We start from the raw sequence: 60,000 nt of genomic DNA, 5'->3' as shown, positions 1-60,000 counted from the left end.
GTGTCAACCTTATTCTTCCCGTTGGTTTGCATCCCCATTACACAAGCTTGCAATTACTTTTATACATATTAAGCTTGTGTAGTTGCTCTTGTAATTAGATAGCTTGTGTAGCTTGCTAATTACCTTCTTGCTTGTGTAGCATAGAAGTAGCTCCCTTGCGTGGCTAATTTGGTTTTAGTAACCTTGTTAGTCACATTGCTTAGTTTGTGTAGCTAAGTATTTGCGCTCTCTAATTAGGCATTGGTTGCCTTGTTATTGAGCATTGCTAGTGAGCTTAGTTAGCTTTGTGCTTTTGCTTACTAGCATGTGTAGGAGCTCCCTTGTCGCTTAAAGTACTAGTGGCATAGGTTTGTGTAACCTTGCTCCTAGAATTGTTTAGGAGAGCTCTAACTAGCCCGGCACCTTTGTTGCATAATTGTTATCTTTGCAAGGTGCTAGTGAACATATATAGTGGGGTATAGTCTTGGCTAGACCGATAGTTTTAATTCCGCATTTGTATCGGTTAGCCGACGCGATTAAATTTTAGAAAAGACTATTCACCCCCCCTCTAGTCGCCATCTCGACCCTTCACAGAGCAAGCCCGCCGTGTGGCGGCCATGCGCCATCGACGCCGCCGCGCGTCGCAGCCGGCCTGCGCCCGCTCCCACGCGCCCACCTACTTCTGCTGAAGCCGCTGCGCTCGCCTTCACTCTCCCGCGCTGCCTTTCTTCTCCGCCCGCGATGAGCTCGCTCACTCTCCCCCTCGCCGCGCCACCGCACCCGCCGGTCAAATTCGCCGCCTATCCTCCACCTCGGCCAGCAATTGTGCGCTAGCAGCTCCACCTCGCTCTCCAGCACGTGGTGCTCGCGCTTGTGCCGACTGTTAAGCCCAGGTAGCGCCTTCTCGTGCCTCGCCACCGTCGGCCATGGCGCCGCCGTGCTCGGCCGCCGTGGAAGGCACCCTTCCTCCTCTTCTCCACCCTACCTAGCTACCTACCCGCATTCACCAGCTTCTCACGAACCACATGCGCTTGCTCGCTTGCTCTGGCACGGCCGGTAATGGCCGCCGGCCCCGTTGGCCGAGCCGCGCCGCCGCGACGTCACGGCGCCGGCATGGCCTTCGCCTCGGCCGAGCTGGGCCGAGAGGCCATGGGCCGACGCCCGGCCAGGCCGCCTCCCTTTCCCGTCGCACGGGCCGCGCAGGCCAAGTGTGGCAGTGGGCCGACTGATTCCCATGGGCCGGCCCAGTAGCAATAGGAGGATTCGTTTTCAATTTTTCTTTATTATTTGAAAATAGAAATGGTTTGGAAAATGTTTGGATACTCAAATTTGCTCCAAATCTATTGAAATAAATTTTGCTAGGTTCCTTATCACCAGATCTACTTGGGAAAATTATTGCATGTCATTTTTGGGATACTTTTCTATAGAACTTTATTTAATCATGTATATTGCTGATAACTTGAAAAATGTGTAGAAAAATCTATAGGCTTCAGAAAAATATGATTTCCAAGATTTTTAACCTTCTTATGTAATGTACTTCCTAGGAAAAATATGTGTCACGCATGTGCTGTAGAAAAATTTTGAGGTATAGTTCAAGTACCTTTAATGGCTGATTTTTGTTATTTTAGCTAGAGAGCAAACTTTGTATAAAACATGCATGTGATAATTTTTGTACAGTGATTGTATGCTATGAAGATCATAGGAAAAATGCTAACTCTGTTGTTTGACACTTTTCACAGTACAAAGTATTTTCATGTTCATAATCATGCCATAGCTTGTTATTTTTGTGTAGGCTAATCCACTTATTCAAATACCATGAAAATCTGATAGTAGACTATTTAGGGTAGTACTGTGCTGTAGTAATGTTCTAAGATTTTTCTAAGCAATAAAATAGATGTTGCTATTCAAACCTATTATTTATTAAGGTTTAATCAAGTGTTGCTTTATGTGTGATTAAGAAATTAGTGAAGCTTTGGTGTATCTTTGAAGCATTTAATAAGATGTGTTGATTTAGCATAGTAGTAGTAGAAGAGAATGCAGTAGATGACATGTGCTTGTAGTATATGTTCTTGGATGGTGTTGACTACCTTGCATTCAAATATATATTCATTGTATTCACCTCATTCGACGCACCAATTGCATACGTGCTTACGCACATTGCATCATATAGGATCGCAAACCGAGAACCCAGTCGTCATACCCGAGGAGCCCGAGGAGCAGCTCGAGGTGCAGCCGCAGGAAGTGCCTGAAGCCGACGAGGAGGACGTTGAGGAACTTCCAGAGTGCCTCGATCACCGTCCGAGCTCCTTCGAGAGAGGCAAGTCCCGGAGCATTTTCTCCCGGTTTGCAATTATTAATTCAATGCTTTACTTTAATTGATGCATTACGTTCAGGAGTTGTTTGCAACCGTTGCTGCATTATACCTTGCTTACCTTTGTTATACTATATCCTTGTTACCCTGGTATCCGCAGTCGAGTCAATGCTTAGCTGGCTTAGACCGGTAGAAGTCGGGTGATTTCCTGTCACCTACGAGCTATAGGTGGTTACCTGGATCTGCTTGGATGACTATGAAGTCATGGTATAACTAAGTGTTAAATGAAGTTGAGACCGGACGGAGACTTGCAGAGTTTTGGACTGTAGTGCTTTCCGTCTGTGTCGATTAAGGACCGACCGTTGTTGGGCCTCGAGTCATGTTGAACGCATGCCTTACATTTAGTTGGCCGGATAAAGTACCTTCCGACCGCGAAGCTGGGAGATTATTCGGGCCGAGTAGATTGCCCGCAGCGCACTGTGCCGGAGCAGGTGTGGTAGGACACGGGGGCGAGATGATAAGACCAAAGTGCAGTCGGTCGGCCCCTGGGTACATGTGGTTCCTAGCAAACTCGAGATTCCTGGATAGTTGACTCGGTGATCAATATCTCACTTTAGCGGGTGAGTGAGGTTTGTGTAAGGAATAAATCACCAGCTGGTTAGGAATCGATTCGAATCACCATCGCTCCTAGATAGTGAGCACTTGACTTGAGTTACTTCATCATAGTAATGTTGATGGAACACTTGGACAGTTATAATGAATATGACAGTATGGAAGTTGTTAATGATCATTGGTTATCATTATTGGCTTAATCACATGTTTGCTCTAGTGTAGGTGCAAATCTAGTTGACAGATTATAAATAATTAATTTGGCAATAATACTTTTAGAAAGGTTCTTGAAATGCTAAAATGCTTTCTTTGCAAATGAGTCAGCTACCCTACTATAAAGACTTCATAATCCTTGGTGTCACTTATTTTCAGTTATGTCGGGTAAGTCTAGCTGAGTCCTTCTCGTACTCAGGGTTTTATTCCCACTTGTTGCAGATGGGCAGATGTATTACGGCTACTGTATCAACTGCCTTTATCCTGCGATGGGTGATGCTTAGGACCATGGGTATGGTCATTCCTTACGTCTTGTCTGATGCTTTTGTTGGAGACGATCATTCGCTGGCACTGTATTTGAACTCCTTGTGAGTGTGTGTGTGGTTTGAACAAATGGCTTCCGCTACTTTTATTCGAACTTGTTTTGTAATAACTATGTTTAAACTCTGATGTATCTGAGATGCAAACTTTTATGTAATATGTGATGGTGACCGCTAAACTTATTATGATCTTGGCTGGAATGGAAGTTGGTTTGAAATCCTTCGTGATTTCACGGACTACCGGGTTATACGGGCTTAAGTTTGCTAAATCGTCTGCTCTGGCGGATGATTTTCTTACTTAATTTCGTATAATTGGTCGGTTCTGTTACAGCTGGCATCAGAGCATGGTTTAGCGTGTTACTGTTCACAAGTGTATTTAAAATAAAAAGACATTTGGAAAACGTGATTTTCAAACTACAAAGTGTGCCAGTGGTCATATCCTTTATGCCCAGTTAAGGACTCTAGGTGGCTTAATTAAGTACTAACTTGGGGTTCTTGCATCATATTTCTCTTTCGTCGCTCATACGGCATGCTATTGTATGAGTGCCACTTGTTTGAGTGGTAATGTATGGATCAATTGCCTCTACGCCTCGGTAAGTGTGAGTTGTGAGAGCATGATCGGATACACCACCGATCTAGGGTGAATGCTTATATGATGCTGGAGTAATTACATGTTCTACGCATGTTTTACAAAGATATCTCATGTGTGGGTCTTCCGTCTATTGAGGCGATGCCGTCAATAGGACGATGGTTCGGGTAGTTACTACCGTTGTACACGTATCTGGGGATTCATGTAGAGCGTGTAGATAAAATTTACTGCTTTTATGCATTCATTGGGAATTGGGCTGAAATGAATCTTCTGCAGGTACATAACAACGCTATCGTGTAGAACGTATTAGCTACGTAATTGAGAGATTGTTTGTATGCCACCGAATTCGTCGTTAGAAATTATTCATTTCATAAGTTCGTGAGAATGTATGGCACGTATATACATCATATTACTTGTGCATTTCATTCATGTCATGCATTCCTCCCCTTATAAATTGATTATCTCCTTTTGATAAAAGTTGTATCACCTAAAATATGTTTTCCCCGGGGTAATGAAAGATTTTTTGCTACAGATGGCCCGTACGAAGCAGACCGCCCAAAAGTCCACCGGAGGAAGAGCACCTCGACATCCGTTGGCCCTGAGGGAGCACCGCACCACGGACACCTTCTTGAGCGAGTTTGGCATGCCGACTTTGCTTTGGAGAGTGCTCCATGATGTGTGGTACCTAGAGGGTCAAGAGCCGGTGTACTCCTGGAATGAGAGCCAGTTAGCAGAGGACAGACTTGCAGTGGTAGAGATCACGGTTCCTGCTCTCGGTGATGCTCTAGATTGGGATGGTTGGCACTTGGAGTTTGAGGGTTGCACTCCTGCTGAGGGTGCAGAGGGAGCAGCTTTCTGTGTCATCAGGGATATCATGAGCAGATTTCCCAGTGAGCTTGCAGCAGCTCTGGCTGGCACTTTTTCTAGGGATGATCCTCGTGATGCTATTTGGGTTCAGCCTTAGGGAAGTGCCTTGGTCAGAGGTCCAGCTGAGGGACAGGCTAGCGACAACCATTCTATGAGTGATATGTTCGCCGCCATCAGAGCGTATGAGGGTCTCGAGAGTACCTACTGGACTTTGACTGGCTTGCGTGGTCAGGATAAGCTCAAGGGGAGAAAGCAGAAGAAGAGACAGGCACGTGCTATAGCTAGCTTGCAGGAGCAGTTGACTGATATGAACTTACAGCGAGACTAGGCGGTTGAGAGAGGTGATAGAGCTATACAGCGGGTGCATATGTTGACTCAAGCCAACAATAATGCAGACCGCATGATTGGATAGTTAGTTCAGGAAAGGAATGAAGCCTGGGACGAGCGGGACCTTCTGCTGCAGAGGGTCGATGAGCTAGAGGAATACAACGGCAACTTGCACGAGGAGTTGCACGCGCTCTACAATGGGGTTGGCCCATATGCTCCACCAGACGCCGCTGGCATGGACATCGACGACGACAACGAGGACGAGCCTGTAGTTTCACCTAGGGGCGATGGTGACGTCTTTGATCCCGATGATGGCCCCAAGGAGTAGGCTAGTTGCCTTGCGCTAGTATCTAGGTCCTGTCGCGATGACCTTTCTTTTGTTGGCATATAACCTAATGTGTTTTGCTTCGAACATATGAGACTTGGCATGTGGTTAGAACTTGATTACGAATGCGATATCTGAACACATAAAAGTCCAGTGTATGTATGCTGGCAATTTGGTTGTATGGACGCGATGTTTGCTGTTGAAGTAATTTGATTAAGTGATGTTGTTTTAATCGGGATGCGATTGTTGTGCCTCTGTTTTATTGTATGAATTTATTCTCTCTAGTAAATTCAGTACGGCATATTTTTCCTTCACTCATAATTATTACAGCTTTACTCAATCATTACTTGTTGCTAAAATATGTAGATGACAAACACTCGCCGAACCACGTATGAGGCCGCTGAGACCGGTGCTAACGATGTAGGGACCGGTGGTGGTGGTGGAAACCACAGCAACAACAATGAACCTCCCCATGAACCGCATTTGCCACCTCCTCCCCCGTTTACCCCCGAGATGTTCCTCGCACAGTTGCTCGGGAGTCAGCACAACGCAGAACAATCCTAGAAGAACATGGAGGATTTTCTGCACACCATCGCCAACAATGTTCATCGCGGTAACAATCAGGGTGGTGGCATGGGAGTGAACCAATATAGCAGCTTCAAAGATTTTATGGACATCAGGCCACCAGTATTCAAGGAAGCAACAGAGCCACTCGATGCTGAGGAATGGATCAACACTATGGAAGATAAATTCCGTGTGTTGAGGATGACTGAGGTGTTGAAAACGGAGTATGCTGCACTTCAGTTGCAAGGACCAGCGGGAATGTGGTGGAAGCACCATCGCACCACCTTCCCTCCAAATGCTCAGATTTCGTGGAGAGAGTTTGCTGAGGCCTTCCATGGAGTTTATATTCCACCCGGGCTGACCGAGATGAAGTTGGGAGAGTTCTTGGCATTAAATCAGGGCACCAAGACCATGACGCAATATCTGCATGCCTTCAACAACTTGTGTCGCTATGCTCCCGACATGGTTGACACAGATGCTAAGAGGATAGCCAGTTTCAAGAGGGGACTCAATCCAAAAATGATGAAACATGTTGGTACCAACAACCGCGTCAGATTCAATGACTTCATCAGCGACTATCTAAAGCAGGAGAAGAATAACAACTCCAGCACCACAGCCAAGACACGCAAGAGAGCCCTTGAAGGTGGTCCGTCCCAAGCTAGAGCACCTACGGGAGGTCGTCCTCCATATCGCCCATCGGCACCTGGCGCTAGGTTCAGGCCACCTCAGCAGAGAAGTCAGAATTTCCGTGGACCCCAGAAGCCTTACAAGATGGCAGTACAGCCCAACAAGGCAGCCACAACTACGGTACAAGGCAGTTCCAAGGGAGCTGTGGGATCTGTCAGGACAGTGAGGGGACCCTGCTATAACTGTGATCAACCCAACCATTTCTCGAGGTTTTGTCCGTATCCGCCCAAGAAGAAGCAGCAGACTTATAATGGTAGAGTGCATAGTACGACTATGGATGAAATTCCTAAGGGAGAGCCCGTCACTGCTGGTAAGTTTCCTATCAACGAAAACCCTGTAGTTGTTCTATTTGATTCTGGATCATTGCATTCTTTTATGAGTCAAGCATTTGCACAGAAACATGAACAACTATGCATAGAATTGGGTTATGGTTACCGTATAAGTTCAGCAGGGGCTGATGTTTTGACCAACCGGATGGTTCGAGGGGCAACCCTTGAATTAGGTAGCAGGAAGTTCCGAGTGAACTTGATAGTTATACCTGGACTAGTTTTGGATGTCATTATAGGGATGAATTGGATGAAGGATTGGGGAGCAGTCATAGATACTAGAAGTCGAATACTTACCCTTAAGGATCCCCTGGGTGAGGGTACTTTCCAAGTACCATTGCCTCGGAGAACAGACCTTATAAGTGTTACATGTGCTACGGCAGTCATTCCTATTCATTAGATTCCGGTAGTGTGTGAGTTTCCGGATGTATTCCCGGATGAGCTACCTAGTCTTCCGTCGGATAGAGAGATTGAGTTTGGAATTGAGTTAATCCCTAGAACAGCTCCGATTTCAAGGAGACCCTATTGGATGCCTCCAGATGAATTAGCTGAGCTGAAAAAGCAATTAGAAGATTTATCAAAAAAGGGGTTTATTCAGCCAAGCAAGTCTGAATGGGGATGTCCCGCCTTGTTTGTGAAGAAGAAGAAAGAGGGCATGTTGAGAATGTGCGTAGATTATAGGCCACTCAACGCTGTAACCATCAAGAATAAGTATCCCTTGCCCCATATTGATGTTCTGTTTGACCAGTTAGCCAAGGCCAAGGTGTTCTCAAAAATAGATTTGAGATCCGGTTATCATCAGATCAAGATTAGGCCACAAGATATACCGAAAACTGCATTTTCCACCAGATACGGGTTGTATGTGTATCTTGTCATGTCCTTTGGCTTGACAAATGCTCCTGTATACTTTATGTTTTTGATGAATACAGTTTTCATGCTAGAATTGGATAAGTTTGTGGTGGTGTTCATCGATGACATTTTGGTGTACTCCGAGAATGAGAAGGATCATGAAGAGCATCTGAGAATTGTCTTGACCAGACTTAGGGATCATCAACTGTATGCTAAGTTTAGCAAATGCGAATTCTAGTTGAAGAAAGTTCCTTTCCTTGGTCACATTCTGTTAGAAAATGGAGTTTCAGTCGATCCAAGTAAGGTGCAAGAAGTTATGAATTGGAAAGCACCGATCATAGTTCCTGAGATTAGAAGTTTCTTAGGACTAGCCGGTTATTACCGTTGCTTTATACCAGACTTTTCGAATATTGCCAAACCAATGACAAGTCTGCTACAGAAGGATCACAAGTTTGTGTGGACAGAGGAGTGTGAAGCAGCTTTCCACACTTTGCGAAAACTGTTGACCACTGCTCCTGTTCTAGCACAACCAGATATCAAAAAACCATTTGATGTGTTTTGCAACGCATCGAAGATTGGATTGGGCTGTGTTCTTATGCAAGAAAGGAGAGTCATTGCCTATGCCTCACGTCAATTGAGGAAGCACGAGGTCAACTATCCAACACATGATCTTGAACTTGCTGCAGTTGTGCATGCCCTAAAAATTTGGAGACATTATCTACTTGGTAATGTGTGCAATATTTTCACGGATCACAAGAGTCTTAAGTACATCTTTACCCAACCAGAGCTGAACATGAGACAGCGTAGATGGTTGGAATTGATCAAGGATTACAACTTGAATGTGCAATATCATCCTAGAAAAGCTAATGTAGTGGCAGATGCTTTGAGCAGAAAGTCACATTACTTGAATGTGCAGCCATTACTTGAAGATGGGTTCGATCTGATGCATCCTGCTGTGTTACATAGTATTCAGATTAGTTGCTCTTTGGAGAGTAAGATAATAGAAGGCCAGAAAACTGACAAGGGAATATTCCACATCAAAGAGAAAATAAAAGAAAAGTCGTCTCAGCACTTTAAAGTGGATGAACAGGGCGTGTTGTGGTTTGACGACCGTCTTGTGGTTCCCAAGGATCGAGAGCTTAGGAATAAACTCATGGATGAAGCTCACCTTTCTAAGCTATCTATCCATCTCGGAAGTAGTAAGATGTATCAAGAACTAAGATCTCGTTATTGGTGGACCAAAATGAAGAAAGAAATTACAGCATATGTTGTCAGATGTGACACATGTTATCGAGTGAAAGCCATTCATATGAAACATGCCGGTATGTTGCAACCCTTATCAGTCCCTAGTTGGAAGTGGGATGATATAAGTATGGATTTTATCTCGGGTTTGCCCACTACTCAAAAAGGACATGATTCGATTTGGGTAATTGTGGACCATCTTACCAAGACCGCTCATTTCTTGCCTGTCAAAACAGAATATCGACCACCTCAATATGCCGAGAAGTATATCGCAGAAATTGTGAGGTTGCATGGTATACCAAAGACCATAGTATCTGATAGAGGCTCACAGTTCATGGCTCACTTTTGGGAACATTTACACAAAGGCTTAGGAACTAGTTTGATTCATAGTACCGCTTATCATCCTCAGACAGATGGTCAGACTGAACGAGTGAATGCTGTTTTGGAGGATATGTTGAGAGCCTGTGTATTGTCTTCTAAAGGATCATGGGAGTCATGGCTACCATTAGCTGAGTTTTCTTATAATAATAGTTATCAAGAAAGCATCAAGATGGCTCCCTTCGAAGTTTTATATGGCAGAAAATGTAGAGCACCATTGAATTAGGTCGAGCCTGGAGATAGAAGGTATTATGGCATTGACTTTATAGAAGAAGCTGAGAAGAAAGTTCATATTATTCAGCAGAATATGAAGGCAGCCCAATCACGTTAGAAAAGTTATGCAGATAAAAGAAGGAGACCCCTTGTGTTTGAAGTTGGTGACTATGTTTATCTGAAAGTCACGCCAATGAAGAAGAAAAGGTTTGGAGTCCGAAGAAAGCTTGCCGCTAGATTCATAGGACCATACAAGATCCTGGAACAAAGAGGTCCGGTAGCCTACAAGTTAGAGTTACCTGAGACAATGAGTACCGTTTTCCCAGTTTTCCATGTATCACATCTCAAGAAATGTTTACGTGTTCCGAAGGAAAGAATAGAACCTCGAGGTATCCAACTCAAATCAGATTTGGTGTACCGTGAATAACCAGTCCGTGTGTTAGACACTAAAGAACGTGCTACTCAGAATAGTGTGGTGAAAACATACAAGATACAGTGGGATCATCATGATGAGGGAGATGCAACTTGGGAAATGGGGGAGTATCTACAAAAAGCTTATGAAGATTTTTATAACAAATGGTTCGTAACCCAAATCTCGGGACGAGATTTTTATAAGGGAGAAAGGCTGTAACACCCCGGTGTTATGCCAGCATTTAGGCACTACAAATCATGCATATCATGCATCATCAAGCATCCTAATCATACATGCCTAATCATGTAAATAACAACTGAAACACTACTTCGAAACATATGAAACATGTTCGTGAAACGTCAATGTTGCATACACCTGTTTAAGAGTTATTTTGCCCTGATTATGTTTGCTAGGCTAGTAAAACATATTTGGCTATCATGGTAAATCATCTAGAACTGTTTAGCACAATTTTTGGAGCAAGGTTTGTATTTGAATTATTGCCAAATTTTGTTTTTAAAAATAATTCTCCAAAATTAGGGTTTTGAGTTAAAATTTACTTTAATTTTAGAATTCAAAATCTATCAAGAATTTGGCTTTGGTCTTAAAATCAAAGTTGTAGATATTGAAAAATGGAACAAATTTCAATTTCACACCAATTTGTGAAAATGATTTTAAATGGCTCAAAAATGGGAATTTAATTCTGTATATTTGAGAAATAAAAAGAAAAATTATTCATTTTCGCTTAACAGGCCGCCGCTCCGCTTCCCGGCCCACGGCCGAAGCCGGCCTGGCTGGCAGCAGCGAGCCTCCCGCGCCAGTGCCGTGTGCCTCGCCAGCCTAGCCCAGCCCAGCGCCACGCCTGGCCTGCCTCTGCGCTCGCCCGCCCGCTGACGCACCGCGCCGCGTCCCGACCATGGCAGAGCAAGCCCGCCGCGTGGCGGCCATGCGCCGTCGATGCCGCCGCACGTCACAGCCGACCTGCGCCCGCTCCCACACGCCCGCCTACTTCTGCTGAAGCCGCTGTGCTCGCCTTCACTCTCCCACGCTGCCTTTCTTCTCCGCCCGCGACGAGCTTGCTCACTCTCCCCCTCGCCGCGCCACCACACCCGCCGGTCAAATTCGCCGCCTCTCCTCCACCTCAGCCAGCAATCATGCGCCAGTAGCTCCGCCTTGCTCTCCGGCACGTGGTGCTCGCGCTTGTGCCGACTGTTGAGCCCAGGTAGCGCCTTCTCGCGCCTCGCCACCGTCGGTCATGGCGCCGCCGTGCTCGGCCGCCGTGGAAGGCACCCTTCCTCCTCTTCTCCACCCTGCCTAGCTACCTGCCCACATTTGCCAGCTTCTTGTGAACCGCATGCGCTTGCTCGCTTGCTCTGGCACGACCGGTAATGGCCGCCGGCCCCGTTGGCCGAGCCGCGCCGCCGCGACGTCACGGCGCCGGCGTGGCCTTCGCCTCGGCCGAGCTGGGCCAAGAGGCCATGGGCCGACGCCCGGCCAGGCCGCCTCCCTTTCCCGTCGCATGGGCCGCGCAGGCCAAGTGTGGCAGTGGGCCGACTGATTCCCGTGGGCCGGCCCAGTAGCAATAGGAGGATTCGTTTTCAATTTTTCTTTATTATTTGAAAATAGAAATGGTTTAGAAAATGTTTGGATACTCAAATTTGTTCCAAATCTATTGAAATAAATTTTGCTAGGTTCCTTATCACCAGATCTACTTGGGAAAATTATTGCATGTCATTTTTGGGATACTTTTCTGTAGAACTTTATTTAATCATGTATATTGCTGATAACTTGAAAAATGTGTAGAAAAATCTATAGGCTTCAGAAAAATATGATTTCCAAGATTTTTAACCTTCTTATGTAATGTACTTCCTAGGAAAAATATGTGTCATGCATGTGTTGTAGAAAAATTTTGAGGTGTAGTTCAAGTACCTTTAATGGCTAATTTTTGTTATTTTAGCTAGAGAGCAAACTTTGTATAAAACATGCATGTGATAATTTTTGTACAGTGATTATATGCTATGAAGATCATAGGAAAAATGCTAACTCTATTGTTTGACACTTTTCACAGTACAAAGTATTTTCATGTTCATAATCATGCCATAGCTTGTTATTTTTGTGTAGGCTAATCCACTTATTCAAATACCATGAAAATCTGATAGTAGACAATTTAGGGTAGTACTGTGTTGTAGTAATTTTCTAAGATTTTTCTAAGTAATAAAAATAGATGTTGCTATTCAAACCTATTATTTATTAAGGTTTAATCAAGTGTTACTTTATGTGTGATTAAGAAATTAGTGAAGCTTTGGTGTATCTTTGAAGCATTTAATAAGATGTTTTGATTTAGCATAGTAGTAGTAGAAGAGAATGCAGTAGATGACATGTGCTTGTAGTATATGTTCTTGGATGGTGTTGACTACCTTGCATTCAAATATATATTCATTGTATTCACCTCATTCGATGCACCAATTGCATACGCGCTTACGCACATTGCATCATATAGGATCGCAAACCGAGAACCCAGTCGTCATACCCGAGGAGCCCGAGGAGCAGCTCGAGGTGCAGCCGCAGGAAGTGCCTGAAGCCGACAAGGAGGACGTTGAGGAACTTCCGGAGTGCCCCGATCACCGTCCGAGCTCCTTCGAGAGAGGCAAGCCCCGGAGCATTTTCTCCCGGTTTGCAATTATTAATTCAATGCTTTACTTTAATTGACGCATTATGTTCAGGAGTTGTTTGCAACCGTTGCTGCATTATACCTTGCTTACCTTTGTTATACTATATCCTTGTTACCCTGGTATCCGCAGTCGAGTCAATGCTTAGCTGGCTTAGACCGGTAGAAGTCAGGTGATTTCCTGTCACCTGCGAGCTATAGGTGGTTACCTGGATCTGCTTGGATGACTATGAAGTCATGGTATAACTAAGTGTTAAATGAAGTTGAGATCGGACGGAGACTTGCAGAGTTTTGGACTGTAGTGCTTTCCGTCTGTGTCGATTAAGGACCGACCGTTGTTGGGCCTCGAGTCATGTTGAACGCATGCCTTACATTTAGCTGGCCGGATAAAGTACCTTCCGACCGCGAAGCTGGGAGATTATTCGGGCCGAGTAGATTGCCCGCAGTGCACTGTGCCGGAGCAGGTGTGGGAGGACACGGGGGCGAGATGATAAGACCAAAGTACAGTCAGTCAGCCCCCGGGTACATGTGGTTCCTAGCAAACTCGAGATTCCTGGATAGTTGACTCGGTGATCAATATCTCACTTTAGCGGGTGAGTGAGGTTTGTGTAAGGAATAAATCACCAGCTGGTTAGGAATCGATTCGAATCGCCATCGCTCCTGGATAGTGAGCACTTGACTTGAGTTACTTCATCGTAGTAATGTTGATGGAACACTTGGACAGTTATAATGAATATGACAGTATGGAAGTTGTTAATGATCATTGGTTATCATTATTGGCTTAATCACATGTTTGCTCTAGTGTAGGTGCAAATCTAGTCGACAGATTATAAATAATTAATTTGGCAATAATACTTTTAGAAAGGTTCTTGAAATGCTAAAAATGCTTTCTTTGCAAATGAGTCAGCTACCCTACTATAAAGACTTCATAATCCTTGGTGTCACTTATTTTTGGTTATGTCGGGTAAGTCTAGCTGAGTACCTTCTCGTACTCAGGGTTTAATTCCCACTTGTTGTAGATGGGCAGATGTATTACGGCTACTGTATCAACTGCCTTTATCCTGCGATGGGTGATGCTTAGGACCATGGGCATGGTAATTCCTTACGTCTTGTCTGATGCTTTTGTTGGAGACGATCATTCGCTGGCACTGTATTTGAACTCCGTGTGAGTGTGTGTGTGGTTTGAACAAATGGCTTCCGCTACTTTTATTCGAACTTGTTTTGTAATAACTATGTTTAAACTCTGATGTATCTGAGATGCAAACTTTTATGTAATATGTGATGGTGACCGCTAAACTTATTACGATCTTGGCTGGAATGGAAGTTGGTTTGAAATCCTTCGTGATTTCACGGACTACCGGGTTATACGGGCTTAAGTTTGCTAAATCGTCTGCTCTGGCGGATAATTTTCTTACTTAATTTCGTATAATTGATCGGTTCTGTTAAAGGTTGGATCCATTATTACTCACCTAAGTCACCCCTCTTGATGAATATTAAAAAAATGTGATATCATACTCTTCCTGTTTGTTACTCAGTGCTAGCAGGATAGTAGTAGTTGTGGTCAGAGGCTGTCACCTGTTATTGATGATAATTTCTGTATTGTTTGCTTTCCATTTCACTGCATGCTAGAACAGAGGAATTTCGCTGGAGGTTTTCGTTAGTTACTGAAAGAAATTCATTTATTTCAAACGCTTCACATTACAATTCGTTTTGTAACAGATGGTAGTACTGTCATAGTTTCGGTTCACTCACTAATCTTCTTGAAAAAATTTTGTATTGCATTTGGTATTGTGTAGAGAACTTTCACAACCATGCTATCTTCTTCGGTGCTTCTTGTTTAATTCGGATAGCTATCATCCCTAATGCCCATATTGGAGGAAGCAGCATAAGTTTTCTCATACATTTTTCTTTTGCTACTCTGAGAAGTCCCAATTTTTTTCAACCTTTTCATTTTGCATGGAGTATATATTTCAACATGGCAAATAATGTGCACCCCAAACCTTACTTGTGGATAATGTTGTGTAGTATATTACCAACCAATGCATGCGATTGGGCAAAAACCTTAAATTTTCAATAAATAATAGAAGAATACAGTAGCATCTATCCTCAGAGACTCTTACCTGTCCCAAATGTTACGGCTGACCATATGCATGCCTAACTATGGCGAGATGCTTTATCCATGATAGTACTACATTTGCGCTGCATAGACCGTGTTTTAGACACAATTTTTTTTGAATTATGCTGTACAATTTGGCTGAAATTTGTTTGTTATATAATATATACCCCTTTTTTCCCTAGCGCCTTGAACATTGCCTCTTGACGTTGAGCGGTTGAGGTAGATCTTCCTAGCTAGCTCAGTTGTGCTGCTGCGTGATGTCATTAACATCGATATGGATAATCAGTTGGCTGGCAAATATAAGCATTTTCTATTCATCTGTGGCCATTTGTGCTTCCATCAGAAGCGTTGAATTTTCTGATTGCATACATGGATTGATTTTTTGGTTTCAGAATACACATATATATCTCTAATAGCCATCGCTCTTGTGTAGTTTGGTTTAGCTGTGTCTGATGCAATTAGATCATGGATGGATACAGTTAAGCACTGTCAATATCTAATTGAATGGACTCTGCATGCGGTCGATTTTTGTCATTGCTCTATTAGAGTTGATTGCCTCGCATCCAAGAAAATGAGCTACATTCTCATATTAGTAATTCATGGGAGTTACAACATACGCAGTTTATTTTCCTTGCTTTGTTTGTTATCTCACATGGATCAACCTAATATGATCAATCCTTTTTGTTAATGCTCTAACCAATTATTTTATAAAGGAGATGTGTATTGCCCCAGTTCCATATATCTAAAAAAGAAATATGCAGTTTTTTGGTAACCGAGCTGAGGAATATTCATATGGTGATAGGATCTGGCCCTCTGGTGGAGGCAATACACTTGTGTGGCCATTCCTGCCAAGTAAGAGCTGAGGAATATTCATATGGTGATAGGATCAGCCCTTGTTTCCCCCTTCTTTTCTGCACTAACGCTCTCTTCATTTTATGTTTCTTAATATTTTTATTGTATTATACTGCAGGGCACATCATTTTCAGTAAGACAAACATATATTGAGCACAGGAAGATGTCAAAATCTTTAGTTTTGTAGAAAGATGAGTTAATATTTTAGAAAACTTTGTATTATGAGATATGTTGTATCATTAATAATCGACAACTGTTTGGATTGGTAAATGCTTTGGCATCCCATTGTGAAGTATCTTTTCTTTTAATCAATCTAGTTATGCAAGAGAAGTGAAATCGGTGTGTTTTCAAGTGAATGTTATCAATTATCAATAACCGAGTGAGACTCGATGGAGGAGCAAAGTGGCTGCGGCTGACGCTTGTTATATTTGGCAAGGCAAAGTAATGTATTAGTTTCAGTGGGACAATTGTTCTTTCTGGCAGGATGGACTTACTATATATTGATCAATGTTTGGTCCTATTCCTGGCGTGTTATTTATTTGATCAAAGCTGCTGGTGTTTTCAACCTCGACACAGATTGTCGGTAGGATTTCTTTGATCACGCTAATATGTTGAAACCGAAGTACGAAACCAACGTATGATGTTATTTTACATTAGCTTAACCCAGCCAAATATATAATTTCATAAATATTTTCGGTTCCCGTCGTATCACGGAAAGGTCTATATAGTAGAGTTTGTGAGTCTGCGGTGCCGTGCTCTTAGTAACTGTTAATTTCATAAACTTTGTTTTTTAGATTAAATGTCAGTTTAATGTCTTACTATATTATTATCTTAACGTACGATCCGTGTGTTTTTAGTACAAAAATTTAGTCATCCTATAGCAACACGCTGCCTAGTTTAAATAAAAAAATAAAAGAAATCTCGGGGGAGCGTCTCCGTGAAGTGGGGTCTTCCGTTTCAAAATGCCACCCCGTCCAACGCAAACGAGAGGGAAAGCCGAAGCGAGTGCGAGGCGGCCCGTCAGGCTCCTCCTGTCTCTCTCATCTGTGCTGCTGCAGTTGCTCCTGCTCATCTCTGCGGCGGCGGCGGCCTAGCACCTGGGCGGGGCGGCGAGAGGGGACGGAGATGGAGATCGCGCGAGCGGCTGCTGGCGTCGCCTGCTCCAAGGAGCACCAGAGGATCTACGCCGAGTGGTTCGCCGTCGCCGACCCAGGTAAGGCGCTCCTGCCCCTCCTCGTTCCCAGGCCGCCACCAAAAATCCGCGAGGTTTGATGCTTAATGCTCCGGCGTGGGGGCTCTGTTGCAGATGGCGACGGCCGCGTCACGGGCGCCGACGCCACCAGCTTCTTCGGCATGTCCGCGCTCTCACGCGCCGATCTCAAGCAGGTGAGCACGGGGCCGCTGGTCTCCTCCTGTTCCTCTCCTGGCATGGCTGATACCGTTGACGAATGGCTTATGATATTTCCCTGTTTGGGATTTGCCTGCGAAGGTATGGGCGATCGCGGACTCCAAGCGGCAGGGGTACCTCGGATTCGCCGAGTTCGTCACAGCAATGCAGGTTCGTCCCCTCATATCCATTAGTGATACTCACAGCGTGTGCATCTGATAATGAATGTTGAGGTTGCACTGCTGGGTTGTGGACTAATGGTCTAACCCGATATATGCAAACTGCAGCTCGTGTCTCTGGCCCAAGCAGGGAACGAAATCACACAGGACAGTCTGAAACGTGAAGGTAGTTGGCTGTGAACTGAACTTGACTTTCCTTTTCCCTTCTGTGAGTTCATTTGGACGTGGATGTTGAGCTCGATTGTTTATGGTGGTTCGTGCAGACCTGAACACCTTGGATCCGCCTGTGATGGAAGGTGTCGATGAGCTACTAGCTGTAAGTCTGAAATCTTCAGATTCTGTGTCATTCAAATGAATTTGCCCCTTTGAACACGATACATTATTGCGATGTTATGCTGGATTTTTCTTCAGAGATCCAAGGCTGTTGTGAAGAGAGTTCACCCAGATGGCAATGGTAACCAATATGTTTAACCCTAGTTATAATCATGTGGCTGTGCACAAAAAAAAGTTATAATCATGTGGCTGAATCATCTTTGACCTATATGGCTATATCTGCTCTTCAGGCACCCTTCAGGTCCAAGCACCTTCCATATATCACTGGTTTGGTTCAAAAGCAGCACAGAAGGTATTAGATTAACTTGTTGAATTTGAAATCTCGTTCAAGATCTGTGGCTGGTGCTTTCAATATGCTTTTCATTACAGCACAAACTATTTTGCCTGATATGTCGAGCATTGTGGTTTAGCATCTTGTCGGGGAGGGCATGAGCTTTATTGAAAAGATTTAAGCCATCCCCATTGTAATCAAACTATTCTCTCTTAATACAAAAATGCGCAAATCTTTTGCGTGATCGAGAAAAAAAAAGCAATTGGCTGATTTTGCGTTTTATCTGGCATTCTGCAGGTACAGATGCCTCTGACTGCTGTTACCTCTGTAATTGATGGCTTGAAAAGACTATATGTCGAAAAACTGAAGCCATTGGAAGTCACCTACAGATACAATGATTTTGCTTCCCCATTATTGGTAAATAGTTCCATTCACAGTTTTGTTTTGTTTGAAGTATCGGTCTTATTGTTCTGAAGTTCTTTGATGCTCATTGTGCTCTTCTGTCATTATTTACATGTCACTCCATTGCTTCTATCATTTTCCAGACAAACAGTGATTTTGATGCAAAGCCAATGGTTATGCTCTTGGGTCAGTATTCAACAGGGAAAACAACATTCATTAAGCATCTGCTGAAGACAAGCTACCCAGGTTTGATGCTTCATCTTATAAAACAGATTTGATTATCGGCCTTAATGGCCATTTTGTTTTCAATTGTCTCTGATTGCATTAAAATTTGACTTTTTGTCCGTTTCAATTTCAGGATCTCACGTCGGACCAGAGCCAACCACTGATAGATTCGTAGTTGTCATGGTAACTGTTGGCATGAATACTGTATTTGCATACAAAATGAATATGGGATCTCACTGATGGCCAATACTGTAGCATGTGTCCTGAGAATGTTTTCCATATATATATTGGCTAAACCAATGTTGTTGGTCCTTGCTATTATGATATCATTGCAACAACTTCTATTGTCCCTATGCACTATGGTAGCCATTATCATGAACTGGTGATTGCTGAAAATAAACTCTAATATTGAAAAAAATAGAATCATTGTTGTGTTATTTTTTCAACACTTTAAAGCTTCCTTTAAACCATACTGCATGCCCATGGGATATTTCTTCATTCATTTCAGTTGTTCAAAACAAAACTTTGTTGCTGGCCTTTTACAAATCTTATCAGTCTGCATTACCTGCTGGCTGGCCCTGTCAGTGTATACCTTCTTTTTTTTTTCTAATTATCCCTCAATTTAATTTTGTTTTCACTTCAGTCAGGATTTGATGGAAGGACCATTCCTGGCAATACTATTGCTGTTCAAGCCGACATGCCATTCACTGGTCTTACAACATTTGGGGGAGCATTTCTGTCAAAGTTTGAGTGCTCTCAGATGCCGCATCCGGTAAGCTTTAGTTTGATACCAGTACATGTAGAGTGCATTCATTTAGAAACTGAAACCTCCTTTGTTTCTTGAAGTTGCTAGAGCATATCACCTTTGTGGACACTCCTGGTGTTCTCTCTGGGGAAAAGCAACGGACCCAACGTAGCTATGATTTCACTGGTGTAACCTCATGGTTTGCTGCTAAGTGTGACCTTATTCTTCTTCTGTTTGACCCTCACAAGCTTGATATAAGTGATGAGTTCAAACGTGTCATTTCATCCTTACGTGGTCATGATGACAAAATACGCGTAGTGTTGAACAAGGCTGACCAAGTTGACACACAGCAGGTACAGTTTTTTCTTGCAATCAATTTGTATGGCCTGTTATGCTTATGCTTTATTTTGTTTGTTAAAAAAAATATAGTATGATGGATATTTTTTCCCCTTCTATACTACAGCTTATGAGAGTGTACGGTGCATTGATGTGGTCTCTTGGGAAAGTGCTAAATACTCCTGAGGTTGTGCGTGTGTATATCGGGTAATTTCTTATGCCTGTTATTTGTTACATTTTTCTGTAGCTCGTCTGATGCAGGCGATGTGTTCGGGGCAGTTTTTATATCTTTCTTACCACTCTTAGCTTCTTACTGCAATACTCTCAAATGCTGTATTTCTGTTGATATCAATGGGAATGGGGATATCCTTGTTTCAAAAAAATAACTTTTAAGAAATGGAGGTGTTACAAGACTTGTACAATAAGTTAAAAAATGCATGTTGTTGGAGGTTCAAAATTCAAACTAAAATATATATTTAATTTGCATGGGGTTGTTCAATAAAGTATAAAACTAAATGAGTTTTTTTTATTTTTGCATTAACTGGATTGTCATTTTGAACCTAATATTTACAGGTCATTTAATGATAAGCCAGTGAATGATTCAGCTGTTGGACCAATTGGAAAAGACTTGTTTGAGAGGGAGCAAGATGACCTCCTCTGTGACCTGAAAGACATTCCTAAGAAGGCTTGTGATCGACGGGTAAGTTGAAATGTTGAGTCATTTGTCAGAATTCCTCCTTTCTGTACTGGTTTTTCGAAATGAACAGCACCGTTTCTTGCAGGTCAATGAGTTTGTTAAGCGTGCTCGAGCTGCCAAGATCCATGCTTACATAATTGTCCATCTGAAGAAGGAGATGCCTGCAATGATGGGAAAAGCTAAGGCCCAACAACGACTCATAGACAACTTAGAGGAGGAGTTTGCAAAGGTACAGAGAACTTGACTGCCCGAATGTTATGTCCGGGTTTAATTTCAACAGAAGATTTATGACTAACCTTAATTTGCTCCCATCCAAATCCAAACTTACTGTCATTTTTCTTCTCTCTTTTGCACAACATCCCTCTGCTTGACTGATGCTCGTGATCCGGTGGAACAGGTCCAGAGGGAATACCATCTCCCCGCCGGAGACTTCCCCGACGTGGAGCACTTCAAACAAGTGCTGGGTGGGTACAGCATCGACAAGTTCGAGAAGCTGAAGCCCAAGATGGTGCAGGCGGTGGACGACATGCTCGCTCACGACATCCCGGAGCTCCTCAAGAGCTTCAGGAACCCGTACGAGTGAACTGACCTGACCTGACCTGCCCTCTCGTCGGTTGTAAGATTACCTTAGCTGTCACCTCTGATGATGGCGGAGGGGACGTCCTGGGAGATGTAGACGGTCACGGGTCACTACTCACTAGCTGTCCGCAGCTGTGCCAAAAACGAGCCACAGCGCGTTGCCTGTTAGTTTCAGCGTCAGTGCTCTGTCGTGGTTGCCGCACGCCGGCACGCGAAGGAGCTGTGGTACCGTTACCGTTTCGCTCTGATACATTTTCCCTTCGTGATGAGATAAAGAGTTGCAGGCGGCAAAGCGATACGGTGTGCAATGATAACTTGCGACCATGTGATGTTGCTGGTCCTGGGCGGCACACGATGCGTGACGCACCAGCGCCGCACCGCTGCCTGCTCTGCCCTGTGGCGTCCCAGCTAGCCGCGTTTTGCGTACGAGTGCGGGGCAAATCGTTTGGACCTGGATGGACGGTGTCTGGCTGACTCCACACACATGATAATGGGCTCGCCCATGAAGTGGGACCGTGTGTCGTCCCTCTCCCTTGGTGGCCTCTGCCTATAGATCCTCTAAATATTGTTTTTTTTCAGAAATCCTACTAGATGAGCTGGGTCTTCCCTATGGATTCCACGCATTCCGAAACGTCAAAGAGCATGGATGTTAGACAGGTAAACGGTGAGTATTTTTATCTTTAATTACCGCACTGGCTTGGCTTTGCAAGTGGAAAAAGTGGAGCCATCCCAATTCAGCTCCCGTTGGCTTGCACTAAACTGATGGTGTCCACTGTCCACAGCCACAGCAGGCAGGCGGCACAGTTGCGCCAATATGCCGCCCCCGCGCTAGTGGCACCGCGGCTACCAGCACGACACGCTCGGGCGCACCCAGGCCAAGCCGGCAAGCGTCGCATCGCAAAAATCCGGCGCGCCCAACAACGCCACACCACTGGCGGGAGAGGCGAGCACATCACCACGCAGCGGGGCGATGCCGATGCGAATGCGATGCGGTGGCGAGGATTGAGGAGGAGGCGCAGGCGCGGCAGGCAGAGGCAGCCGACCCACCCCCGGGACGTGGACGTGGTGACGCCTGACGCGGTCGTGGGAAATCAACCCAACGGACCGACGCGGCGCCCGGGTCGTGGCGGGCCCGGCGCGTCAGCCTCCGCGGGGCCGTGCCGACCAAACAGGCGCAGGAGCAGCCGCGGGAGGAAAGGGAAGGCCACTCGGGGGCCGGGCCAAGCCAAACGCGGAGTCGCCGAGGAGGAGGACAAGGCACAACAAGCCGCACGAGAAGGCAGGCAGGCAGGGCAGGGCTGGGCAGAGAGGAAGGAAGAGGAGGAGGCGAGGAGGGATGCGGCGGGCGAGGCCGCCGCCGGTCCCGGTCCCAGTCCCGACAGCGCCGGGGGACGTGGGGGGGCCGGAGGTGAAGTACCGCGGGGTGAGGCGGCGGCCGTCGGGGCGGTACGCGGCCGAGATCCGGGACCCGGCCAGGAAGACCCCGATCTGGCTCGGCACCTTCGACTCGGCCGAGGCCGCGGCCCGCGCCTACGACGCCGCCGCCAGGACCATCCGCGGCGCCGCCGCGCGGACCAACTTCCCCTCCGCCTCCGTCTCCGCCGCGGTGCCGCCGCCGCCGCTCCCCGCAACCGTCACCTCCTCCGCCGCCGCGGCGGGGGCGGCGACGTCTAGCCAGAGCAGCACCGTCGAGTCCTGGAGCGGCGGCGGCGCGCCCGCCGGGATCCTCCGCGCCGCAGCTGCCCCGGCCGCCGAGGAGGACTGCCGCAGCTACTGTGGCTCCTCATCGTCGGTTCTCTGCGAGGACGGCGCGTCGGGCCCGGGCTGCGGCGACGAGGCCGCCGCGCCGCCGCCGGCCCCGCTGCCGTTCGATCTGAACGTGCCGGACCCGGCGGCCGACGAGATGGACTGGCGCTGCGACACGCTACTGCACCTCTAGCCGCCGCCGCGAACCAACCACGAGCACTCCCCCGAACTGGTACTACAGGATCGTCGTGCTGCTCGCTTCGTGTGGCTGATGATGATCCGGCGGAGCAATGCGTACCCGCCCAACAAGTGCTATCGTGCTATTCTATCTCTCTCCATAGAAATTGATAATTTTTTTTTTTGCCACTGCTTCTTTAGTCTCCTTTTTTTTACCACTGCCATGATTCGGTAATACTACTTTTGTGATGATGTGAATAACTCATCATGTAATCCGTGGAGGGGAACCTGTTCTTGCAAACCTTCCTGCTTCCTGCTGTGTTATCTGTAGCAGCATGATGTATGTGAGTATGTGACCACGGCCTCTTCTTGTCTTGCTGTAATTCTCTCAAGATAATGGAATTAAGAGAAATTTTACAGACACCTTTGCTTCTGTTTATCGGCAGCTCCTGGCTGTTGCTTTGATTGTGTAATTGTGCGTGCCCTGTCCTTCATGAGCAGAGCTGCAGATGTTTTGAAGTGAAGCGCAGCCAGAGACATAACAACTTCGTTATGCTTATGTATGCCCCCTATCCAGGAATCAGGATTGCCATCTTCAGTCCAAAACCAGCTGAAAGCATCTGATCTGATCTTGCTAGTCCGCATTGCAGCACTCTTCAGAGGTCAGAGCAGCCAGAAAACCATTCAGATCAGCGGCTGCATCCTGCACAATTACTGCCCTACAGACATTGAAACAGAGTAATGAAGGTTACACGGTCGGTTGAGAAGAAGAAATGCATCTTAGTGCTCCAAAACCTGAGCCAGTCTAATCTCTTATTATCAAAGCAGGGAGCTTTGGCCAGCAACCAGGCCATCCACGTCGCCCGAAATTCCTCCAGCCGTCCGATCTAGCGGTCGAAGGCCCAGATCGCTCGAAGCAGATCCTGTTGCTTTGGCCGCGAAGCCAGTTTGGTTTGGCCGCCTCCTGGCGTATCCACGTCGCTTCAGATTCGCGTGGCCGTCGGATCTCTCATCGTGTGGGTATCGTGTCCTGAAGCGGATTTCGCGTGGCGCGGCTCCTCCAGCTTTCTGTTGGCAAAGTCGCTCTCCCTCAACTTCGCTTCGGAATCAGCGTGCTCAAATATATTCGGCCCTTCCGCTTCTCATCTCCAGATTCTTCCCCTTTCTTTCCCACCCGCCTCTGCCGTCCCTCGCTCGCGCTCCGCCTCCGCACTGCGCCGCCGCCGCCCGGGCCTCCTCTCGCCTGCGCATCCACCGGAGGGTCCTGTCCTACGGCGGATCCGGCCGTCGTTAGCTCACATTGCTGCGACCATGGAGCTCTCCTTTCCTCCCTCGTCCTTGTTTCTCGGGTTACAAAAACCCTAGCTGCGTCGCATCAGTACGCCCCCTGCTTAGCGCTTCACCTCCGACTGAGCCACCTTGCATTGGAGTCTTCGCGTCGCCTCTGTACGGCGGGGGGCTCCCGCTGGTCCTCCAAGGGCGGCGGCCTTGCTGGGCCCTCGTCGTGCTGCCTCCGGTCTTCTCAGGGCGGCAACTGCTTCAGTGGCGTTTCTGCGCTTGCTTCACCATCCTTGACGGTCCGCCTCAAATCCCGCCCGTGTTCCTCGGCCCGTACGACCTGCTCCGCTCGATCCACAGTTTCCATTCTTCTATTTCCTGGTCAGTTTCGTACAAACGTCCCTGTGTTGCCCCGTAAGGACTCATAAGGTTTACTGATCTGGTGCCACCCATTCTGTTAACAGATCTAGCGCTGATTCGTACAGCAACACCTCAGCTATATATTGACGCTATATGTTCTTACCACATGCTATATGTTCGTTGCAAATAGCTACATTGTCTTTGTCACATGTCTTCCTATTGTTGTGTTTGAACCATTGCTCCGGTTGCTTGCACTGTCTCATATGCTCAAACCCACCGTGTGTATGCTATTGATTTGGGTCCGTGTATTTTTTAAAGTGTTTCGGGGTTTAGGGTTTAAGCTTACGCTTGTCCTATGGATGCGTCGGTTTTAGGTCGTCCGTTATCAACCATACTGTGCTTTGTTTGTTGTTTCGGTATCTCTGTTGTAGTGTGCACTGCTCCATTTGTTTAGATTTTTACTCTGTGTTCCTACAAATCTACAGCCGAGCCTCCTGCTGCTGGTGCCTGATTTCTGAATTGCTTTGGTGCTGTTGCCGTGCCATCTAAATTGTACACTGGCGCCACATTTCAAACTTTTTGTTAAACAGGTCACGTCCCTCTTTTTTTGTCCCAATGGTTACCACTCTATTACTCTTATGTACAGTTCGCATTAGCTTTGTACCTGTTCTTTTGTTACATATTTTCCTCCAGTCATCTAACGTGTTCTTTTTGTTCCCTTGTCTTTTGCCTCTTAACAAAAAGGGGGCAGGGGAAAAAAAACAAAAACAAAAAAAACAGAAAAAAAAGATTTCCCCCTCTGTGTGTCTTCTTTCCCCCTGGCTTAATACTTTCCGGGCGGCCACAGAAAACCTCCGCCAGATATATGAAAATCCTCAAGCATACAAATGCTGAATGATACATCTATCACCTCAAAATCTTACCTTTATCTGTGTACATTCTTCGATTTACCTACAGATATAAGTTGTCCTTCACTGCTGAGGATGATACAGCCCAAGCAAGTTTTTTGGGTCATGATGATACTGCTCGACAGATCGTCCAAATTGCGCGGCGTTGATAAACCCTTTTAAGACCTCAAATGCTTTTCGTAAACCGCTGCCTGATGTTATTTCAAAAACTTTCACTCTTGATATTGGACTAACCAGTGAGTCATACTGTTCCATCGCATCCCCAACATACTTTGTTAAATCCATCCTATACCACCCAGATCTACATCGGCCTCCACGACAGCCTAGCCTTATTCAGTCACACAACCAACCTCCACTGATCACACCATCCATATGTTATATAGCAGGACCTTCACATAGTGCACCTCCACATGAGATAGAGCGAATGGATGCTGCCGCTTTACAGCATCGTAGTTCACACGTGTGTTTACTCCGTCTTTCATTTGTTCAGTTTCATCTAAATCTTATTCCCCCTTCGTTTTATTCACTACATGTATGAACTTGGCTGCATAATCTTCTATGATGAAGTATGATTGAGTTATTGATTTAACTTGGTTTAAGCTCATTAAAATGGTTAAAAATATTTAGATATTCCCTTTAAAATGCATAATGAAGTAATGAACTGTACCTACTTTTAAAACCTGCACCAAAGTGGGCAATCATAGCACTGCCTTCTACAAGTAATTTAGACAAACAAATAAACAATAGAAGTAATCATTCCTATATTCCTTATGTTAGCTCCGGTGAACTCCACTGCAGTCCCAGTTCGGGACAGAAGTGCACGAAACACTCATGAAGCAAATAGCCCTTACCTCACTTAAAGCAACTCCAACAGCTTTGCTATTCTGGTTGTGGACACTATTTTACAATTTGCATAGCAAAAACTAGGCTCCAACAGTTGTGCTAGCTAACTTTGTAAAATAGGAATACCTTGTATTTACTGCATATATGACAACCTCTGAGTCATGGATACTTATACATGCTTAGTGTATGAATATTAAGGGGAAAAAAATTTAGTAGAGCATGTGACCAATTTGGGGATTTCACTATGGTTCGCTTATGCCATCTTATTCTTATGATTCATTAGTTGTGATTCTAGTCTGGATGCATGAAAAATATGCTCATTTAATACCTACTCTTTATTTTCCCTTTGATTCACACACTTCCCCATTTGTGTGGACAGCCATCTGCACCATATTTACAACCTCCTGACACAACATTATAAGAGGCACCTACCAGGTAAGTAACCATGGCAGCTAGCTAATGTTCTTATGTTCGTGACTAAATGTACTTATCCTTCCACATCTAACAAAAGTGACATCGGTGTGCTCCTGTATTTTACAAAAAAAAGACATCAGCATTATGAACCTGGTGGTGTCCCTGTGCAAAACCCTGCTGTAGATACCCAGGGAAGTATTAACCGTTGTCAGCACAAGTGCTCTTAACATTTCGGTGCGCCCACCTTATTTGTATCATTTATATTTATTTGTGTTTCACTATACTAACATACATCTTCATCCTGCTATCGTAGACACCACCTCCGAGTATTACTCTCGAACAAACACCCCAAAAGGACATTGTCGTTGAGTAAGTCAACCTCTGATCAAATCTAAATGTCCTCCATGCTTTTATGTAGGCCTTCATAACATATTTATACACTTTTGAATTTATAGCTTCTTCCCAGAGAAGCAATATGTCCAAAGGTCCCTCTTCCACAGTGCAGCAACAGATGAAGAGGTTAGTAGCCGCTGCGGCGTAAATTTTCCCTTTTTAATTTTCGTTCTCATAGTATCTGCAAATTTGGTGCTCCCACGATATATCAGATAATTCTGTGTTATTTCCATATATGCAGTTCAAGTCCTGAACTAATGTACATGTTCAAATTTCCTATGTCAGGTGCATACCAAAACACCGGCTGAAGCATCTAACACAAACCTGGTTCACTGTGATGGTCCAAGTGAGAATGCAGAACCACCATTACAGAACCAAGCGAAAAAGTAAGCACACGGACATCGCGCTTACATATATACATAGATTTCTAGGCTGTCTAGGTCTCCTGATATATGTCCTAAACAATGCAGGCCAAGACTTGGGAGTTTCAAACCTGAAACAAAGACCGCCAATTGCAAAGCTCAGTAACTACATATCTACTTTTGCAACAGGTCAGCACATACACATACCGTTATAAATACACTCTGACTATACCTGTTATCACATAAACATTTTCCCATGTGCCCTCAAATTCCTCTTTTCAATAGTGATTGTTCTTATCTCATATTATCCCGCACACACCGCTCAGAAAAAATGTAGTTTCTGACAACTGACAACTGATATATAATACAGACACAGACTTATGTCAGAATTTAGCCTCCCATTCACGTTATAAATCTATTTCCATAACAAACCCAACTTTTGCCTCTCCAAGCAGGTACTCCCGCTGAACAAAGTGTCTGCTGCATCATTTTACGACGTACACAGCACTATGCTCCATACATTTAGCATGAATGGTTATCCCAGACCATGTGGACTCTATTAGCCTGTACAAAGACCAGCACGATCCTGATCAACAATTCTGTTGTATCATGTACCAATGAACCTCCTCTTAGGCCTCTTGTTTGTGTATTATATAGGCCATGTACTCTAAACTGTATTACTTTAGCTACAAGTAAAACAAGTAGTACCATCAGTACCATGTGTAATATAAATATGCATAAACTCTTTGAAAACATCAGCATGTGTAATATAAATATGTGTAGGCGCGCGATGGCGCGCTCCATTCACTAGTTAGTAGTATAATGTAAGAGAATCTGGAAAGGAAAGTTCATCTCCGTCTAGCGTCTAGGGCTGGGCCTGGGGACAAACGTTGCCATCAGACGAGCCTGTGCCTGTGCGCTGCGGATCGGGATTGCGATTGGGGTGATGGCAATTGCCAATTGGCATGGCTGTCGGAGACGGAGAGCAGCAGCCTATGGCCGGCCTATGCCTATGCGCTGCTCGGCTGCCGCAGTGGTGTGGTGCCCCGGCCGGCTGCTCGAAAAGCAGTGGCAGCGATTGGATGGATCAGCAAAAATCTCCTCCACTCCAACGGTTCGGATCGTTTGGAGTCGACGAGTCGTGCAGGTGTTGCACGTTTCTGTTGGTCGTGACGGTGGCTCCTGGCTCGACGTGAGTCGAAGAGGTGAATTTCCCAACCGTCGAATGCTTGCTTGCTATGGGCCCTTGACTTCTCCACCAGCAGCTCGATCGATAGTCTGAAACTTGGCTAAAACTGATTGGTCGTTGTGAGAGAGAAACACTGTAGCGGCTGAAATTGGGCTGTGAGGAGGAGCAGCCGGCTGAAACTGGCTAGCAGCGAACGCACCCATAAGGATCCGATCCGATCCGGACGTGGAGCCAGGAGGCCCTTCCGACTACCACGCCTGGTGTCTCGTGCTCGCGGTAGGCTGTCCTTTGCCTAGCCCAATTGGTTCCACATGGGCAGAGCCTGAGCGGGTGACCAGAGCGGGAGAGGGGCGACTGCTTCCGGCCCACGACCACGCGCCTGCCTCTGGGATCCCTCTAGGCCGGGCTGGTGGCTAACCCCCCAACACGGGCCGGGCCTCGTCACGCACCGCACGCTCACTCTACAGCTGGATAACTTGCCCCTCTCAAGTCTCAATCTCAACTCTCAAAAGTTGTCTAAATTATTATCTACTCCTAGCTAATTATTAGAAGAGGCTGTTTCGACCCATCTCTAGTCGGTGGTTAGATAGTTGTTTTGTATATATGAACAATATATTAGCGGCATATCTTTACTAACTAATGAACTAATTGTTAACACCTTTGCTAATAATTAACATGTCTATTAGTAGGTCTATTTGGATCATTGTCTGCTAATTTTAGCTGCTAACTATTAACACTATGAATCTAAGTATGTCCCTTTCTCTACAAGATAAACTCACTTTTTAACTTTTTGAACCGCGACAGGCTAACTTGCCCCCCTCAACTCTCGAAACTAGGCCTTATTTAGTTCCTCGCCCTAGAATTGCACAGATTGCTACTAATTTACGAGATGAATTTTTTAAGCCTAATTAGTCCATGATTTGACAACGCAGTGCTATAGTAAAGCTACAGTGACATGTGCTAATGCCGTATTAATTAAAATTAATAAATTTGTCTCGTGGATTACTGAGGACTTCTGTAATTTGTTTTATTATTATTATCCGAACACTCACATGTAACATCTCAATGTGACATCTCTAAACTTTAGCCCCCGAATTTAAACACCTTGTCTCCCTGCCCGAGGTGGTCCACAAGGCTAGTGCATGGGCCGCATGGGACTTGTCCTCATCCCAAACATGACCTAAAAAATATATCATTGAAATTTTATTTCACTTTCACTTTTTAGCAGGAGTATATTTATGGAGCGTGATTTCAGATGTGTGCATTATCGATGAATGAACAACCGAACTTAAACTTATCAAGTGAGAGGATTTCAGTGGAAAATTTTGGAATCCTCAACTTTTTTGGCTCGTAAGCTCAAGGCGCCAGGTCTCCATATGGTTCCCCTTTTTGTTTCACAAGTATTTTTGGGATGCCATTAATGGTATGTAGGTAATTAGATGTAAATCTAGTGGTTACTTAGGTTATATTCTATAACGATAAAGGTGGGTAATTTAGATGCAGATTTATGGTTTATGTTTTTTATAATGGTAGAGGCTCGGATAATTATTTAGAAAATATGATATATTCACTCATTGTTATTATTAGTAGGGATTAGAGTCTACCATATACATGGATATATCTTTATGAGTTTTTGGAGAATTTGTACGATTAGCATAAAGGCTTTCATTTGGGACCTTCAATCAGTAATACCAACATATGTGTTGTCATCCATTGTGCTGTAGCTTTGTGGGTGTTCGATATTAATTTAGTTGAAACATAAAATTAAGTTATATATGTCTTGGTACATCCTTTTATTGTTACATCACGAATTTATATTTTGGCTTCCAAACTTTAGTCTTTTTAGTTGTTGTATTTTTTTACAGAAACGCTATACGTCAATCGACTGTTTTAGGCGCTTGTACGAACCGAGCTTTTTGGCCTTCCGATGGCATCCACCTGCCCGGCTCTCCCTCGTCCGCTCCCCCCACACTGGCCCTCCCTCTACCGCCGCGCGCCCTGGCACCGGCCCTCCCTACGCCACTGCACCCAGCAACGGCCATCCGCCGGCTCCCCCCCGGCACCTGCTATCTGCCGCCTCCCTCCCGACACCGGCTGTCCTCCGCTGCGCCCTGAAGCACCGGCTGCTGCTCCCCTCCCTCCGTCGCCCACCGGGGCGGGCGTGGGCGTCCCCCCGGCGCGGGCATCCTTAGCGCTTGCACGGGCACGGCCCCCCTCGTCTGCGATGGTCTAAAGATTTGTAATTTTTTCTTAAATTTGGCAAGAATTTGTGAACAATTTGACATATATATTGTCTGGTATCTGCAATCCATAGAAATAATTTATAATTTTTTCTAAAAATTTGGGCATATATTTCTCTGAGATCTGCAATTCATAGAATGAGTTTGTGATATCCCCAAATTACTCACTCTGTCCATAATTATACTAAAGAAATCAGTGTAAAATATAATAACAATATAGTGTAAATATAACTAGATGACAGTGTAAGTGCATGAGAAAAATTCAGTTGACAGGAGGGGCCAAAACAACTGAATAGTCACCTAGATAGATACTTTTTTTTATCAATGTGTTAAGGTCTATTTCATAATTCTTTTTTGGTGGTTACGGACTGAGGGTCCATCAATACAGTAGGTGCATTCGTGTTCAAACTCATGTGTTTATTGTATCTTTTATTTCAAAATTTCTTTTGTATTGTATTATAAAAATATTGTAGATTCTATACTAGACTTTTAATTACTATAATATCATAAAAGTACTATAACTATAATGCCATAAAAGTCATTTTAGCTGACACCGTGACTCATGACATTGAATTTGCTCAATAGCGATAAACAATAGTGACAATGTATGTATATGTAGGCCGTAACAAAACAATGTCAATTAATTATGAATTAATTATGTGGCCTGTCCTAGCCAGGCTAATCTAGAGCCTGTTTGGCCAGCGCCGACGCTCGCCGAGCCAGAGGAGAGGCGGCGCAAAACTACGGTTGCATGAATTCCTCGCCACGTTTTGCAACCTGCGGCGTCGAAAGTGAACTAGGACGCTGAAGTGGAGTTGCGGCACGCCGTAAATACGGCACGTAACCAAACGGCCGCCGTAGGTTAGGAAAAAATACGTGGCGTGATTTGGCAAGCACGAGATGGACCGTCGTTCTCACGAAGCCAGGCTTGGTTAGCCCGTCGGTGGCCTCGGATGTGCATCACCTCCCTCGCTTCTTCCAGCCCGCGCCCCCTGCTGCAGTCGTCGTCGTCGAGCACTCCCCGACCATGTCCCCGGCGTTGAGGTCCCATGGCACCGGCTCAAGCGCGCGGAAGCGTGGTCCCAGGTGGAGCTCTTCAACACCGCCACCGCCACCACCAAGCTGGACGCCGGTGATGGAGCGCTTCGTCCCCGCGGCCGTTGCCACCAATCACTAAATTTATTTGCTAAATTTAGCCCACCTTCGCAACCACGCTGGGATAGTATATAAAAATTCATTTGCTAAATTTAGCCCACCTTCGCAACCACGCTCGTCAAGATGCTTTAACTCTTCCACCACCCTGTCATCTTTTTATCCAGTTTTTTTTTCGTGTGTTCTTTTTTGTGAAGCCCATTCCAGTCCAGGCTCCAGGCCAATCGCTAGCTCTAGTTTTTGCCGGCCGCCGCTACCCACGCACGGGCATGGCGCAGCGCGCACGACGCACCACACGAGCTGACGAGCGCACGGCCACTGTGACGTCATCGGATGCCGCGGCGTACGGCGGCCTCGGGCGCTTCCTGCGGCGTCGAGAAGTTGCGGCGCTACGGAGCGGGAGTGCGGGGTTCCCCAGTGGCGGGCTCGGCGTCCGGGGCTCCGGGCAGCCGGCGAGAGCAGCTAGCGACCGTGAGCGACGCGACCTGACTTCACCTGAGGTGTGTTCTTCCCCGCACGTTCCATCCTCATCTGGGACCCGACGTTCCTGCTCGTGGTTGCGAGTCACGTTCCATCGTCTATCAGGACGGTGTCCCGCCATGTTCCTGTTCCGCGAATCGGAACCAAGTGGGCACGTTCCCGTTCCCCGGCTGCTAAGCGGCCCATCGCCTTCCCGATCCCGACCTCCCGTGCCAGCCAGCAAGGGCGGCGGCGGCCTGCTGCCTGCCTGCCTGGAAGGGCGGCGGCCAGCCTGCCTGCCAGCCAGCAAGGGCGGGCGGCGGCTTGCTCCCTGCCTGCTTGGTACGGGATATTCTTTCTTTATACTTATATAAAGCACCATGTCAACGCTCGACGAAGTCGTCGTCCTCTTCGGTTGACTCGTAGCAACTGTTGCCCTCCATATAAGCACCATGTCTATACGGCCGGGTTGCCTATCTAATAAAGGCTGCTTGCTGTCTGCAAACATTATACAATCACCATGGTGGTGCTCCTCATCAAGCCTCTATTGAGCATGCTCGCCTTCTTCCACATTTGCCTTGCCACATTCGTGGCACAGACATCACTGGCAGCTCATGGAGCAATCGCCCCCCACATCGCCGACTCCGACCAGCTCGCGCTCATGTCATTCAAGTCACTCGTGAGGAGTGACCCATCGGGAGCCCTAGCTTCGTGGGGCAACATGTCCATTCCCATGTGCCGGTGGCGCGGCGTGGCGTGCGGCTTGAGGGGACACCGCCGGGGCCATGTGGTGGCTCTGGACCTCCCCGAGCTCAACCTGACTGGCACCATCACCCCTGCGCTGGGAAACCTCACTTTCTTGAGGCGACTCAATCTTTCAATCGAATGGCTTCCAAGGGATCTTGCCTCCAGAGCTCGGTAACATCCATGACCTTGAGACTCTACAACTTACCTACAACTCCCTCTCTGGCCAGATTCCACCGTCACTTTCAAACTGTAGCCACCTGATAGAGATTTCCCTCGACGACAACAATTTACATGGGGGAGTACCCAGTGAGTTAGGCTCTTTGCGCAACTTGCAGGTACTCTCAGTCTTGGCAAAAATTGGTCTTACTGGAAGAATCCCTTCCACCATTGCCAGCCTTGTAAACCTGAAAAAACTAGTCCTAAGATATAACAACATGACAGGAGAAATCCCCAGAGAGATAGGCAGCCTTGCCAACCTCAACGTGCTGAACCTGGGTGCAAATCAGTTCTCAGGAATGTTCCCAGTTCACTGGGAAACCTCTCAGCGTTGATGACTCTTTATGCTTACAAAAATAGTTTTGAAGGAAGCATTCCACCACCACTACAAAACCTCTCCTCTGTTAATGTACTTGGATTGGGGGAAAACAAACTCCAAGGAACCCTCCCTTCTTGGTTAGGCAACCTCTCTTCACTAGTATTCCTAAATCTTCAGACAAATGGTCTAGTTGGTCAGATCCCAGAATCATTAGGAAATCTTGAGATGCTTACAGTACTTTCTCTCTCAGAAAACAATCTTTCAGGTCCCATACCTAGTTCGCTTGGCAACCTCTATGCCCTCACTATGCTTGATCTAGTGAACAATGAACTAGAAGGCCCTTTGCCCCCTTTGATGTTCAATAATCTTTCCTCTCTCGAAGTTCTAAATGTAGAGTACAACAACTTGAATGGGATTCTTCCACCTAATATTGGAAACAACCTTCCGAAATTAAACTCTTTTCTTGTATCAGAAAATTGAATTTCAAGGCATGCTCCCGTCATCCCTTTGCAACGCCTCCATGCTTCAAGCTATTCAAACACTAGAAAACTTCCTATCGGGAACGATTCCAGAATGCTTAGGAGCTAAACAAACGAGCCTGTCTGTAGTGTCAATTGCTTCAAATCAGTTTGAAGCAACAAATGATGCTGATTGGAGCTTCGTGGCTAGTCTGACCAATTGTAGCAACCTGGTTGTATTAGATGTTAGCGAGAATAATCTCCATGGCATGCTGCCAGCTTCAATTGGTAATCTCTCAACACAGCTGGAGTATCTCAGCATGGCATACAACAATATAACTGGAACAATAACAGAAGGAATCGGTAACCTCATCAACTTGCAAACATTTAAATGCCTCATAACATTCTCACAGGTGCTATTCCGGCTTCCCTCGGCAACCTCAATAAGTTTGTCTGAATTATTTCTGTACAATAATGCCTTGTCTGGACCCTTGCCGGTACTCTTGCAATCTTACACAACTAACTAGACTTCTCCTCAGTACAAATGCTATAATTGGACCTATACCATCTAGTCTCAGCCATTGTCCTTTAGGAAGTATTGGGATCTTTCTCACAACAATCTTTCTGGTCCGACACCTAAAGAACTCTTTTCCTATCAACCTTGTCGAGTTTCATCAACATTTCACATAATTCCTTATCTGGGGCTTTGCCATCAGAAGTCGGAAGTCTAGAAAATCTCAACGGACTTGATTTATCTTATAACATGATTTCTGGTGAGATTCCATCCTCCATTGGTGAGTGTCAAAGCCTAGAATTTCTCAATTTATCAGGAAACATCCTTCAGGGCACAATTCCACACTCACTAGGAAATCTAAAGGGCCTCTCAGGGCTTGATCTTTCTCACAATAATTTGTCGGGGGCCATTCCTGAGATCCTTGCCAAACTAACTGGCCTTTATATATTGAATCTCACATTCAATAAACTCCAAGGTGGAGTTCCAAGTGATGGGGTATTTCTCAATGCAGCAGAGATCTTAATCACTGGGAATGATGGTCTTTGTGGTGGTATCCTCAACTGGGATTGCCACCTTGCCCCACCCAGACAACCAAGAAACGACATCAAAACTTGTCATAGCAGTCTCCGTATGCAGTGCACTTGCCTGCGTCACATTTAGTATTTGCATTGTTTGCACTCCGACAAAGGAGCCGCCAGAAGACAAAAGCACACCTACAAAGGTCGGTCTTGAGTGAGCAATATATGAGGGTTCTTATGCCGAATTGGCTAATGCAACAAGTGGTTTTGCATCCGAGAACCTCATAGGAGCTGGGAGCTTTGGGTCAGTTACAAAGGAACAATGAGAAGCAACGACCAGCAAAGAGTGATCGCTGTTAAGGTTCTCAACCTCATGCAGCGTGGTGCATCTCAAAGTTTTGTTGCAGAATGCGAGACTTTAAGATGTGCTCGACATCGGAACCTTGTAAAGATATTGACTATTTGTTCAAGCATTGATTTTAAGGGCCATGACTTCAAGGCCCTCGTGTATGAGTTTCTACCGAATGGAAATTTGGACCAATGGCTGCACAAACATATCATCGAAGATGGTGAACCAAAGGCACTAGATCTGACTGCAAGATTAAATGTTGGAATTGACGTGGCGTCCTCACTTGATTACCTTCACCAACATAAGCCAACGCCAATTATTCACTGTGATCTTAAACCAAGTAATGTTCTCCTGGACAGTTCCTTGGTTGCTCGTGTGGGTGATTTTGGGCTTGCGAGGTTTCTACATCAAGATATAGGTACATCAAGTGGATGGGCATCAATGAGAGGATCAATTGGATATGCAGCTCCAGGTACCTATCATTTGCTCTGTATAAATGTACTCCACCATGTTGGCTTCAACCAAAGCTCAAGCCTTTCTTGGTGTTGAGCTTTTTACGAAATTTGAAAATCTTATATCCGTGGAATTACAAGAAACTAATTTAATACACACATGTTACTTTATCAAATTAAAAGAAAATCTCATTTTGGTTTTTTTCAGAGTATGGACTGGGCAATGAAGTATCTACCCAGGGTGACGTCTACAGCTATGGCATACTATTGCTGGAAATGTTTACCGGGAAAAGACCGACAGACAACGAATTTGGTGAAGCCATGGGGCTCCGCAAGTATGTTCAAATGGCACTACCAGACACAGTGAGTACTATCATGGACCAACAGCTTCGGATGGAGATAGAAGATGGCGAACCAGCCACTTCAAACTCCAAGCTCAGAATTTCTTGCATCACTTCGATTCTGCAAGTAGGGATTTCTTGTTCGGAGGAGATGCCCATGGATCGTATGTCAATTGGAGATGCTCTGAAAGAGTTGCAAGCGATTAGAGAGAAGTTTCAGAAGCTCCTCTGTAGTGAAGCAGCATCATCATCCCACTGAATATTCTCCTGCTGCATCCATTAGGTGGTTGTGCATTAGAGCATGAGATCGATTTGTGTGATTGCATGATATATTATTTACTACTATTTTCAGGAAGCACCAATATTCTTCCAAATAAACTTGTAGCTCCTTTTCTATTGTTTGTTTGAACTAAAGCGCTTGTGTGTTGATTATACCGATCTTAACAAGGCATATACCCTAAAGAGTTATGTGCATATTTTTTTCTTTCACAATCTTGTATGCATTTTTTTCTTATTACAAATCTTGTGCGCACAATTTTGTTTCACTAGTATTGTGCATAATTTTATTCACAAAATCTTGTGCACATAATTTGTTTTTTTAATAAATGTTGTGACTGGGTGTGGTTGTGCCACCGCGCCCGGCTCGCCCTGCCGCCCAAGGGCATCAGCACTGCCAGAGTATGATCTTCGGTGCAAGCTTCAAGCCCAACTGAAAGTGAGATGCCGGATGGTCGCCGCATTCAGAAGAAGTACTGACTGTGATCGATCATCCTTCCTGGCTCTTACAGGATTCATCATCGGGCACACACTGCTAGTGGCGTCAATTGCTCTAAGGTTGCTTGCCTGATAAACTTGGTGGTGCCGTTAGTTACAGGGGAAGAGCAGAAGTCGAGCAGGCCAGGTCCGCCGGTGGTACAACGAAGCTGGAGAGGACGTGCACGACCTCACGCATGGTGGGCCATGCGTGGCTGCTCTCGCGGACGCACGATATGCCCACCCTGAAGAGTCGAGCGATCAGGCCGGCGGGCTCTGGCGGCAGCCGGGGGTCAGCCACGGCCAGGATTGCTGCCGTGTCCGTGGGTCTCGGCACGATGCTTCGCGCCCAGTGGACGAGGTCGATCTCGTCGCCGAAGTCGCCGAGCGGGCGGCGCCCCGTGACGAGCTCCAGCAGCACCACGCCGAAGCTGTACACGTCCGTCTTCTCGTCCACCCGCAGCGTGTACGCGTACTCTTCACGCACCACTTCGAGCGTGTACGCCACGTTCTTCGTTCTTACCAGGAGCGATGTACCCGTACGTGCCGGCGACGACCGACACGGACTCCTCCGCCGCCACCGCTCTCGTTCCGTCGGAGCAGGACGCGCCGCGGCTGAGGAACTTGGCGAGGCCGAAGTCAGCGACGTGCGCCTCCATCGCCGAGTCCAGCAGGATGTTGTTGCACTTGACGTCGCGGTGCAGGATCCTCGGCGAGCACTCGTGGTGCAGGTTGCACAGCGTGCGCGCCGCCTCAGTGGCGACGCGGTGCTGGTCGCCCCAGCCCAGGAGGAGCCCGCCGCTGTCGCCGTGCAGGACCGCGCCCAGAGACCCCATCGGCATGTACTCGTACAGGAGCCGGTTGGCCTCCGCGCTGGACGCGAAGCCGAGCAGCCGCACGACGTTCCGGTGCCGGATGCCGCCGAGCGTGGTCACCTCGGCGCGGAAGCCGTGGTCGCGGCGGCCGAGGCCCGGGAGGCGCTTGACCGCCACCTCCGCGCCGACCCGCGTCACGCAGCGGTACACAGTGCCGCCGTGCCGGCACCTCCTCTGCCGATGATGTTCTCCTCCCTGAGGCACCCGAGGACGTCGTCCATTTCTAAGTCCAGGCTCTGGAACCATGTCATCTTCCACGCCGAAGGCCGCTGCCGCTTCGCCATCTCCCGCCACGCCCTGCGCCCCAACCTTAGTCCGAGGCACATAGTCACCACCATGGCGCTGGCGGTCGGCACGAGCCAAGCAGCGTCCTTGTCTTGACACGGCGTGAACGCTGCAACGACAGAGTATTCTGTTAGGGACCTTTTCTTTTCATTTCAGACAGAGCCCCATTCCAAACAGAATACAACGGCTTATATGGATGCCGCCTCCAACAACCATGGGCCGAGCCCCTACGCCTAACAGGCCAAGCCCAACAACTCCATTCACTTCCACCTTGAAACAGCCTTATGTTGCCAGATCCGGATCGAGTTTCAAACTAATCACGTTTTTATTTTTTGAATTCGAGACATGGGCCTCCCCTGGGCCTTACAGCTTCTAGTGCTTCCTCAGTCTAGTGGCCCGCTTCAACAGCTTGAACACGACTATCAACGCTGGTGGCCCTGACGGCATTGCTGAATGCTGATGGCTATGCTTTCAGTGGTAGGCGATGTCCCGTTGACCGCGAGGCGCCTGTGTTGACTTTGTAAATTTTGAGATATGTCGGCTCAGTCCTTCGAACGTGCTCATAGGGGTAGGGGTTAGCGTACGTGTGTTCATAGGGTGAGTGTGCGTGCGTGTTGTGGACGTCTACATTGTACTGTGTAATTCTAAAAAATATATATATTTTACCTTTCTGAATTATTGTTGTAGTCTAGTTTTTCTCCTCGAACTATATAAAATCGTTCAAGTTACCTCACTATCCTAGTTTGGAGTGACTTTGAAGGTGATTTTGTATCTTTTAAATATAAAAATCGATAAATATTTGGCAAGGTTTCTAAACCCTAGAAATGACTCTAAGATTTAAAAATTTCAAAAAATATAGAGATAGATTGAGATATGAGAAATTCAAATAAAATATTTAGAGCTCATGAAAATATTACTATATTCTTAAAAAAATGGATTAGCTCTAGGAAAATGAAAAAATATCCCAAAAATTTGAAAAATCCTTGAAACATTCTAATTGATATGTAAATATGTTTTGTAAATGTTTTGCAACAAAAAAACATAATACGCAACCAACACGAAATGCATTGCATGAATGCATTCACAGTTAATCTATGTTGCATTCATGTTCGTTGCATCTATGACGCAGGGAGGTGATGGAGAGCGCCCCTGGCTTGCTTGCGGGCTTGCGGCGCCCTAGTTCCCCCAAACAACAGCGGGAGCCGGAGCACGCGCGCTGCGAGGCCGATCAGGAGGTCGGTCCTCCGCGTCCTTTGCACGCCTGTCCATGTACAGCACGCGCTGCGAACGCTCACAGTGCCTCCTTTACGGAGCACTACTCCACGCACGTCCTCGTCCGCTGTCCCTTTCCACGCGTAACGCGCGGCGCACGCATTTTTGGCCCATGGTGCACGTCAGAGTCCAGCGTCACGTATTCACGTCCGGCGCGGCAACCGGCAAGGCAGAAGCAGAAGCCCGTAGGAACTTTCCTCCCAGCCCCACGCAGGCGGTGCAGCACGGAGGGAGTGACCGCTTCCCTGGATGCTTCTGGGCTTCTGGCCCGGCAGTTTCCACTCCTGGTTGCCTGCTGGTTCGTCCTCCTCTGTCCGTCGTGGTCCATCGGCAAGTGCGTCATCACCAGTCTGATCACGAGGAGCTCCACGTCCACTGGGCTTGGAACCGCACCGCGCACTCAGATCCGGCGTGCACGCATCCATCCAATGATCCAGTGCAAGTTGAGCGCTCGGCGGCCGGTGCAGAAGCACCAAGGTCCAACGCCGTGCTCGCTGTCGCTGGGATCCACCTAATAAACTAGTATTGTCTGCATGCGGCGCCCAGGCAACCTGTGTTTGTCTCGTTGACGTACGTCCTCACTGGAAAGCAAGCCCCGGCAGCACGAGTGACCGACCGGCCATCCCATTCCGCACTAGTAACAGCGGTCAGCAGATCAGCATGCATGATGAGTGCAACGAGCGAGCGAGTGCCTCTCCCTCTCATGTACCGCACCGTTGGCTCGCTCGCTCATCACCACACGTTAGTCACCATCGATCTAGGCGTCTGCGTCTAGCGCTGCATCATTGCTCCAGTCCCGGCCCGGCCTCTAGTCCAAGACAATTGCGATATCAAGCCGTATCTCATGATGGGTCGAACCAAACTAATTTGATGTTTACAGATTTCGGTGCATTTTTAAAAAAATATAAGATTAGTACAAGCCGTAGGAGAACAAAGCTAAAAACGATCAATATTTTACAATGTACTAGTCAATAAAAATCTAAAGCTGTTCGGCTGATGGTTTCTGCAGCTAATAAACGGACTGAAGCTGATTTGTTAGGAGAGAAAAATATTATACCATACCTGATAAGGCAGACTGATAAATTCTAAGCGAACGGGCGACACCTCATTTTTTTCCCAAACAAGTTCTTTTTAAAATAAAAAATGACGTCTTATTAGGGCTGGGTTGCTGGGTGAAGCTAATTTTTATGGTGTACAAAATAAAACATTTAGGTTGTCGCTGAAGGAGCTATATGATCATTTCGGGAGTTTATAAAGGTAAATGAGAATGTAGGAAAAAAATAAAGACCCATAGTGTATTCCATCATATTTAAAAGTAGTATAGGTGTACCTCAATACCCAAACAGGATCCTTGTGGGAAAATAGATATATTGTTTTTAAAAATGTATATCTAAAAGCCAAACTCCCAATTATCCATTTATCTTCGTAGAATTTTAAATTTACCCCCTCTTTATAGTTCGTAAAAGTACAAGAAACATGACGCATCGATCATCATCACCAAAATAATGACCGAGCAGCCTCACATGTCCGGCATTCCCTGTTTCCGCTGCTGCGTCGCACTCGCACACTCGCACGCCTCGTGCTCGTGCTCCCTCCTCCCCTCCCCCGTTTGGCCTGCGTGCCCGCGTCTCCCCAGATAGCAAGGAACGAACCCCGCCCGCGACCCGCCCTCTCACCGCGGCATTTCCTCGAACGCCCCGCGCACCCCGCGCCCTCGCCGCCCATGGGCTCCCTCCCGGTGCCGGCCCCGGCGGAATGCGCCCCCCCGCAGGGGCGCGCCACGGTGTCGGCGTCGGACCTGGCGCCGCTCTTCTCCGCGCAGCGCCGGCACCTGGACCACTTCTTCGACCGCCTCGACATGTCGCAGGCGGCGGCGTTCGCGCAGGCGCTGCTGGACGCGCCGGGCGCCGTCTTCTTCACGGGCGTCGGCAAGTCGGGCATCGTGGCGCGCAAGATCGCGCAGACGCTGGCGTCGCTGGGCTTCGCGCGGGCAGGGTTCCTCGCCCCCGTCGACGCGCTGCACGGCGACATCGGCGCGCTCTTCCCCGGGGACGTCCTCGTGCTCCTCTCCAAGTCCGGCGCCTCCGACGAGCTGCTCGCGCTCGCGCCCTGCGCGCGCGCCAAGGGCGCCTACCTCATCTCGCTCACCTCCGCGGCCTCGGGGGCGGACTGCCCGCTCGCCGCGGCCTGCGACCTCAACGTCCACCTGCCGCTGCAGGGGGAGGTCTGCCCCTTCGGTCTCGCGCCCGTCACCTCCACCGCCATCCAGATGGTGTTTGGGGACACCGTCATCGCCGCCATCATGGAGGCAAGGCGACTCTCCAGGGACCAGTACGCCTCCAACCATCCCGCTGGCAAGATCGGCAAGACCCTCATCTTCAAGGTGAATCAATCACCTCTAACCCTAACATAAACAGGCTGCTGGCATTACAGTTAGTTGTTTTTTTAGAAACGCTCAATTACCTTGTGCCGACACCCGGTGTGAGACATCAGATCCCAGACACCCAGACGCTTTATCACTGCTAGGATTCCTTCACCGTTGCGTGTCGGTGGCGGTGGGATCGGTTCAAAATTGCCCTGGTTAAACGCTCATTATGATTCGATAGTCTTGTCGCTATCCAACCGACATTTTGTTTCTGTTTGTGGCTACCTATCATGTTCTTTTATGTGCATATGGAGGAGATCTTATTACTTGTCGTTTTCGCAGTCTTTTCATTGTCTCAAGAAGGATACAACAAGCTCTCAAAGCAAAGAAGAAAAATACAACAAAGTGCCTCATCAGTTGTGTGCATTGTTGATTGTTTAATTGTGGCCGCTATCTACAAATGTCATAGCAGAGGATGATGAATCGGTCACGGGTGTGCATAACTTGTCACATTTGAATGAATGTTTTGTTTTGTTCATCTGCAAAGTAGTTACTGAATTCTAAAACAAGAGTAGATCTTGTCTCTTCAACCATCTGATTTCTGTTGGGCTGTTGTTGTTAAATCAGCATGTGCAATATCTTGTGCTGCCACCTGGTTGGGAGACATAAGATCCCAGATGCTTATTACTACTAGGATTCCTTTACCGTTGTGTGTCGGTGTCGTTGCGTGTCAGTGTCGGTAGGATTGGTCCAATAAATAGCCCTGGTGAAACGCGCTTTATGATTGGATAATTTTGTCACCATCCAACCAACATATTTTTTCTGTTTATGGTTACCTGCCGCGGTCCTTTTTATATGCACATGCCATTTTTTGCCTTTTTTTCTCTGTTGCAAGAAAAACAAAACAAAAAAAGTTCCTAACCATTTGTGTGTATTATCGAATGTCTAATAGTGGCAGTTATTAACAATCTACGTAGCTCTGGGTGATGTGTAAGGCCAGCTGTTCATGACATGACATATTTGAATGAAGCCTTAGCCTTGTTCATATGCAAAGTAGTTACTGAAAATGAAAACAAGCTTAGATCTTGTTGTCCCAGTTATCTGATTTCTGTGGGTGTTGTTATTGATCCAGCATCAGCATGTGTGTCATTTTCTTGTTTCTATAGGTGAGGTGTGTCTTTTAGACTCTTTGTTCTTACACAAATACCTTGCAGGTTAAGGATGTTATGAAGAAACAGAATGAACTTCCTCTGTGCAAGGAGGGAGATATGATAATGGAGCAACTCACCGAGCTCACCAGTAAAGGTTGTGGTTGTCTGCTTGTGGTTGATGAAGAGCATCATTTGATTGGGACCTTCACTGATGGTGATCTCCGGCGGACACTGAAGGCAAGCGGACCAGCTATCTTTAGTCTCACAGTTGGAGAGATGTGCAACAGGTTTGTCAACATTAACTTGCTATATATTACCTGGCCTGTATGAATTCCTTCTCTCGTAAGTACAGCGGTATTTGTAGGATACTGAGATCTTTTCAGTACATCTGGAATTTGGAAATGGCAAAGTACAAGCAGTACTTTTTTGTTCTTTCCATCTATTGTTTACATCCAATTTCTGAAGTGTTGTTGTTTTATAAACCATATAAATCCGCATGTATTAACCTTTACAGATTGCAGTAGTAGCTGTACTATGAAAAACACAAGTCTCTCTGTCTCCCTAAAATAGCCGAGTTGCCTATCCTCGATACATCATGCTAATAAATGAAATTCAATATAATATGCTAAATGTTTATTATGCATTATATAGCTCTGGGGTTCATTGTTTTTGCAGAACTGTATATGTATATAGCTACATTGTGTTTTATTGAGAATAAACATTTGTTTTGTCAGCAGCAATATACTTCAATATACAATACTGTGATAAACAGTTTTGAGTGAGAATAAGTAGTTTTCTTGCTACCTCCGTTTTGTTTTTTCAAGAGTTGGTTTTCATTGCTCGGTTCTGTTAATTTCTCATATGAACTTTGTTTGTGTGTTCAAGCTTTGATGTAAGATACACTATCAAAGAAAGAAAATTCTGTCTCATTATCAAACTGGATTCGGAACATCTCTCCTGCTTTTCTGATCTTTCAAGTCGATATACCAGGCTGCATATTCGTCTGTTCATTGTGACATTCAATGAAAATAAATGCCTTTGGTATTCAATATCCAATTGTTTTGTGTAGATAATGCTCAGTTCCATATATTTGTGGCGTCATATCTTTCATTGTGTTAGTGGAACCTGTTCCTAGTATAAGCCAGATGCGAGTCTTGTCTAACTTCCCTGCACTATCTAACAGGAATCCAAGAACAATCACTGCGGAGGCAATGGCAGTTGAAGCCATGGAGAAGATGGAGTCACCACCTTCACCTGTACAGTTCTTGCCTGTTGTCAACGAGAACAACATCGTGTGTGGGATCATCACATTGCATGGATTGGTCTCTGCCGGATTGTAGACTTCTGTGGCATCATCACCTTCTGCTGGATTGTAAGCTTATGTGCCAGCTTACCGGGTTCTAATTGCAGATATCCTTGCCGCCCAGTACATACCAGAGACGTTTTATCGCTAGAGTATTTATGTGGAGCCTAGACTCTTCAGTGTACCCTTATGTATAGTGTTGGATAAGAGGAATATGGTACACTGCTGTTTTGCAGTTGGCTGTTTAATAATGCTTGTGTTTTGTACTTAATTTAAAATTCTCTTAATGCATCCGGGTGTGGCAGACTGAGCTCACGTACTTAGACTGACTTAAACATGTTCAAATGCATACAGACAACGACACAACGTCCATCTTTTCTAGATGACATAGCATCAAGCTCAGTTGATGCGTACCAAGCACAGACATCGTTCACAATCACGCGTACAATAAAACAGCTAACTCGACTAGAAATATGCGTTTAGTAGGCGTGGTAGAGTTATACATGCACTGAACAAACACAATGGTTCATCGTGCTTCATCTGGCCTTAAGTCTTTAAGTTCCAGAAATCTAATGCAAACGGCAGACAGTGTCCTAAGACATTGTTCAAGCACACCAATGCTCCATACTTCGCAGCAGCAACGTCTACTGATGCCCAAAAGCCTCCATCATCTAGCCGCTACAAGGAAGCTTCACCTTTCCCATTCAGAACCCGGGTGTGGACGCTCTACCCTGGGCTTGCTGATAGCTGGAGGAGCTGGATGGTGATTGGTTAAAGCCTGATCCCAACCCATGATGTGCGGCAATGCAAACTGCATGAATACAAAAGGCCAGGCAGTCAGAAAGTAATAAATAGAGCACTATCCAATATATACTCCTACTAGAAAGTAAGCAATTCAATTAGGCCTCGCTCGGTTAAGGCAAAACCACACCAGGAATTATTCCGGCTACTGAAAGCTTATACAAATTAAATATCAATTCTGGAGGGGAACTCTTCCTGGCACTCATTCCTGATAAAACGAACGGGGCCTTAATGAACAATAATGGTTATGTGCAAGTGTCGAGGCATTCATGACTCATAGGCACACACCAATCATTTTCAACAACGTAAAGCTCAGTAGCATTGAAAGTTCCATATGCCTGAAAACAATGACACGGATGAACTTCATGGCAATGCTGATATATATTTTTATGGTTCTGGTAACATTGGTAGATAACAAATGGAAACAGTGAAACTTACACTCAGAGCTGTGCGCATCACAGAAAACTCAGCTTTTGTGACAGGGACTGAAAGGCGATCATTAGTCTTCTCTACACTGTTCACAACAGCTGCAAAAGAAAAGAAAATTGGTGCATTTCCGAGGAGAACCAATCAGTAGAAAAAGAAAGTTTAAACCAGGTACAACGGAACATATCAGATAAAAGGACATTGATGTCACATTATAATGGTAAGTGCTAACTAGCTATAGCTTGAAGCATTCCCTTTTTCATTTCAGGAAGCTGCTTTAACAGTGGCAAAAGCTCAAACTTACAAGAGACTATCTGATCAATGGGCAATGCCTCAACAGTATTCACAAGATTCTCATATGTCCTTTCTGATAAAGTTTTTAGGCTAGCAGCAGTGCTCAATATTTGGTAGATCAAATACCTAACAATCACAAAAACAGGCAGTTGAACCCAAAATGAAATAGGACAGCCACTTACTTATATTAACAAAGTATCCACTGTCACAGCCAAGTGGAGTGATCGACAGCGATTTTTTCACCATTCCTTCATTACTTGATGCACAAAAAGAGTGGAGTTAGAATGATATACGCAAACATAAGTTCTGTCTGATCTTTTGTGCTCATGCAGTACCACCACAAACCTTGATTTCATGGATGGGTCATGGAAAAATTCACAGGATTCAGCAGGCCCAAGACTTATCAAGCTTCCAACTTCAGTAGGTGACAGGGCAAAGAGCTACATAACAGATATTCCACAATTATAAAATCAAGGCACATGTGGTTGGCAAAAAATACTAATAGGTCTTATATTGAGAATATTATATTCACGAGCAATTAAACTGCACAAGAAATAATGGCTACCTGTTTCTTTGTATAGTCATACTTCCTTTGTCCAACAGCAGGAAAAAAGGTCAACATTACTGATCCATTTCTGCTCACTCGAGATCCTCCGGACTAATAAAACAGAGAAATTATGATGTGTAGGAAGAACGATGTATGGCCAAAAAACAATCAAATCTAAAAGGAAACATACTTCTAATTTGCTGAAACTTGGCAGTATAGGATGTATAGAAAGTGCAGCCTTTCCCTTGAACACGGTATAGCTTGCATACTTTTTGCCAGACAAGTTCTCTGCTTATAAAGGGATTAAGCAAACATCAATATTGAGGTTAGCATTCAGCATGGAAGGTTGTTTAATAAAAGAACGAAACAAAGAATTCACCATCAAGATTTGCTGCTGAAGTTGAAACAGCTTGTTGGAATGTCAATGAACCACTCCAAAGAGATTCTTTTAGATCAAAACCCCTCCTGTGAAAGGAAAACAAGCTTTAATAACTTAAAATAGCCATTTAACTCATTGATACATAGATTGAACTGCAGAAAATACCACAGAAAAAAGAATGGCTTGAATATGAAATCTCAAAGGTTCACTGATATTTTATAAAAACTAAGACCTTTGCATGACGTTAATCATAGAGCAGTGAACAGTGGACATTGGGTGTAAAATCTAAAATGGGAGCTACACAAACATATCAAAGCTGAAAAATAACAGAAATGGTCATCAGTGTATAAAACAGCTATTTTTCAGCATGACTTGTATTCTCGTAATTACATAGCAGCGTCAAGTCCAATCCTAAATAAGTTCTTCGTAGCGGCAAGTTTGATCTTAATGATTTGCCATTTTGCCTAACAAGATTAACTCTTCATTCAAGGCATTAGGCACATCAACTAATCGACACATTACACTTCAGGCAAATTGATTTAAACTAGGGACACAGGCAATCACATCCTGAACACTGGATACTACTAATATTACTGAACAATAACTCCGCTCACTACAAGGGGGAAATAAGTAATGTTCATTCACGACAGCCAGCAAAGTCCTGTGATCATTCAGCACCGCAGAAAATCGCACAGGAATGTGCAATCTGCACGCGCAAGGGAAACGGGGGAATCCTCTTTTACAGCGAAATCTGCAACTACCAGAAAACACATCGTCTGTGGAAGCGAGGTCAACAGGAACGACACGCCTGTGCATAAACCCTAAAACCCTGGGCCACCCTGACTACAGCAGCAGGCACAGCAGTACAGTACGCGCGCCGGCTCACCCGGTCGAAAACCCACCCGAATGGCTCCGAGTGCGCCGAACATCGCGCCCGGAAATTATACACACGGATAGACGAATGGCACCGCGGCGGCCGCCGCTCCGGGAAGCGAGGTGTGGGGAGCCATAGAGTTAGGGTTGAGGGCCGCGGCTCACCTGGAGGCGGAGGGGAGGAAACGGGAGAGCCGCAGCATCGTCTCGTCGCCTGGAAGGTCGCCGCGGCGGAGGCGACCGGAGCGAGCGCCGACGACTGGGGGAGCGAGCGAGTTTCCCGAATTTTTTTTTTTTGGCTCTTTTTAAAAAAAAAGTTTTTCACAAATATGCCTCCGGAGGTATATTTTCAAAATCTGGACCCTACGTCTCGACGTCAAAAGGTTTGGCGTCTAGATTGGGGGCCACGTCGGTATCAAAATAGAGCTGGGGGTGACATGGCAGCCAGCTCGGCGCCGTGGATCTTGGCACCAAGCTTGACGCCGTAGATCTTGGCGCCGAGCTTAGCGCCAAAGATCCTAGCGTCGAGCGGGCCTTACAGGTGGGTCCATTTTCTTTCTCTCTTCCTTCCTTTCTTTTTCTCTCTTCCTTTCTCTCCCACTCTCTCGCGTGCCCGACACCTCCCGCCGTCGGCACCGCTCGTCCTCGCCGTCCCCCGCCCCGACCACCGTTGCCGCTCCCGGCCAGCCGTGCGCCCCGCCCCGCTGACCGATTCGGCGCCCCGTCCCGCGCAGGCCGACGCGATCGCACCCCGCTCGCCGAATTTTTTATTTTTTAGCCATTTTTTAAAAAATTTTCACAAATATACCTCTGGAGGTATGATTTTAAAATCTGGACCCTTAGCTCTGCGCCATCGTTGCTGGCGCCGAGGTCGAGGCCACGTTCGTGGCGCAGACGCTGACATGGCAACCAGCTTGACGCCGTGGATCTTAGCGCCGAGTTCGGCTTCAATAATCCTAGCGTCAAAGCCCTCTCTTACGTACAGGCCCTCTCTTCCTTTCTCTCTTCCTCTCTCTTTTTCTCTACCGAGTCGTCACCGCTGTCGAACCACCGCGCGTTGCCCCGGACGTCCCCCCCGGCCACGCCCGTGCCGCGCCCACGCCCACGTCGTCCTCGGGCCCTACAGCGCTCAGCCGCACCAGGTAAAAATTATGAATATGCAATGTAGGTACTTAGTTAGATTTGTTTGTAATGTAGTAGTTTGATTATTTGTTATTTACTAGTTAATGTGATGACTCAGATAGTTAATTTTGTTAGCGATCTAGTGAGATAGATATATAGATAGATAGAAACATAGATACATAGATACATAGGTATAGTTAGATATATAGATAGATATAAACATAGATACATAGGTACATAGACATAACTATTTTGTAAGCACACTGTATATATACATAGTTATTATCTTATTTACTTAGTTTGTAGTTAGAAAGTACTTGTTAGGTACTATCTATCGTCTAATTTGGACTAAATAACATGTGTTCCGTTATGTGTTTGAACTAGATGAATAACCTAGTTACTATATATCATGGAGGCACCGTTGAATGCGATCGCTATGGATATGTTGAGTTTGTTGACATACAAAGCGTGCCTATGCTATTCAATGATAGACATTCATTTAGTGAGATGGTTGTAAGGGCTTGGGAGGAGCTGCATTACCTTGGAGATGATGATGATAATGGCATTACAGTTGAGGGTGTACTACGCCTAGATTCTCCTCCAAACATCCTGAAGTGAATGATCCCAATTGGGTGTGCGGATCAGTAGAAGAACTATGTGAGATCAGCTATGAAGAGCCAGCTATACTGTTTGGACGTGGTTGTGCGTCGGATGTTAGTTGATCCCATCCCTCATAGGTTTTCCCCACCAATAGGTCAGCAGGCACACTTCGACCCTCCCGTCCCGAAACCTGATATGGATGTGGAGGTTACACCTATGGTTCTAGAAGCTCAATCTACCGCCAATGAGGTAGTTGAAGATGCTTATCAGACTCATGATGTTGTGGTAGATCCTCCTCATGAGATCCCTTTGACACAGAATCATCCGAGTAAGTGTCTTATCCACATCGTTATTGGGAGCTTACCCCCTTCCTTACATCTATTTTTTTTCATTCTTTCCTCATTTCTCTAGTTATGTTGCAGGAGATATTTCTGACAATGTGGATGTGTCCCCTGTTGTTGTGCAAGTGCACTATAGAGATGGATTCCGTGGCTCAAATAGTATTGAATTATGAATGATTCGGAGTCATATGAGATGGCAAGGGCTCTTGATTCTGATGATGATCGCCCTATTGGAGAGTTGACAGAGAGTGATGTTGAGATGCTGAGGCGTATCTTTCCCGACCGTCGTGATTTAAGAGTTCACAAGTTCAACGATCTTGCTCATTCTGATCAGGCGTGTGCAGAAGGATGTGATGATGAGCTCCTAGAAACTTCTAAGGCCGGCCCTAACAAGGTAATTGAGAATGGGAGGGTATTAAAGGACATCCCTGTATTAAAGAGGTGGTTGCAGGCATTTGCAGTGATATGAAAGAGATTTTACAAGGTCTTACATTCATGTGCAGAGCACCGTTATACAGTTGTGTGTGACAAGGAACACTACCCATGGAGGATTTGTGCAAGGAAGCAAAAGGTCACCGGAAAGTGGAAGATCACAAAAGTTATCGGACCACACAATTGTGCTGACCATGTGCTGACACTGAAGCATCGGTAGTTGACATCTACCCTCATTGCTAAGCGATTGATGAGAATATTACAGGGAGAACCCAACATAAAGGTTAGGACAATTATCGGGACCGTTGAGGCGTTGTATGAAGGTTATATGATAACTATGGTAAAGCTTGGAGGGCTAAGCAGCGAGCGTGGAAGATGATATATGGGGATTAGGGGGATGGGTATGAGTAGCTGCCAGTACTTTTCAATGCAATCAAAGCGATAAATCTAGGTATGCATTATGAGTACATCCCAAAACCAAATGCTTGGAAGAATGGGAGGCAGATATTCTTCTGTGCTTTTTGGTGCTTCCCTCAGTGTGTCGAGACCTTTAGGCACTATCGTCTCGTCTTCTTCATTGATGATACGTTCTTGATTAGCAAATACCAGGGCACACTTCTTATAGCCATATCCTGTGATGCAAACAATAAGTTGGTTCCTTTGGCATTTGCTTTGGTTGAGAAGGAGAACAGTGACAGTTGGGGATGATTCTTGAGGCTAGTTCGGATACATGTGGTTGGGCCTAGCAGGGAGGTTGGTGTCATATCTGATAGGCACTAGGGCATACTTAATGCTGTGCAAGAGCAGATAGAGGGGTATGCACCTTTGCACCATCGTTGATGTACTCGGCACCTTACCAAGAATCTACTCCGAAAGGATGGTGTGAAGGATAACTTTGATCTATTCTAGGAGGCTGCTCGACAGCTTGAGGACAAGTACTTTCAGAAAAAGTTGAAGCAGGTCAGAACCTCATCAAATACAGAAGGTAGACAATGGCTCACAGATTTGATGAGGGATTTGAAGAAATGGATAAGAGCTCATGACGTCAGTGGATGGAGGTATGAGTTTCAATGCAGCAACATAGCGAAGTCATTCAATAAGTTGCTATTATGTGGTATGCCCGTGAATGCAATCGTTCAATTCACCTTCTACAAGCTTATTGCCTAATTCAACGATAGACATGCCCATGCATTAAAGTTGTGGAGTGATGGAGAGATATATGGACTCCAAAACCAAAGGCACACCTAGAGAAGGCAAATGAAAGGGCTAGCATATATGAGGTTACATGCTTTGATCATGCCACAGGGACTTATCAGGTCGAGCATAGGAGCGGTACAATGTTCAACGGCGAGGTCCGAGAGTCGAGGATGCATGTGGTTATCCTCCAAATTTTCACATGCACTTGTGGTAAACCAAGGCAGTATCACTTTCTATATTTCCATTTGGTGGCAGCAGCTAGGCATCACAACTATAATATCAAGAGCAGGATACCTCACGAGTTTAGTGTCAACACACTTGTGCCTTTCTAGGACCCTAGAGAGTGGCCTCCATATGATAGGCCAAAGTACATTACGGATATAGCTTACTGTTGGAACAAGCGTGGATCAAGAAAGAGGACGAGGCACAGGATGGTTATGGATCAGATACCTGAAAGAACAAGATGTGAGAGAGGAACCCCATTTCTTACTAACCCCGAGCAGTACGAGTGCGGCAAGTGTGGTAGACTAGGCCATAATTCACACACTTGCCATTGACAGATTAGTGAGGTATGACTATTGGTTGTTTTCATTATTTCATATTTGTCGTATTCATTTAATTAATTATGCATGTCTCAATTTATGCATGTAATTGTGTCAATTACTTGTACATTTCTAAGTTCATGTTTCATTATATATTGAATTTCTATTCCATTGACTTTTTTGTAGGATGGCGCAATTCCACCTGCTCGACCCGACGTACGAGGCGACCCACCGAGGACGTCTCATAGCGGAGGGGTTGGTAATAATCTATACGTTTTGTTCAAATTTTTGTGAGCGTATATTGTTTGTGAAGTAACGGGAGACTATGTTTTATTCCATGCAGGACCTTTCGCTCCTTCGTCCTAAAACCCACAATGGGTTTTTGGACATGCAGTACGACAATAGGTACACTCCTTTCCTACAAGAGCTGGCCTAGATGTCATCTCTTTTCTAGCTCATCGTGAGTGGTTCCTAGGTCAGCCTCCACGTCGGCAGCCGATGTGGGCGTAACTTTAGGACTAGGTTAGGGTTCTGCATGTGAGGTTAGAGTGGGCATACATTGAGTTCATGAATGAGCTAGACACACTCATGGTGTCTAGTGTAAGTAAATTTTATTTCCCATGCTGGTTTGAAATGGTTTAGTATAGCATCTAACATCTTGTTTGGACATGTTGTAGGTGTCATGGGAGCCGTACGATGAAGAGGGGGCACTTCCTTTTCAGTTGAGCAACATGTGTGGATGCGACGACAACTTCTATAGGATGAGGTGCCCTCTAATCTATTTCTATGTTGTCGAGTTCCACCTGCCAGATGGAGTTGCATGTCAATTTAGAGTGAGATAGCTTTGGCTAATGGCTCCATTCTCGACTGGCGTTGACTTACACGAGTAAGTGTTTTGCTATTTCAATTGTCTCGTGATGGTCCATTTCCATTAATATGGTGATATGTATATGAATTCAAGTAATGATGACATACGTGTAGGTTGGATCGTTAGAAGAACAGAAAGATTTTTGACTAGGAGAAGCACCACCGGTACTACATTGAGCAATGGGAGCTGTTGCATGACAACGTGGACGAGAACAAGCCGCACACGAACCGTGATTTCAGGCGCTACCAAGCTTGGTACCAACGTGCGACACGTTGCAGGCTTAGGATACAATGGACAGAAGATGACTACGCCAACATCGAGTCCTCCGACGATGAAGACACGGCGTACGACCAATCTACTCATGCGGGATGGCAGGTGGAGGCAGGACTAATCTTGGACAGAGTGGTAAGTCAATTGCCTTATTTTTCTACGTTAAGTTATATATCAATACATTATGCATTAGAGGTATCTATTTTAGTTAGTGCCACCTTCGAGCCGTAGCATCCTTATAATACGTTAGATTCTTGTACAAAATAAAACAAAACATGTTGCTATCTGTTGAGAAGTATTATTATTGAGAACTTTGTTGTAGGGCAATACCCTCAAATGCTCCATTGAAGACATTGAGCGCTTTTGTTCGAGTGTCAGGGACAACAACACGCGTAGCTTCCTAGACGTAAGATTCAAAATTTTCTTTCAAACATATTATTAATACGTTAGATTCTTTTAATTAACATAATTTTGTACAACAGAGGCTGTCACATCGGCTACGTCGTGTGGCTGCTCGTTGTGGTTGTAGGACACCCATGACGCAAGACGTGTACGTTCCTTTCGCAGGCAGAGGAGGCTTAGGTTTCTCTAGCCAAGCACCTACATGAGACGAGGACGACGACGACGATGTGGACCAGAGGCACGAGGAGCTTGGCCTCTCTCAGCTCTAGGACGCTCCCTCGACTCAGCCTACATAGCCTTCAGGCACTAGGCGACGCCATCCACCTGACCCTTACACTCTAGATACCAGCGCTCTTGGTCACAAGGGTAAGGGTAAGACTAAGAGGCAGTGCGGGTTTGTGGTAGATGTTAGTATATACTATTATGGATTTTGTAGTTACTTTCCTATAACTATTTGGGACTGTATGGACATTGTGGACTATTTATACTATGCAGGACATGTTATGTTGATTATGATGTTCGATGTGGTTGTATTGTGCTCTTTGGACGATTAAATGTTTGGATTATATAATGATGTCTCTGTTTGTAACTGTGGATGCTCCTGAAATAAGGGAAACTCTTGTGAATTGTTTTCATGAAATATTAATTATACTACACTGCTAAAAAGACACAAATGTAGTACACAGATTAAATGTAAATTCATTAGAACATGTATAGTAGAGTCGTATCGTACAGACACTTTGCAGATGAATCTAGGCTTTTCAGTAACAGTGAATGAATTTAGGCTTTTCAGACAATACAAATAAACTTTTCAGTTACAAGGACGATGAGTACGATGACAGCAGTGATTTATCACTTCACTTACATAGTACACCTATAGCATCTAGGATTTTCAGTAACAGCGAACGAATCTAGGCTTTTCAGACAATGAAAATAGACTTTTCAGTTACAAGGACGAGGAGTATGATGGCAGCAGCAATTTATCACTTCACTTATATAGTACACCTATAGCATCTAGGCTTTTCAGTAATTTATCATGTCAACGACTAATAGACTTTTTAGAAAATGAATTTAGGCTTTTCAGTGTCCATTGAAATAGGCTCTTCAGTGAAACTAATTAGGCTTCTTGTGACTAGTTATAACACATTGAAACAGCAACTAAACCTGCCTCTGCCTATATATATGCAATGTTAGATGCATTGCTACTTACTTCCCAACTAGTATTTTCTTTCGTTGCACTACCAATGTCTGGAGGGTCGTTCAGAGGGAGAGAACAGGGAAGGGAACTACAATTGTGTGGGAGGGTTCTCTTGGTCCCAATTTCTTTGAGGAAACTCTTTATGAGAGGTTCCTAGTTGAGAGCAAAAGTGGTTTCACCAAAGATGCACCACTAAGAGAATACGATGAACGAAAAGAAGAGTGGCCAAAATGCATGCATAGTGAGGACTGCCTAGTGCAGATGTTCACCAAGGGAATAGATAGAGGTCGTCGTTTCTTCAAATACCCGTGAGCATGGGTAATTGCTATTACTATTTGTTTTTTCAATATGTTTCTCTTCTATACAACTTACATGACATACTTATTGCAGTCTTCCTTGGCCGAAGAAAACTATGAGTTCACTAGGTGGGTCGATCCTCGACCTATTTATCTGCATGCAGAGTACATCTACTACCTGCAGGACCATATCTTCGATCTAGAAAGGAAAGTTAGTAGCGGTTACAAGGACAACGAATAGGATGACAACAACAATGGTGCCGATTCACATGAGGCATTCTGCAATGATCCATATTGCACCTACCCTAACCACAAGAACAAGGGGCCTCCGCCGTCACCCCAGCCACCACCACCACCAACAATGGGAGGCTACTGTGGAGAAGTTGTAACACAATTTGCTATGTGGCCACACTACTAGGACGACCCTATCTTATTCACATAGCATATCCATGTGTTTGTTGTTTGGTTTAATTACCTAAGGCATGTTAGGTTTAGTCAAAGGAACTCTGTACCCTAGTTCGGTACATGTTCTCACATGCCATTTCATATGTTTTGTGTGTTGAATTATATAATGCCCTACTTCGTTAGGTTGTGTTTGCAGCACGTGATCATATTTCACTACGTCCGCAACATTATACTGAATATTATAATCACAAATAATGAAAATAACTATATAATGAAAAGTCCAATACTATGCCACATTAAACAACATAATAATACTAGAAGTACGTGCCGACAGTAAACAACATTGTTCATGAACAAACCATAGAACTAGCAAGTCATGGAGACTACTGAGTGCAACGAGGCCACTTTTCCTTTCTTAGGGCATCAGAATTCTCCTCCATCGCTGCTGTCGCTCGGCGTGCACACTTAAGCTTCTTCTCCCTCTCCTCCCTGTACGTAGCAACACGCCTCCTTTCCTCCTCTTTCTTGTGCTTCTTTTTTACAGCCTCCTCTCTGCGTCTCTTCTCCATCATCTCTTTGTCCTCTGCCTCCCACTGCAACAGTTTCTACATCCATTCCTTATCTTCAGGCTTGATCTCAGTGTTGATCCACTGCTCAAAATCATAGAGCGGTGGAGGGGTCTGCAAAAAATACAATTGTTACAAAACAAAAAAATAATGCAAGATGTTATATGACACAAATATCAATTCCTCGCCATCTTGTTAATGTGGCACTGACGAAATATAGGCTCAAACGCAAAATTGGAACACATCCAATACCTCTGCCTATAAGCGTCCTCTTCATCGAACTTGGCTACCTTGCAAGGATCGCTGTAAAAGCACATGGGCACTGGAACACCACTAGGCAGAGGCAATGGGTCGAAGGTATTTTAGGTCATCCAGCCATAACTACAATTCAACCAATTTCGTTCTAAGAACCAAAAGCAATTAACATTAAACCTTAAACCTAGGGTTTCTCATTTGATGCACAATAATGAACCCATAACATAACAACATGCGATGTGTTTACCTTGGTTTGCTAGCTTTTTCACGCCTTGGCATCCTACGGTTGTATAATACAAATATTAAAAATTGCATGAAACCCTAAGTAATGACGATTCTTAGGTTGAAAAATCCGACTAATATATACCGAATCGATGCAAAAAAACTAGGAGGGGAGCAAGGATACCTTGCTCTCGAAGATCTACGGATCAAATTAAAGTTTCCAAGGTCCAATGTGCCGATTCGTGAGGTAGGGCGAAGTGGAGAGAGAGAAAACTCGAGAAGGAGAAGAAAGAAGAGGAAAAAGGCTCGGGCAGGAAGGTTGAGGCCGGGTTAAAACACCACCTCGGCGCCAAGATCTACGGCGCCAGTCTCGACGCCAGGATATACGGCGCCAGGATCTATGGCGCCGAGCTGCCTGCCAAGTCACCGCCATATATGCATCGAGCCCAAGACCTCAGCGCCAATAACGATGGCACCAAGAAGTATAAGCTCGGTGCCAGCAATAATGGCGCCGAGCTAAGGGTCCAGATTTTGAATTCATACCTCCAGAGGCATATTTGTGAAAAAATTTCAAAAAAAGGGCTAAAAATAAAAAAATTGGCCCCGCTCGTCCCACTATGGCGGCAGGCCAAGGCGCTGTCTGTCTCGGGGCGCGTGTAGGTGGTAGTGCGCTTTTACGGGCCGAAACCTAAGAGATGGGCTGTCCATGCCACTCAGTCGTAGGCCCAATAATTTGCATCCTGTTTGCGAGATTTTTTTTAGAAAAATGAATATTTTTTAACCATACGCCATTACAAGTTGTTGGATCAATTTGCAATCCACCTGTCAAGTTGTTTTATGCACGCATAATTTACTATATTCTTAATGTTATTAGGGCGCCGTTTGAAAAAGTTTGCGAAGAAAGTATGAAGTCGCCCGTTCAATAGGAAAAAATTTCAAAACTCGTAATGTTGTTATGTTCATTTGCTCTCAATGTTCAAGACACCTTTCAAATTATGAAAACTTTTAAATTGTACAGAATTCTACCTTCAAGTTCTCCAAAAATATTCAGCCTACATAATGCATTCTACATCGATAATGAAAAAAACACAAGTTTTGTTTCCCCATAAAATCTTTTCTTTTTTACTTGTGGTTGTAATTCACCTATATTCAAATTTAAAATCAATGGGTGAACTAATCATAAATCAGTTAGTTAGGTTTCTTGTGTTGGAACCTACCCATCCGGGTTCAAGTTCTCGACTTGGCACGGGTGCTCGTATTTTTCTGGATTTATTCTAGGATTTAACGGCGCTATGCTTTCAGTGGTAGGCGACGTCACCGTCGACAACGAGGCGCCAGTGGTGACTTCATGAATCTCGAGATCTGCCGCTACGCTTTTAGTGGTAGACGACGCCCCCGTCGACAACAAGGCACTTTCAGTGGTAGGCGACGTCCTCGTCGACAGCGAGGCCCCAGTGGTGACTTCGTGAATCTCGAGATCTGCCGCTATGCTTTCAATGATAGGCAACGTCTCCGTCGACCGCGAGGCGCTAGTGGTGACTTCGTGAATCTCGAGATCTGCCGGCTCAATCCTTCGGATGTGCTCATAGAGGTAGAGTTTGCGTACGTGTATTCATAGGGGTGAGTGTCTTCGAAGGTGCTTATAGGAGTAGAGTTTGCGTACGTGTATTCATAGCTCGTAGGGGTAGAGTTTGCGTACGTATGTTCGTAGAGGTGAGAGTGTGTGCATATTGTGAGCGTCTGCATTATACTGGAACACTGTTTAGGATTTTAGAAAATCGTCTCCGGACGACTTTGTCGATAGAAGCATAATTTTCTGGTGTCAATAAAATATCATTAATTTCAATAAAAATATTCCTTATTATAGCTTAATAATTTTTTTATGAAGGTAAACCCTGCTTTTAAAGAAAAAATCACAAGCCTTACAAAATGTTCACCTGAAAGCACTGGGGACACAAGCTAACCGGGGCTAAAAAAATGCCGCTCAATAGATCAATAACAGTAATAATGATTTTGCCATTTGTGCAAAGGACCACATTTATTTTTGCCGACTTACTTGCGATCCAGATGCAGTACCTTTTCAAATACGAAAAAGTCTACCCAACCTCTTTACCTATTATAACTCGACTACTCCATCAATCAACCTATAAAATCAGATATTTAAATCCTTCAACTTTGTAAAAGCGTTCAAATAACGCTAATAGTAATTTTGCATAGCGGTTTTACCACGGACGTACTGAGATAGACTTTACGCTGAGGTGGACGATTGACAAGCTCACAAGCGGCCTCGTAAGTGGGCAGGTCTTCTCCCCTTACCTCCCGCGGCCGGCTTGCCGGCCGATGACGACGTTTCCTTCTCCCGACGGCGTCTTCTTCCTCTTCTCCGGCGCTTCTTTCCCCACCCGTGGTCGGCGAGCTCGCACTCCACATCTTCCCCTAGCGATATCTAGCGCGGGCTTGCTCGCGTGCTCGGGGCGGGCGGAGCAGGGGCGGCGGCACGAACGCGGCGGATGGTGCAGGGACGGCGGCCATGGCGGCCGGGGGAGGGGCATGCAGGTGGAGTCGCTATTGGGCGCGACCGGGGCAAGGGTTTGCGGTCGGAGCCACGCGGGGCCGGCCGGACAAGCTGCGCCGGGGTTGGGCGCGGCCGGCAGAGCTACGCAGGGGCAGGGACAGGGGCGAGGGGCCTGTCGACGCCGGAGCAGGTAGGTGGGGAAGATGTGGAGCGCGAGGCGCCGTGGGGCGTGGTGCCGTGGCTCGCTCGGCGACGGCGCTGGGCGCTGGAGGCCTGCGGCCATGGCGGTACCGGCGCCAAGCGGCCGGGAGTTGCCTCTTCTCGGCAACGGCGGCGTGGCGAGGGCGCGTTGGCCGTGAGCTGGTGCACGGCGTAGGAGCGTGCTGCAGGCGGTCGCCGTTGTCATCGCGTGGGTCGCCGTCGTCATCGCGTCGGTTGCCGAAGTCTGCTTGCATCACAGCTTGGAGCAGAGCAGAGCTCGTCCTGCCGCCGCGCCCCCGCCACAGGCCTCCGCGCGGTCCACTCATTGTGCCGGTCGCTCGCACAGCTCTGGTTATTGTATGTAGCACAGCAGCCGGGGAGAAGCAGAAAGTGGCGCGACGCTCCACTGGATCGAGGAAACCGTGCGGCTGGCTGGATTGGACTCCATCGATTTCGTACCACCCGCGCCTGTCCCGTGCCAAGACCCTCGTGGTGAGCTTCGTCCGCGCCGCGTCCAGCGGAGAAGGCCGCTGAGCTCCGTCCGCGCCACGCCGAGTCCAGGAGGCCAGGCGCACGGAGAAAGCCGCGGAGCTCCGTCCGCGGGAGCGGGAGGACACCGAAGCCGCCGCACAGGCCGCCGGCGCTGCAGGTCACACCCCCCGCACGAAGCTGCCAGAGCAAGGCTTCTTTCTTGTTGGCGAGCAGGACGGAGGAGGTACTCTAGGTGTGTTTGTTTCCTTAGTCTAGATTTTATTTCATGTCCCATCGAATGTTTAGACATATGTATGGAGTATTAAATATAGATTAAAAA

The 60,000-nt window shown here is 45.9% G+C and overlaps 3 protein-coding genes, 1 long non-coding RNA gene and 3 pseudogenes across 12 annotated transcripts; 5 read left to right on the top strand and 2 right to left on the bottom strand.

Moving 5' to 3' along the window:
• The first annotated feature begins 16,861 nt into the window (after window positions 1–16,861).
• Window positions 16,862–21,917, top strand: LOC136532341 (EH domain-containing protein 1-like). The gene is made up of 17 exons (XM_066524949.1): window positions 16,862–17,057; window positions 17,151–17,230; window positions 17,334–17,402; window positions 17,519–17,576; window positions 17,674–17,726; window positions 17,822–17,864; window positions 17,974–18,035; window positions 18,312–18,431; window positions 18,560–18,662; window positions 18,775–18,824; window positions 19,285–19,413; window positions 19,488–19,739; window positions 19,850–19,929; window positions 20,296–20,422; window positions 20,505–20,648; window positions 20,817–21,662; window positions 21,781–21,917. Exons 1-16 carry the CDS (start codon window positions 16,970–16,972, stop codon window positions 21,000–21,002), a joined length of 1,644 nt encoding a protein of 547 aa, XP_066381046.1. The 5' UTR covers window positions 16,862–16,969; the 3' UTR covers window positions 21,003–21,662; window positions 21,781–21,917.
• Window positions 21,918–22,196: 279 nt separating this feature from the next.
• Window positions 22,197–23,355, top strand: LOC136532342 (ethylene-responsive transcription factor 3-like). Its single transcript, XM_066524950.1, has one exon. The coding sequence runs from the start codon at window positions 22,335–22,337 to the stop codon at window positions 22,935–22,937; it is 603 nt and encodes a 200-aa protein (XP_066381047.1). The 5' UTR covers window positions 22,197–22,334; the 3' UTR covers window positions 22,938–23,355.
• Window positions 23,356–24,228: 873 nt separating this feature from the next.
• LOC136532343 (uncharacterized) lies at window positions 24,229–28,281 on the top strand. 9 transcript variants are annotated; one of them, XR_010778227.1, is made up of 9 exons: window positions 24,229–24,498; window positions 25,045–25,149; window positions 26,690–26,745; window positions 26,858–26,958; window positions 27,038–27,093; window positions 27,180–27,243; window positions 27,403–27,503; window positions 27,588–27,668; window positions 27,935–28,275. It is a non-coding gene; the product is annotated as an uncharacterized lncRNA (long non-coding RNA). The 9 variants fall into 9 exon arrangements; XR_010778226.1 differs by having other exon boundaries at window positions 24,229–24,532; window positions 27,935–28,274; XR_010778223.1 differs by having other exon boundaries at window positions 24,229–24,580; window positions 27,935–28,274.
• A 4,758-nt stretch (window positions 28,282–33,039) lies between these two features.
• Window positions 33,040–36,692, top strand: LOC136532340 (receptor kinase-like protein Xa21; annotated as a pseudogene).
• Window positions 36,693–37,301: 609 nt separating this feature from the next.
• Window positions 37,302–38,345, bottom strand: LOC136532346 (leucine-rich repeat receptor-like kinase protein THICK TASSEL DWARF1; annotated as a pseudogene).
• Window positions 38,346–41,123: 2,778 nt separating this feature from the next.
• Window positions 41,124–44,715, top strand: LOC136532344 (probable arabinose 5-phosphate isomerase; annotated as a pseudogene).
• A 39-nt stretch (window positions 44,716–44,754) lies between these two features.
• LOC136532345 (single-stranded DNA-binding protein WHY2, mitochondrial-like) lies at window positions 44,755–48,043 on the bottom strand. Its single transcript, XM_066524952.1, has 8 exons — window positions 47,923–48,043; window positions 46,885–46,970; window positions 46,696–46,793; window positions 46,524–46,616; window positions 46,304–46,398; window positions 46,141–46,214; window positions 45,677–45,765; window positions 44,755–45,248 (listed from the first exon to the last, which is right to left on the bottom strand). The coding sequence occupies exons 1-8, from the start codon at window positions 47,958–47,960 to the stop codon at window positions 45,129–45,131; spliced, it is 693 nt and encodes a 230-aa protein (XP_066381049.1). The 5' UTR covers window positions 47,961–48,043; the 3' UTR covers window positions 44,755–45,128.
• Window positions 48,044–60,000: the final 11,957 nt, after the last annotated feature.

The sequence above is a fragment of the Miscanthus floridulus genome, unplaced genomic scaffold (genome assembly GCF_019320115.1).
Source record: "Miscanthus floridulus cultivar M001 unplaced genomic scaffold, ASM1932011v1 fs_585_1_2, whole genome shotgun sequence".
Taxonomy (NCBI): Eukaryota; Viridiplantae; Streptophyta; class Magnoliopsida; order Poales; family Poaceae; genus Miscanthus; species Miscanthus floridulus.
This window is presented reverse-complemented; position numbering and strand designations above follow the sequence as displayed.

What these genes read in the sequence shown, in the direction of transcription:
- LOC136532341 (XM_066524949.1), top strand. Translation starts at nt 16,970, where the DNA reads ATGGAGATCGCGCGAGCGGCTGCTGGCGTCGCCTGCTCCAAGGAGCAC. An exon ending in AGTTCACCCAGATGGCAATG is followed by an intron (nt 17,865 to 17,973) that starts GTAACCAATATG and finishes TCTGCTCTTCAG; the next exon opens with GCACCCTTCAGGTCCAAGCA. An exon ending in ATTTTGCTTCCCCATTATTG is followed by an intron (nt 18,432 to 18,559) that starts GTAAATAGTTCC and finishes ATCATTTTCCAG; the next exon opens with ACAAACAGTGATTTTGATGC.
- LOC136532342 (XM_066524950.1), top strand. Translation starts at nt 22,335, where the DNA reads ATGCGGCGGGCGAGGCCGCCGCCGGTCCCGGTCCCAGTCCCGACAGCG.
- LOC136532345 (XM_066524952.1), bottom strand. Translation starts at nt 47,960, where the DNA reads ATGCTGCGGCTCTCCCGTTTCCTCCCCTCCGCCTCCAG. An exon ending in TTCCTCCCCTCCGCCTCCAG is followed by an intron (nt 46,971 to 47,922) that starts GTGAGCCGCGGC and finishes TTCCTTTCACAG; the next exon opens with GAGGGGTTTTGATCTAAAAG. An exon ending in ATGACTATACAAAGAAACAG is followed by an intron (nt 46,399 to 46,523) that starts GTAGCCATTATT and finishes TCTGTTATGTAG; the next exon opens with CTCTTTGCCCTGTCACCTAC.